Source organism: Oryza sativa, chromosome 12 (genome assembly GCF_034140825.1).
Source record: "Oryza sativa Japonica Group chromosome 12, ASM3414082v1".
In the NCBI taxonomy this organism is placed as follows: Eukaryota; Viridiplantae; Streptophyta; class Magnoliopsida; order Poales; family Poaceae; genus Oryza; species Oryza sativa.
The window spans coordinates 5,383,892-5,454,056 of NC_089046.1; the positions used below are offsets into that span (position 1 = coordinate 5,383,892).

General features: G+C 43.7%; 8 protein-coding genes and 1 long non-coding RNA gene across 9 annotated transcripts in view; 6 read left to right on the plus strand and 3 right to left on the minus strand.

The window, feature by feature from the left end:
• Positions 1-6,852: 6,852 nt before the first annotated feature.
• LOC136354800 (uncharacterized) lies at positions 6,853-7,566 on the minus strand. Its single transcript, XR_010738596.1, has 2 exons — positions 7,338-7,566; positions 6,853-7,225 (listed from the first exon to the last, which is right to left on the minus strand). It is a non-coding gene; the product is annotated as an uncharacterized lncRNA (long non-coding RNA).
• A 5,239-nt stretch (positions 7,567-12,805) lies between these two features.
• Positions 12,806-24,403, plus strand: LOC4351737 (3-aminomethylindole N-methyltransferase). The gene is made up of 4 exons (XM_015763948.3): positions 12,806-13,337; positions 13,530-13,843; positions 23,614-23,678; positions 23,922-24,403. The coding sequence occupies exons 1-4, from the start codon at positions 12,925-12,927 to the stop codon at positions 24,231-24,233; spliced, it is 1,104 nt and encodes a 367-aa protein (XP_015619434.1). The 5' UTR covers positions 12,806-12,924; the 3' UTR covers positions 24,234-24,403.
• Positions 24,404-25,359: 956 nt separating this feature from the next.
• Positions 25,360-31,758, minus strand: LOC4351739 (putative disease resistance protein RGA1). The gene is made up of 3 exons (XM_066306309.1): positions 30,229-31,758; positions 26,267-29,992; positions 25,360-25,736 (listed from the first exon to the last, which is right to left on the minus strand). The coding sequence occupies exons 2-3, from the start codon at positions 29,982-29,984 to the stop codon at positions 25,675-25,677; spliced, it is 3,780 nt and encodes a 1,259-aa protein (XP_066162406.1). The 5' UTR covers positions 29,985-29,992; positions 30,229-31,758; the 3' UTR covers positions 25,360-25,674.
• Positions 31,759-33,387: 1,629 nt separating this feature from the next.
• LOC107279790 (pentatricopeptide repeat-containing protein At1g71460, chloroplastic) lies at positions 33,388-35,645 on the plus strand. Its single transcript, XM_015764634.3, has one exon. The coding sequence runs from the start codon at positions 33,450-33,452 to the stop codon at positions 35,496-35,498; it is 2,049 nt and encodes a 682-aa protein (XP_015620120.1). The 5' UTR covers positions 33,388-33,449; the 3' UTR covers positions 35,499-35,645.
• Positions 35,550-40,114, plus strand: LOC9270012 (probable serine/threonine-protein kinase At1g54610). The gene is made up of 9 exons (XM_015764635.2): positions 35,550-36,555; positions 36,899-37,330; positions 37,424-37,708; positions 37,813-38,130; positions 38,245-38,472; positions 38,754-38,854; positions 38,937-39,042; positions 39,272-39,622; positions 39,752-40,114. The coding sequence occupies exons 1-9, from the start codon at positions 36,505-36,507 to the stop codon at positions 39,893-39,895; spliced, it is 2,016 nt and encodes a 671-aa protein (XP_015620121.1). The 5' UTR covers positions 35,550-36,504; the 3' UTR covers positions 39,896-40,114.
• A 351-nt stretch (positions 40,115-40,465) lies between these two features.
• On the minus strand, positions 40,466-43,411 carry LOC9272455 (putative methyltransferase At1g22800, mitochondrial). The gene is made up of 9 exons (XM_015764637.3): positions 43,020-43,411; positions 42,722-42,860; positions 42,333-42,402; positions 42,179-42,243; positions 42,001-42,079; positions 41,691-41,778; positions 41,327-41,391; positions 41,149-41,238; positions 40,466-41,013 (listed from the first exon to the last, which is right to left on the minus strand). The coding sequence occupies exons 1-9, from the start codon at positions 43,351-43,353 to the stop codon at positions 40,897-40,899; spliced, it is 1,047 nt and encodes a 348-aa protein (XP_015620123.1). The 5' UTR covers positions 43,354-43,411; the 3' UTR covers positions 40,466-40,896.
• A 4,061-nt stretch (positions 43,412-47,472) lies between these two features.
• On the plus strand, positions 47,473-49,819 carry LOC4351742 (uncharacterized). The gene is made up of 2 exons (XM_015763495.3): positions 47,473-47,770; positions 49,531-49,819. The coding sequence occupies exons 1-2, from the start codon at positions 47,594-47,596 to the stop codon at positions 49,654-49,656; spliced, it is 303 nt and encodes a 100-aa protein (XP_015618981.1). The 5' UTR covers positions 47,473-47,593; the 3' UTR covers positions 49,657-49,819.
• A 14,585-nt stretch (positions 49,820-64,404) lies between these two features.
• On the plus strand, positions 64,405-66,633 carry LOC107276278 (E3 ubiquitin-protein ligase WAV3-like). The gene is made up of 2 exons (XM_066306235.1): positions 64,405-64,989; positions 65,114-66,633. Exons 1-2 carry the CDS (start codon positions 64,528-64,530, stop codon positions 66,254-66,256), a joined length of 1,605 nt encoding a protein of 534 aa, XP_066162332.1. The 5' UTR covers positions 64,405-64,527; the 3' UTR covers positions 66,257-66,633.
• A 2,597-nt stretch (positions 66,634-69,230) lies between these two features.
• LOC107279604 (zinc finger BED domain-containing protein RICESLEEPER 1-like) overlaps positions 69,231-70,165 on the plus strand; it is a 2,441-nt gene continuing 1,506 nt past the window's right edge. The window contains exons 1-2 of the mRNA XM_015763557.3: positions 69,231-69,324; positions 69,610-70,165. The exon at positions 69,610-70,165 is cut by the window's right edge and continues 1,506 nt beyond it. Coding sequence (XP_015619043.1) covers positions 69,640-70,165 — 526 coding nt within the window. The 5' untranslated portion in view covers positions 69,231-69,324; positions 69,610-69,639. The remainder of the gene's footprint in view (positions 69,325-69,609) is intronic.

The window sequence follows — 70,165 nt, forward strand, 5'->3', positions numbered from 1 at the left end:
AAGCAACCCTAAAGCTAAAATCCAATGAATTCAAATCTCTTTCATTATTCGTCCATGTAGTCTTATCCAAATCAGGGTTCCTTTTATTGAATTTCCATATGTACGTAGCATCTTATGTTCCTTCTTGATCCATAATCTTTAGATCCTTGTTTGTTTATGGAAACAACCTAGCAATCTTGCATGGCTTTCTCATGGATACGTAGTCTATCTCTTTTCTCTTTATTGTCCTTCATGATACTCCCATGTCACAGATAGTGCTTTTGTGGTTACTAACGGCTTAGTCGAGACTTCACTTCTACTATACGAGTGTGTGACTAGAGGAAACTAGTACTAACAATAATGAGTTATCATGATTGATGAGTTAATTTCTGATCTTTTCTTTTTTTTTTTACTTTGTTTTTCATATAATCATGATGCAATCGTCTACTTTCGAGGATGAGGTTTCGGCACAATCAATAATATTCCTATAGCGTCTTAATTGCTTTCGGTTCTTATTCTAAAATTTTGAAATGTGGATGAGAATATAGAACCAATATTTTTCAATCACAAATCAAGTGGTAAAATCGCCTTGTCAAAGGAAGGGTTGAGATGTAAGGTATCAAAAATATTTTTTTTTCTTTTTGGCGTATCGGAATCAGATATTTTTGAAGAGAGGTAAGATGAGAAACAACATTTGAATGTTTTCATAACTTTTTTTTTTAGCATTTTAAAAATATATTTGTAAAATATAGGGTCCTGAAACTAACGGCCATTCTATCTAGGGTCTCGACCTACAGTCGATATGCTCTGATACCAGCTCTGTAGACCCCCGATTTTGGAAATCGGAAATCTTCTGTGTTTATCCGTACCAATCCCTGGATCAGTAGTTGGTACACACATACATAGTTGGATCACAACATATCACGAATGAATTTAGGCTAAAGGAGTTAAATACTTACATTAGGGCCAGGTAGGCCAACAACTATTAGAGAACAACAGCGGAAGACAAAATAATATAAGGGCCCGGTTAACATGCCACAGGCAGTCGACTGGGGAACGAGACCTAGAACAAGACCGCACTCCGATCATCTTGTGGGATACGCAAGCGTACCGACAAGGGCTTCTCTTCAACACTCTCCTAAAAGATATATAAATAGCAAGGGTGAGTACCAACCGTACTCAGCAAGCCACCAAAACAACAATGCATATGATAGAGGGTATTTCAAAGAATGGCTTCAGGTTCTTTTGCATAAAGCTAATTTTACAATTCTTTTCACAAGCCTGAAACCTAGCATAGACTGATCAAATTTTAGTACCAGTGTTCACTTTAAACAACGACGGTTCTGTCCACCATCCATTGTGATCCCAAGGATAGCTTCCCGCCATTGAATCGTCATGGTTTTCTGAGGATGTCCACCTTCCCTCCTCTCGGGAAGTGGCTCCATCAGCATAAAATTCATCATGCAATATCCCATCCCCCACAAGTTAAGAATTTAGAGTCTAGCCAAGTGTAATACATGTCCCGGTGCTCAATAACCGCGAGCACGGCTATTCGAATAGATTTGGTTTACTCACACTGCAGTGGATGTACACTTTACCCGCACTCCGCGACTGCCCAACACATGAGCCTCGTCCCAACACATGAGACGCGTCACGGCAAAGCTTTTCGATAACCTCGCATTGGCAGTACCCGCTCCATGAACTTAAATCCTCATGCACTCTAGGCGTCCATGTTTCTAGCAGTGAGAGGAGTTCTGGCGCTCCCGGGAAAGAGAAGTCTCACACGCATATTAAATTATGGTTCAAGTTAAGTTCTCTCTCTCACACACTCATGGCAGTCCTACCAATGGCGACACCGATGTAGGGCACGCCTCTCGGCCCTACCTCAACGGCTATCCCATTGTAGCGCACCTGCCTCACTCAGGGGTGAACCATCTATGCAGGGATACTGCCTCCGCTCGACTATCTAATCCGCGAGGTCTATACCCATTCGAGAAGTACGGTTGTACGGGGGTCGTTTCATGCTTAACTTCATGGCTCGGTCCTTAATTGACCGGGGACGGTACTAGCCTTTTCCAGATACCACCCAAATCCTCCGTCCGCCCCAGTCGAAAACAGTTATTTAGTTTATTTCTCCTTTCACAAATCATGTTATCAATATCATGGCAATGTGGCGCTCATGTCTCCACATGCCGCATCTCAATTACCTTCCCAAAGGTAATTGCCCAAGCATATAGCATTTGATAAATATGAGTATGCATGATTCTAGAATAGCATTTCTAAGCAATTGTCATAATTGACTAGGGACTCATACGTAAACATGGTTACGAAGGAATAAGGGATAAACAATAATCAAGGCATGGCATAATCACAAGTAGGATGTTCATCTTTGCATGCAATTTTATTTGTAAACAAAATAACTTCGCAATTGGGATCAACATGTTCAAGGAATAGTGATGACTTGCCTGCTCAGGATAATCCTTATTCTCGATATAATCTTGATCAACCTTCACCTCCTGGAAGTTGCAGACGTTGCCTCACGACTAACCGATACACAAAGTCTATAATACGCGAGAAAAACCAATATTCAAGCAACAATCAAATATGCACAAACAAAATATATTTGCTGAGGTCGAACCTAGGGTTGCTCATATTATTCGCGCTTGCTAATGGACTCTAATCAAGCTAAGAGCTAAGGTTCCTCAGTCTTTCTGTTGTCATGGTGGTTCAGTCTAGCTAATGGCTAAGGAAGGATTATGGTTACACATGCATCTATCTAAATAGAACGGTTATACACTAGAGGTTCTGTTGCCGGATGGATTTTGGATCGGTCAAATAATTACTGTGAATCATTTGTATTATTATTTTATTAATGGAGGCTTTAATTTAATTATGTACATATTTCACTTGTCAAAATAAATCATAAAAGGTTAGCAATTACCCATGCTTTGTATGTTAGAATTGTTTAGGTTAATCATATTATGGTTACGGATTATCCCATCACATAATTTTACAATGAATAATCCAAATTTACAGTTGATCTGTAATTATACGAGGACAAGATGTATAACTAGTATTTATCTAATATTCATGTTCGTCACGTACTCCCTCTAAATTAATATATGCAACAAGCAAATTAATACGATACCATATATCTATAATGGGATGTACAATATATGTGTGCACAATATCTTAATATATTGAATCATTTATTTGAATAGTTTCTATTTACTGCTTGGTTAACTAAGGGTTGCTCACCTCTCCCACTATATGCTATTATATGGGATATGTCATTGATTAATTTCATATAGGTGATTTAATCATACTAGCTCTGTTATTATTTGCCATAAACAAGCTTAGGACCGATCTATGTGTATCTATATTTTACTTACCTAATAATTATAAGCCTAACTCTATTTAAATAACTAATAAGTCGTGGGTTTTAATTATATTTGGACATAGATTAATAAATGGCACTAATATTTTCCTATATACCCATTAACTTCAAACATCGATTATACTTAATTTATGTGGTTGCTACAGTGACAGAACATATTAAAGATAATTATTCTGCTGTACAATACTAATTTTATTTATTAGCATATTTTTAAGTTGACCATTATGCATCATCTTGATATTAATTATTTAATTTTTATAAATATATTTTATCCAATAGTGAATTATATATCATTGGAAAGCTTATGAAATTAGATGAATTTAGGTTCAAGTTTCACTTAAATCCGAGTAAAAGTCGAATGCGAAAGTCGATTCCTTTTTATTAACTTTACTATCTGCGAACTACGGCAAACCCAATTTCGATTTAAAGTATTTTGCGGGTATAAATATTTTGTTGTCATAAGTTTTTAAATTAATCTACCCTAGCATTATATCCATATATTGGGTTAGAAATTTCTATCGCGAGCTAAATGTCGGACGGGATCCTAAAATTATCTTATAATATTACACGTTTTAATTTAGTTTATGACTAAACAATTAAATATAATGTACGTCTAAAAATTCCTAGCGATTAAGTCCGAATTTCTACCGTGAATCGATTATTTATAGAGATTACCCAAAAATAATCCACAATAATTTACGGGAATTCATACATTTGTTCAATTATTAATTACATCTAAATTAATACTGTGAATTGATTTCTTATGGAGAGTACTAAAAATAATCTATAATCTATAGAAATTCATCCATTTATATTTTCATTAATCCTATACTTAAGAGTTAGTATTTTAGGTATTTAATTAGTAAAATTTCATCTAACTACACTTTTATTAACCCTATAATTAAATTCTAAAATTTGTAAATATTTTAAATTTCCCTCTTAATTTTTCTTTCTCTTTTTCTTTCCCTTTTTCCTCTCCTCTCTTTTCTTTTCTTTTTCTTTCTCTCCCTTTCTTTTCTTTTCTCTCCTGGCTTCCTCCTCCCTTCCTCTCCTTCTCTTTCTCGGCTCTCCCTCTCTTTCTCTCGGCTCTCTCTCTTTCCCACCCGAGCGGTGGCGGCGGCGGACTCGAGGGAAACGGAGGGCGACTCACCGGCGGCGGCAGCGGCGATGACGGCGGCAGCGACGGCGGCGCACGGTGGCGCGAGAACGGCGGTGCGGGCACGGAAACGGTCGGCGCGGCAGCACAACGGCGGCGGTGCGGCGGCACTACGATGGCGGCGCGGCGGCACTACGATGGCGGCGCGACGGCGTGGAGGAGTGGGTGGTGGAGACGGGGAGAAGGGGGGGGAATAGTGAGGCTTTTATAAGGGGAGGGAGAGAGATAAGGGGGAAGGAGGAGGAGGGAAGAGGGAAGAGGGGAAGAGGGGAAGAAGAAGAGGGGAAAGAGAGGAGGGGGAGGGGCGGCGACGCGGCTGCGGTGACGGGATGGCGGCGCGGGGCTCGGGGCGGCGCGCGGGGCTCGGGGCGGCGCGGGGCTCGGCGCGCGGCGGGACGCGAGACGCGACGGCGACGGACGAGCGGCGACGGGACGGCGACGCGACGGGCGACGGCGCGCGGCGATGGCGACGAGCGGGCGGCGCGGCGTGGGGCTCGGAGCGGCTCGGCGCGGGAGGGGACGGCGACGCGACGGGCGGTGACGGGGTGCGTGGGCGCGCGGGGCGAGGTGGCAGGCGGCGATGGGACGGCGACGCGACGCGGGACGGCGACGCGACGGGGAGCGGCGCGGCAGCGGGACGGGCGCGGCTCGGCACGGGGCTCGACGCGACGACGACGGTGATGCGACGGCGAGCGACGCGGCAGAGGGGAGGCGGAGCGGCGCGCGTGGCAGGGGAGGGGAAAGGCTGGGGACCAGGTCGAACACGTGGCGGGCAATGAACAGTGCACTTTCCTATTATTCCCGATTTTAGGTTATTTCCTATATGAATTTGATTCTATTATTTCTAAATCTTGCATAAACGAAGTTTACTCAATATGTGTATTATCTCAACTAATGAATTCACCCTAGGTTAATATTACTCATATTTTATTTTTATATAACTTATTTGAGTTTTAATTAGGGTAAATTCTTATGCTATCGCAATTAAATTTAATTGATCCAAATATGGTCGCGACAATATTTTATTTATTACTATCCACACCTAATCTTTATTTTTAATTTATATTTATTTTACCAATTTGTTTTTGAGGTTTATTAAAGATTCTATAATTTTCTAATGAGATCGTTATTAACATAATAGCACATTAGCTCAATTTATCTATATGTTAGTTTATTTTATATGGAGGGGTTTTAATATATCAAATTTCAATCCCTAAATGCAATTAGGAACTTGGTGCAAAATCGATCTACATATCGAATTAAATACTCCCGTAATTCTATTATATATACAGAGAGCTCAGTTCATTTGAATGATCATCATTTCATGGGTACTCGTATTATGGCACCCACCTATATTATTCAAATATTTTAATATTTGATAAAATAGGTTAATAATAACTTTTATTTTATTTGATTTTAATATCTTGTGCATAATTATTTGTAGGATTAAATATATTCTCGTAAATCATATCTATTGCTTAAATGTAGTTCTTTTCTTTACTTTCTTAGTGATCATTTATGGTTTGGCAAGCAACAGGAATCATAACAACCAGCATGATGCAAAAGTTTTAAAAAGTTCGAAATTTTAGTGATTTTTATTGTTGGGAATTTTCAGGATGTTACATAGGTCCAAGTTTGCGCTTCTTCGTTATTGGTACATTGACTTTCGCCAAGCACCCCCATGTGCGCAAATAAGAAAGTGATGGTTTTCTACCAATCCATATCTCATATGGTGTTTTGTCCTTATTTCTGTTAGGAACTCTGTTTAACACATGATTTGAGGTCAACAATGCCTCCCCCCACCATGCCTTAGGCAGTCCCGCGGTGTCCAACATGGCATTCACCAAGTCAGTCAGTGTGCGGTTCTTCCTTTCAGCAATCCCATTAGACTCGGGAGAATAGGGAGGCGTCCTCTCATGTATGATGCCATGTTCCTCACAGAATAAGTCAAACTCGTTCGAGAAAAACTCTCCACCACGATCAGACCTAAGCCTTTTTATCTTTCTGTCAAGTTGATTTTCAACTTCTGCCTTATAAATTTTAAAATAGTCTAGAGCCTCGTCTTTCGTTTTCAACAAGTACACATAGCAAAATCTAGTAGCATCATCAATCAATGTCATGAAATATCGTTTTCCACCCTTCGTCAACACCCCATTCATTTCACAAAGATCTGAATGTAGGAGTTCTAGTGGTGCCAAGTTTCTCTCCTCGGCAGCCTTGTGAGGCTTGCGAGGTTGCTTCGATTGCACACAACTATGGCACTTAGAACCTTTGACAATGGAAAACTTAGGAATTAAACACATGCTGGAAAGCCGAGACATCAAGCCAAAATTAATATGACATAAACGTGAATGCCAAACATTAGCCTCATCATCCACACTGCCACAAATATGGTTCACAGACTTATTGCAGAAATCAGAAAGGGAAAAGCGGAACAGGCCTCCGCACTCATAACCTTTACCAATAAAATATCCATGTTTAGACACGACTACTTTATTAGACTCAAAAACCAACTTAAATCCGTCTCTAGTCAGACGGGAGCCACTAACAAGATTCCTGTTGATAGAAGGGACATGCTGCACGTTCTTCAGCTGCACGATCTTTCCCGAAGTAAACTTCAGATCTACCGTGCCAACACCATGAACAGAAGCATGTGACCCATTCCCCATTAGGACGGTGGAACCCCGTGCGACCTGATAAGAAGAAAACAATGAGATGTCAGCACAAACATGTACATTGGCCCCAGTATCAACCCACCAATTAGTAGATTGATTAACTGAAAAAACAGTAGGTAAATTACCATACCCGCTTCCATCTCCAGTGTTGCCAATGGTCACATTAGCAGACTTAGAAGTCTGCCCTGCAGGTGCCTTCATCCCCTTGCGCTGTGGACACTTCCTAGCCAGATGACCAACTTGGCCACACACAAAGCAAGTCCTCTCATCCTGATTAGGATTGTTGTTGTTCTTCTTCTGCTTCTTGAAGTTGGTGGTCTGCTGAGCTTTGTATTTCCCCTTGCTCTTGTTCTGGGCCTTGTGCACAATATTGGCACTAGACTGCCCACCATCGCCCTTAGACGCGGCATCTTTTTCCCGAGCTTTCTCCTCAACATCAAGAGACGCAATCAACCCCTCAACGGAGTATTCCTGTCTCTTGTGTTTGAGTGCAGTACCGAAACTCCTCCAAGATGGAGGTAGTTTTGCAATAATGCACCCGGCCACAAATTTGTCGGGTAAGACACACTTAAGGAGTTCGAGTTCCTTAGCCATGGTTTGTATCTCATGAGCCTGTTCGACTACAGAACGGTTGTCAGCCATTTTGTAGTCATGAAACTGCTCCATGATATACAGATCATTGCTAGCATCAGTAGCACCGAATTTAGTATTCAGTGCATCCCACAACTCCTTAGCGTCGGTCATATGCATATACACCTCGACCAGACGATCGCCAAGAACGCTAAGAATGCATCCCACAAAGAGAGTAGTGGCTTCCTCGAATTGCTTCTGCTGTTCAGCAGTAAGAACTCCTTCAGGTTTGCCAGTACTCACCCAGAAGCATTTCATAGCTGTCAGCCACAGAGTGACCCTGATCTGCCATCTCTTAAAATGCACACCGGTGAATTTATCCGGCCTCAGTGCATCGGCAAAACCAGCCATAGTAAAATCACAGTGCCTATAATAAGGTTTTTGGATTGTTGAGATTATAGACATATAATGATTTAATCTATTCCATAAATAAATCATGACATTACAGATGAAAACTAGCATGAACGCATCATTAGATCTATACATGTAAACTACACAGTACAACATGAACAGATCAAATATGCGCAACGTATTGAACACGTACCGAGGTGACGGAAAGACCGGTTGCTTGGTCGAAACTTTTCGCAGGTGTCTACGAAGGCACGAAACACGCGAGCGAAGAGGAAGGCGAGCCGTCGCGAACGAACAGGGAGCAGTCGCGCGAAGCGCTTCCCAAAAACCTTATTGCCGCCTTCTCCCGGTGCAGAACGTCGAAGGCAGAGGTTCCGGAGACCTGCTCTCCCGATCGCCGGTGCACGCCGGCGAGCGGGATGGAGTAGTCTACGAGCGACGGCGCAGTACAAAGTAGGAGATAAACCCTAGATTGATTTCGCAAGTGTTGCGTGAAGACGACAAGTCGGTTTATATAGAGAAGGGTCGCTTGATCAGGGCGCCCGCACGATCTCTACTGCGCGTAACCGAACCGGATAAGTCGCGCGTAACTTATCCGGACTCCACGCCGTTTGCACGCACCGGATTTTTCGGAACGTTTCCAAAACAAAAACGAATCCGAATTTGCAGCAAAACAAAACTGCAAAAGGAGGCTGCATCTGCGCAAGGGTGAGGAGCCAATTTTTCGGACCATTCGACGCGTACGTCGTGCACGCGCGCCACCGGCCCGGCCCGGCGAGGCGAGGCGAGCGAGCGCGCGCGTGTGTTTCCCCTCTTCTCTCCACTACACATGCTTCAAGTGGCTAGGAGGGCATCCTCCCTTTTAAGGAGGTCCCCCTCTCCTAGAATAAGCAAGGTGGTACTAAACTCCACATGCATACCATCCCATGAGGTGGGCTTTTGTGATTTTCCAAAGAATTAATCTTCGAGTGGGCTAAGGCCCATTCATTAATTCCAACAACACCGGCATCGGCTCTAGCGGCTCTGTATTGCCAAGCCGAGGGCAGCCTCCCGGCTCCTTGGCATCCCGGTCAGACCGCCAATGGCCAACAAATGATCAAAGAAAATTTTGTTGAAACAAGTGTTGATGCAAATGACCTAATGTGGCATTTTTATCATCATTTTACCAAGGTCATTACCCTTCTTGAAAGTACGGCAAAGCTAGAAATAAACCTAGCAAAAGTTCGATCGCACAACTCATCAATCGATTGAAAATAAAATGCTAGATATACCGTCTTTGTTCCATTTCTTTGCGCCATCAATTTTAATCCGCAGTGATCGTCCATGGCATGTACAACGTGTGGTTCTAACTAAAAAATATCGCTCAATTAAAATAGTTAGTTCATAATTATTGCTTGTCATTAATAACCAAAATTAACAACAGGGGCCTAGATGGTTCACATAGACCCACCCACCCAAACCTCGCCACGCATGTGAATAATTCATGAGTCGGTCTATTTTCATCGACATGAACCTGCAAAAGATTATATCAATAGGCCATACTTGGTTTCAGGTGCATCCTATTCGAGCCCAGCCATCGGTATAGTTGTTGATGCAAAAATCTGCACCAACACACGAAGGCCTAGGAGATCTGCTTAGCTTCAGTGCAGGTTCTAAATCCAGCAACTAACAACATAGGTAGACAGATTGTATAAGATCAAAGAGCCGATCAACCAATAAGCCGATGTGATGTATTGAGGTCAGCCGATGTCGTTAAGGTTTTTATCAAATGGCTTTAGATCCAATGTAAATTCAACTAATCAGATAACTAATAATTGTCGATAGGATTTAACTTATAACTGATGACTGAAACTGATAGCTGATAGTTGATTATTGATGGTTAAAGCATACATCGGCTGAAAACCTGATGCAGGTAGATTTCGAATATATATCGGCTAACTAACCGATACATCTTATAGCTGAAGCCCACAATAATGATAACTCATCGGCTAGAACTCCGATGAACGTTGCATAAAAACCTTTCGGTTTACTAGAATTAAACTTATTTAGCAGCAATCTAATAGTTCGGACCTAACCGAGATAATATAAGATTGAACATAATAACAAAAACTTATTTAGCCGATAGATCTATATAAACGTGATGGATATATTGATCAATCTAAAATAACAATGTGATTAGAGAAATATCAACTTAGTCAGAATATCGGACCTAATCGAGAAAGTCCTAACTAAGCCAATACGACTGTAAACAATGACGTTGTTAAAGATAGAATCAATATATCTGATAGGCAACACTTGCATCAACTTGAATAGAATATCGGACCTAACCGAGAATGTTCTAGCCAAACCGATACAAGTGAAGTTGACGGAACTTACTTACTCGCCGGAGATCGAAACGATGTAGCCCAACTCGATAGCAAGGCCCTGAACTTGATTTCTTGTTGGAGATCGAACAAAACCAATGCAGCCCTGCTCAAAAACTCGGCTTGATCTGGATAAATTTCCATCTTCCAATCGAGTTTTTATTTAACCGAATCCACTAAACAAAAGTACCAAATTTTGGTGTTATCAGTACCTTAAAGCGATAAGATGACCTCAAACAGCATGAGGTATGTGGGCGATGGCAATCAGTAGCGGCAATCAACTTCAGTCGAGCCCTGTTCCCTGCAGCGCGTAGACTAGGGGTGGATAGTGAGCCAGCTCGGCTCGGCTCCGCTCGGCTCGCTCAGCTCGTCATCCTAACGAGCTAGAAACCTAGCTCGGCTTGGCTCGTTTGAAAGCTCGAGCTAGCTAGTTAGGCTTGCGAGCCAAACCAACAAGCAGCTGGTAGAGGAGGAGGAGGGGACCTTCTTGCCGACTGGGGAAGTGCGACGGCGGCAGCGGCGGCTGGGGAAGTGCAGCGGCTGTGGCGGCCCTAGCGGTTGGCGGCGGCGGCGGCAGCTGGGGAAGTGCGGCGGTGGCGGCTGGGGAAGTGCAGCAGCTGTGGCGGCCCTAGCGGTTGGCGGCGGCGGCGGCAGCTGGGGAAGTGCGGCGGTGGCGGCAGCTGGGGAAGTGCGGCGGCGGCGGCGGCCCTAGCGGCTGGCGGTGGCGCACTGGCGAACTAAATTTTGTATAAAATTTATGGTCCTTACTCTACAGCAGAACTTTACAACTTCAACCGTAAAACTACAGACAATACTTCTAAACAAAAAGTCCCATCCGAGACGTCGGATGCCACCACACCCTATGTACTTTTTCTACACTGTACAAAACGACACAGAGATGTTTTTTCTCCACACATGCTCCCTATCATCTCTCACATGCATGCACTAGTGTCTCTCACAAACTCTTTCTTTCCAAACTCTCTTAAGCATGCATGTCTGGTTCTATTAACAAATATAAAATATTTTTCTCATAAATTACATATTTAATCTATGATCCGATGGCACCATTTTATTAATTATAATTAAATATTTATAACAAGATATCACTTGATTATATTTATATCCTGAGAAAAGAAAAATAGAGGCATTTCTCTATCAAGGGTCAAAATGGTGAAACAAAAATGGAGGCATTAAATTTCAACCGTTAAAATTTAATGTTTCTACTTGATAGAGAAATGTCTCAACAAGTATTTCATGGTGTTTCACAAATTATTTAATTGTTTCAATGACTACTTTTTTATGTTTCACCAAGTGCATCTTGATGTTTCATAGGTAGTCTACTGAAACATTTGGCTGCCTCATTTTTTCAATAGATTTTTTTAAATGTTGTACATTGTGTTATTTAGATGTTTCAATAAGTATTTTTCCTTATGTTTGTAAAATGTTGCATGTTATATTCTTTTAATGTTTCAACAGTTAAAATTCAATGTTTCATATATAATACAAACATGTTTCAATTCAAAATATAATTGTTTGTTATTCATAATATAATCATGTAAGATCTTGCTTGAATATTTAATTAATTGTAGTAAATATAACAATGTAATTATATCTCAAATTGAAAAGGTAATTTAGGAAAAAAGTTTAAAGATTGTTAACTAAGTTACTTAGGGAAGAGAAGAGAAATAAGTGAGTGTGCAAAGAGAGCGTGTATGTAAAAGTGGGGGTATGTGGGCCCTACATATAACATGCATGTATAGAGCTAAAGGAGAAAGCTAGAGGCTACAAAAGCACAGAAGTGGGCGTTCGATTTTTCGAGTTTCATCGGACGTCTTACACATGGGTAGCCCATAAAACTACTTATAATCTTATATTAATTGTCATAATACTTTAGAGAATCGTCCCCTTACTCCCCTCCAACAACAAAAGAACCGTTCCCTCTAGTTAAAGAAAAAAAATCACTTCCTCCTTTAAAAAACGCTCAAAAAAAATCCAACCAATTATAAAAACCGACATAGAAAGAAACTAAATCATATTTGTATCATCTGGTACCGTTGCAATGCACAGGTATGTAACTAGTTAAATATAAAAACTTGAATAATTTTATTTAGCTTTTCTCTTGTAAAATTGATGTACAGTGTTGTCTGAAGTTAATCACAAAGCTAGCAAAACTAGTACAGGATTGTTGACCATGGAAAAAAATCGCACTTGTCATTATTAAGAGAGGACACAATGGAAATAAGAGACAGTTCGCTCACCACGACTCGGCACCTCCCTGCCCCCGCTCTCCCATTATACATACTCGGTATACCATGTAAGAGGCATCAAATGCAATACACTACACAGGATTAGACGACTGTTCGTGTTAGAGCCATGGAAAAAATTGTTGCTGCTAGTGATGCTCAAGAGAAGGAGGATGAGCATTGCTTGTACGCGCAAGAACTCATGTTTGCCTACAACCGCTCCATGGTCCTGAGAGCGGCGGTCCAGCTTGGTCTTCTCGATGCGCTCAGCGCGGCCGCTGGAAACGCGCTGACCGCGGATGAGCTTGCCGAGAAAATCCAGGCCACGGACAAGGCCGAGGTGGCCGTCTCGGTGGATCGGATTCTCCGGTACCTCGCATCCTTCGATGTGGTGAGGTGCTCCACCGAGACAAGCCCCGACGGCGCACTTCTCCGGCGCTACATGCCAGCGCCGGTGTGCCGGTGGCTCACCAGAAACAACGGCGAGGGATCGCTGGCTCCCTTCACTGTGTTCGTTGTCGACGAGGACCACCTATTGCCCTGGTATATATACGTATTCTTCCTATCGCTATAAAAATTTGACGATTTTTTCCAATATCCGATCCGGGTTTTCATTTTTCCAGATAACCAGCTAGATATAGTCCCGTCTGTAAAAGTTGATTTCTACAGGTAGAGTTAATTTTAAGAGTACCGCCAACGAAAATACATCACATGCTGCTATGCATGTTCTTGTAGGCAACATATAGCGGCAGCGGTGACTAGTGGCGGGCCGGCGCCGTTCGAGAGGGCACACGGGTTGCTCTACTTCGAGTACATGGGGAAGAACCAGCGGCTGGGCGCGCTGTTCGACCACGCCATGGCGCAGCATTCAGTGATTCTGGTCAGCAAGATGCTCGAACGCTTCCAAGGATTCGACGGCGTCCAGCAGCTCGTCGATGTCGGTGGGGGTGACGGATCCACCCTGGGGATGATCACCTCGCGGTACAAGCACATTAGGGGCATCAACTATGACCTGCCTCATGTCATCTCTCAGGCCCCATCTCTTCCAGGTATGTGTGAGATTTTTGTGTAAGATTGTGTTGACTACAAAGCATTCGGTTTGCGACGAACTAATCTTTACCTAACTCGGGTACGCGAGGTACGCAAGCGAGGGGAATTCGCCCCCACCGTGTTACTGGGCCAAAGGGAGTATGGGCCAACTTGTCTAATGTCCTGAAGGCCAGGAGGCTGGCCCTCTTTCTTTCCTTTTTTTTTTTTTTCCAATCCTCTTCCAATCGGGAGAAAATCTGTGCTGTTATTAAATCTGGCAGCTCTCGATGTCTTGATTGGGAGCGACTGGGGTTAGGAAGAGCAAAAGGCTCGATGCCTCGATTGGCAGGAGTACTAAAAGAAAAGTAGTGCTTAGATATATATCTAAACTAAGCACGATGACAATTCAAAATAAATATACTTAAAGAAACCAACCAATATTTTTTTTCTTTTTCAGAGACCACTATTGATGCATCTAACTAATGAAAGATTCATGGCGTATGTCGCACATAACTAATATTAAATTTCATATTAACCTTAATCTAAACATATTGATTTCAATTTAATAGATGGTGCAGGTTGTTTTTTCTCTATATCCTATCCTTGCCCTCCCGATCTCTTCCGGTCTTTTCGGTTGAACACTTCTATTCAGTTCCCGATCGCTTCCCAACGCTACCTCCGTCCTTTCCTGGGGCGTCCGTGTGGGAACCAACGGTTCTCTAAAAATTCAGTTGCCTCGATCGTGTTTGGCCAGTCAATAGGATACATGTCCAGCAATAAAAAGACAGATTTTAATTTTACTCGAAATATTTGGGGACTTCAATTTTCATCCAGTGAATCAGTTATTGTCCCTTCAAGAATTCAATCGCAGTGTGGGGGAGGGGTGGCGGCGGTGGGTGTGCCTGATCGGCGACCAGCCGCGCGGGCCTGCATCCGCGCGGTCAGTCATGCCTGCCTAGTCCATTAGTCCATTAGTACAACTACTACTGCTACAATAAGGTCATTCTCAACCCAAGACATTAGATGTCGAAACATGAATTTGGCAATAATAAAAGGGGTAGCGCACGAGACCTAAAAGTGGATGGATGCGGAGACAAGGATTTAGACAGGTTCAGGCCCTCTCAATGAGAGGTAATACCCTACTTCTGTTTGGGGATTTGAATCCGCCGGGTGTAGTATAGATCTGACGATCATATTCTGTCATACCCCCTAGAGGGCCTCCTGCCCACCTTATATAGGGTGAGGGGCAGGATTACATGATAGAAATCTTAACCAATACGGTATCGGTTTTCTAAATCTACTTTACAACATTATCAAACCAGGACTTTAGGCCGTTCCATAATATACAAGGAAATGTAATACCCAAGTCATGATCTGTTACATATTTCATAGATATGAGTTATCCTCTATAACTAGTCGGATAACCATGCCGTGTGGGTATGTGGTACCCATAATCTCCACAGTAGCCCCTGAGACATTCGCAGTCGAAAAGATAATCTTCTCTCGCACTAGATTACTGCAAAGCCGAGTGCTTCAATCATCTTCGCCATGGTCCCCCGAGTACTTTTACCAAATTTGAAGACTGTGGAGGGCTGAAAAATAATTGACTGTAGACTTAGGTGCATCGACTAGATGTACCTAATAGGTGTAGGCCCCGACTATATGGATAGTTGAACAAACTAAACATATAGTCAAAGAGTAAATAATCCAACCAACTGAGTGGTTTTGATAATTGTAGTCAACCGAGTGACTTAATATTAATATATAGCATATGCGGTGTGAATCCCTGAATAATATGATCCAAGTGATATACCGACTGCTTTGTAACATATGATGCGTGCAACCTAAAGTTGACTATATCATTTAAAAATTCACATAGCAAAACAGCTACAAAGAAGCTTGTATGTTGTGAATAAAGAAATTTCCAATGTATTGGGCATACGCCATGCGCACACTGCTTTAACAGATGTGCTTAAGTCCCTAAAAGACACATGGTTTCACCACACCTAAAAATATATGGCATATGTGGTGTAACATCCGAGTAAATAAACTCATAAAGGATTTACCAACTGCCTGGAAAATGACCTCAATATATAATCAGCCTAAGCCATAATATTGGTCAATAAAAATGCACACTTACGTGGCAAAAAGCAATGATATTTTATCCAATCAATTGCTTTATAAACCCAAACAGCGCCTTAACTATATAAAAAAGTCAGTAGGACAGCTATGAAAAAAGTTCACTGCTGGGCACCTTTTAAAATGCATTGTACCAACTCCTAAAAAGTTGAGTAACTGCGGTATAAAAGGATTTTAAGGTATTGGGCACTTGATCACGCGCACTTTAGCATAAGCAAAAAGTGCCTAAGTCCCTAAAAGAACGTGACAGGCCACACCTGAAAATATGGGCTACAGACATATTAGGCCTAGGCCAAAAAAATATGCCTTCAACACCCTTTAAAGGATGACGTATGTAACATGCTCTCGAGTAATAAATCTTCCGAGTGATATAGACCAAGTGTAGCTCATATGAATAGCTTTTGATCTGAGTGATTATCCCTTATGGGATACTCCAAAATAGATATAAAAATTGAATCCCGACTGGCGCAAGTATTCGGTTGATAGCCCTTACGGGGAATAATGATTGGTCCAGTCTTCGAGCATAGAAAATAATCTCAGAACAAAATCCAACTTGAAGGTATGATCCCTGTGTTTGAGTTGATAAGCCCCTGAGCAAATATATAGCTTGTCCTTCTGTCATAGTCAAAATTGTCCATTGGCAATAGCTGATGCAGTCGACATGGAGACGAAATGACTAACATGAAGATGATATCACCCATCAAAGCTGACAGAAGATGTCAGTGGTAGTAAAAACAGTGACACCAATCAAAGGTGATGAAGTCGCACAGCCGTGGAGGCAAAGAAACCAGTCGGCAGCGGTCAGGTCAGCTAGCAATGAAGATGAAGGTGCCCAACAACAACGACAAAGCAGTCGGTGGCAACGAAAGCAAGTCGATGAAGACGTAGACGCGCATCAACGGTGATGGCAAAATCCACCAATCATGAAGATGAAGAAAATAGTCGGCGACGGCAAACGCATCCGACGGTAATGATGATTAGCGGCAACAAAGATAGCCGGCTATGGTGACGAAGTTGCCCATCAACGGCAGCAGTGTAGGCTATGTTGAAGAGGCTTGACAGGATGTTGATGAAGATGACGATGCCGGCGATCCAATCAATAGCGGTGTAGCAGCCGATGATAATGACGAAGACGCTCATCAGCGTTTGCGTAGTAGGTAACCCGTGAAGGTGAAATAATAAGTCGGCGAAGACATAATCAGCCATTAGCAATAGCGGAGATGTCAGGGCCGATGAAGCAGAGATGCTAGTGATGATGTCAGTGACAATAATCCATCAAACTATTGAGAAGATATCAAAGCTCGAGTAGTTTCCTTGATGCGAGCGTGTGCATAACGAAGACTGATGCAACGCCCCTTGATTTATAAAGATGCCAGTAGAACTTGGTCTTGTAGCTGTTGCAGATGCTTCACTTGGAGGAAAGTATATGCTGTTGTCCAACTCAACAAAACTGAGCTGATTGGTTGATAACTCTAAACTCCCGGACATGTAGATTAAATCTCAAACTTGATAGTTGAAAATTTTAGAGTAAATTGTGGCAGCGTCTAGAAATCCAAATGCCGGTGTAATAATTGGAGTCGCTGAAGTCAAATTTCGGCTCTGAAGCGAAGATAAAGATAATAACTCCTAGAGTTGACTCATTGATTGATTGATTACTTCATCTTGACATAAAACTTGTCGAATTTTGAGTCTTGTATTTGTGTAGCCCCCGACTCTTTGGTTAGTTGGAAAGCAATTGAACATAGAGTCGAGAACTATAGCTTCCTGTCGTCGAACAGCCATCACTAGAGTGAAGATGCATGTTGAAGATGTCCAAGTAGAAATATTGAAGATTGTAACACCACTTGTTGTTGTAAAATAACACGACATCATATTTGGTGAGGCATGCCGAGATGTTGAGGCTCTTGTAGATGTCGTGGTTGGTGAAGCAGCAAAACTTGCGAAGTAGCGGCAATTGGTTTTGCCGGTGCAGAAGACAATAAAGATAAAGTCGCTCCACCATGGTGAAAAGGTTGCATAGCCATGATGAAGTGAACACGAGTCGACGGCAACAGAAGCAAACTGGTAGCGAAGACGCGTAGTTGTGAAGATAAAAACACTAGTCGGCGGCGGCTTAACCAGTCGGCGACGGAAGAAGTAGAATGATGACGAAAATGAATATGTCCTTGAATGGCAGCAAAATAGGCCAGCCATGAAAGTCAAGGCACCATGGGCGGCGGCGAAGGCAAACAGGCGATGAGGATGACGCTAGTCAATGATGACAAAGACGCGCGGCCGTCGAGGCGAACAAGCCAGTCAGCGTCAGACAAGACGGCCAGCAATGAAGACGATGACGTCCATCAGTAGTGGTAGTGGTATAAACCAGCCGTAGAGGCGAGGACACCAGTCAACAGCAGACGAGACGACTGGCGATGAAGATGATAAGGCCAATCAACACTGGCAGAATCATGCAGCCATGGAGGTGAAGAAACCAGTCGGCAGCAGACGTAGACAGCTTGCATTGAAGATGATGACGCCTATTAGCAGTGGCGACGACGTGGCCAACCGTGAAGACGGTAGCACCAGTAGGCATCATACGAGGCGGCCGGTCGGTGAAGATGTTAACGTTCAACAACGGCGACATAATAGGCCAGCCGTGCAGGCGAAAACACCAGTCGGCGGCGGAGGAGGCGGCCGGTCGGTGAAGACATAGACGCCCAACATCAGCAGCATAATAGGCCAACCGTGCAGGCGGAAACACCAGTCGGCGGCGGACGAGGCGGCCGGTCGGTGAAGACGTAGACGCCCAACAACGGTGGTGTGACCAACCAACCGTATAGGCGAAGACACCAGTCGGCGGCGAACGAGGCGGCCGGTCGGTGAAGACAACGACGCCCAACAACGGTGGTGTGACCAACCAACCGTATAGGCGAAGACACTAGTTGGCGGCGGATGAGGGCAAGCCGGTGGTGATGTTCTGACTGATCCATTCCTGGAGCGTAGGAGATAAGCTTAAAGCCATGAATCCCTTTTATGCATATCTGGATCTGGATCCTAAAGAACAAACATATAGGATGAGTAGTATCTGATATAAATATAATACTCGAGGAAAATTTAAGTATTTTAAAATATTTATAAATATGTATTTCTCCTCTTGTCAATTTTGATTTCTCCGAGCAGATGACTCCTTACGTTTAAACACTCTGCCTAACTAGTCATAGTCCCCAAGCATTGGGAGTCGGCTTAGGCACTTCCCAAACATGCATATGAGGGACATGAGTTCGTCATTAATGGAACAAAGTTTCACGGATCAGAGTTTACTACTCGGGTACTTTTACAATTATTAAGAGCAGAAAATAAATTATTTTATCTCTATGCTTTTGATTTATTCCGAGTAATACTTAGCACCTTGCGTTACTCGGTCCATCCAACGAGCCCCCGGTGCTAGGAATCGGCTCAATGGCAACTATCCATTGGCAAACCAAACGGAAATCATAGGAAGATGGAACTCCATAACTCGATAGGCACTTTTGTACTCAGATTATGTCGCGAGCAATCAAGATAAATAGTATGAAAATTGTTGAAAAAATATGATATAACATCTGTAGCCACCGACTCACTAGTCAACGGCAAACCAGTTGATGTAGTGAGGCAGAGAAAAAAGAAAATATCATATAAAGAAAATTTAATGATGACTTAGCTTTGTAATATTCCCCTTGGTGATGGCAGAGGTGGCCAATGTGGGAACAAAGTCGTCCATCAATAACAATAAAGACACCAGTTGGCGGCGGCGGGAGCAAGCCGGTGGTGTAGATGACGAGGTCCATCAATGGCGGCGGAGTCCACCAACCGTATAGGCGAGGACACCAGTCGGCGGCGACGGAGGCAGGCCGGCAGTGAAGTCGAAGACGCCCAACAACGACGGCATAATAGGCCAACCGTGTAGGCGAGGACACCAGTCGGCGGCAACGGAGGCAGGCCGGCGATGAAGTCGTAGACGCCCAACAACAGCGGCATAATAAGCCAGCCGTGTAGGCGGAGACATCAGTCGGCAGCGGCGAAGGCAAGTCGGTCGGTGAAGCCATGGACGCCCATGAACGGTGATGTGACCAACCAACCGTATAGGCGAGGACACCAGTCGGCGGCGACAGAGGCAGACCGGTCGGTGAAGACGTAGACACCCAACAACGACGGCATAATAAACCAGCCGTGCAGGCGGAGACACCAGTCGGCGGTGGCGAAGGCGAGCCGGCGGTGAAGACGTGGACGCCCATGAACGGTGGTGTGACCAACCAACCGTATAGGCGAGGACACCAGTCGGCGGCGACAGAGGCAGGCCGGTCGATGAAGACGTGGACGCCCATGAATGGTGGTGTGACCAACCAACCGTATAGGCGAGGACACCAGTCGGTGGCGACAGAGGCAGGCCGGTCGGTGAAGACGTGGACGCCATGAACGGTGGTGTGACCAACCAACCGTATAGACGAGGACACCGGTCGGCGGCGACAGAGGCAGGCCAGTCATTGAAGACGTAGACGTCCATGAACGGTGGTGTGACCAACCAACCGTATAGGCGAGGACACCAGTCGGCGGCGACAGAGGCAGGCCAGTCGGTGAAGACGTGGACGCCCATGAATAGTGGTGTGACCAACCAACTGTATAGGCGAGAACACCAGTTGGCGGCGGACGAGGCGGCCAGCGGTGAAGACATAGATGCCCAACAACGGTGATGTGACCAACCAACCGTGAAGGCGAGGGCACCAGTCGGCGGCGATGACGGCGGCCGGCAGTCAAGACAATGTCGCCATCAGCAACGGCGGCGGAGTTCATCAACCGTGGAGGTGAAGGCACCAATCAATGGCGGCGGATGCCACGTATGTATGTGCACACAAAAATAACAGATCAGAAAATAATTAGAAATCTGTGAATTAGATGACTAGAAAAATCAATATTAATTCTAGATTATGTAAGAAAATTAAAACGATAGACCTGGTAAATGTTTGTCACACAAACTCTTAATGATGCACGTATGTCATCGGCGTGCAGGGCCAGATATGAGTCCGGAGTATGCATGGCTGAGTCCGATCAGTCGGCTCCGAGCCCACATCAACTCCGATTCATGTTAATAATTGAATCTCGCCAGAAACTTTGATATTTGACGAGAAAACATTGGCGGTGGCTGAGAGTTGATGTATTTCTTGGTAGCGGCTGAGCCATGTAGATCCTCGTATATGCTGACGTCGGAGATTGATGTGATGAATGTAGCGGTTGACCGGAGGCTGACCGAAGTCAGATTGGATTTGAAGTTGGCTGCTTGGAGAGCTTGGAATAGATCACTGCAGTGTTCGGGAGATCGAACAGGAATTTGCTGAAATTGTCGGCGGCGAGAAAGTCAAACTCCTCATGCAAGAAATCTGCCCTGAAGTGAACACAAAGCCGGCGACTCATGGAGTTGATTCCATCGCACTTCTCGACGGGAAATTCGACGCAACCCCTACCTGGCGCGCCAACTGTCGAAACATGAATTTAGCAATAATAAAAGAGGGTAGCGCACGAGACCTAAAAGTGGATGGATGCGGAGACAAGAATTTAGACAGGTTCAGGTCCTCTCAATGAGAGGTAATACCCTACTCCTGTTTGGGGATTTGAATCCGCCGGGTGTAGTATAGATCTGACGATCATATTCTGTCATACCCCCTAGAGGGGGCCTCCTGCCCACCTTATATAGGGTGAGGAGCAAGATTACATGATAGAAATCTTAACCAATACGGTATCGGTTTCCTAAATATACTTTACAACATTATCAAATCAGGACTCTAGGCTGTTCCATAATATACAAGGAAACGTAATACCCAAGTCATGATCTGTTACATATTTCATAGATATGAGTTATCCCCTATAACTAGTCGGATAACCATGCCGTGTGGGTATGTGGTACCCATAATCTCCACACTAGATATAGTTTCTATAAACTCCACATCATCAAGAAACTAGTACTAGACCCTACTCTTCCAATGCAAACACCACTATTCCATACTTAACTTTAATGCTACTTATCTCACATGGTGTCTTGGATGTTATGTAGAAACCATGTCTCATGCAAGACATGGTTTCCTTCTCTTTCCTCATTTATTCACTTGCCACATCATTTTTCATCCTAGGTGGCTGCTTATTTAATGCTATAAACACCATCTTAAGGGCAGTCACAACTCTCCATCTAGGATGGTGTCTATGGCATTAACTACATTGCCATGTAGGACTTTTAGCTTATGTGGCACTATATTAATTAAGAGAGAGTGAAGAGAGGAAGAAACTGGATCTTATGCAAGACACAGCTTCAACACGAGAACCTATGCACTAGACACTATCAAGTTTTGCATTGGGAGAGAATAGTGTCTTCATAATAGACGAAGAATAAATATAATTGGTAGAGAAGAGAGATGATGTATTTATTAATGGCCCACTCTAAGAAATCATGGGTTGTGGAGTGTAGTTTCTATTGTGATGTCTTATTGACATGGCACCATGGACACTACTTATGGACACTATGGGTTGGGACTGCCCTAATCATTGGGTTGGGAATGGCCTAATACTACTACCACTAGTACATTATTACTACTACTAGTAATACTAGTAGTACTATTATTGTTTTTATATGTATATATACACGTATACAAAGTTTATATATGACGTATACAAAATTTATATACGTGTATACAAACTTTGTATACGTGTATTTTTTTTATATATGTGTATGTATAAAAATTAAAAAATACACATATATATATATATAGACTTTGTATACGTGTATACAAAGTTTGTATATACCCATATACAAACTTTGTATATGCGTATACAAAAGTTTTGGGTTTTTATATACGTGTATGTATAAAAATAAAAAATACACATATATAAACTTTATATACGCGTATACAAAGTTTGTATATACCCGTATACAAACTTTGTATAGGCGTATACAAAGGTTTTTGTATACATATGTATAAAGACGAAAATAACTGAAAACATACGAAAAGAAAAAAAGAAAAAACAAAAAAAGGAAAGAAAAAAACAGGAAAAAGAAAAAAGAAACCGTCCGCCAGAAAAAAAAATTTCCACGCGCCGTACTCCGCCCTCCTCTCCGCGCACGACACGTGTCCAGTCACGCTTTGAACGCTAATTAGCGTTCTCGGGCGGCGGTGGGGTTTGAAAGAAACCCATCGACAAGGGGGTTTCAATCCACTGCTTGCGTTTCAATCCAGCCGCGTGGCACTATATCGATTTTAAGGGAATAAAATAATAAAAGAAAAGGGAAAACTTGGCCTCAAGAGAATATATCTTTGAGAGCAATCAGAAAAGTGTTCTGATAAAAACGACTTCACGCTGATTCAATTGTCATCCAATTTCTCGATTTATCTGTCGCCCTCTTGGTTCCGTAGCTCCATTGGCATGCACATCCAAGCTCCCTGATGCAAAGATGGAGACATGTTCATGAGTAGATTTCGGGATTGCTCTCAGCTATGCAATCATGCAAATATATAATCCCAATCATTTTATATTAATCATAAATATTAATTAGTTTCTACCGTTGCAACACACGGGCACATTTGCTAGTCGAATAAAAGAATCCAAAATCGTAGCTAAGCGTGACCTGAATGTTGATCTTATATTACAGGCGTGGAACATATAGCTGGAAATATGTATGAGAGCGTGCCTAATGGAGATGCAATTCTTTTGCAGGTATGATAGCGTAGTAGCAGAATCATTTGGGTTGTTATAGTCATATAGAAAGAAAATGTTTAATCATATACAGTTTGTGACGCATGAAATTTTTGAGAGTACAAATACAATAAAACAATTGATGCTAAGGTTGAACGATGTCTCCGATATAGCTGTGAAACTAGGATTTGGCTAGTAGAAAGAACTAAACTCATGCTATAAAGATGGAGATAATTCAAAATTAATTCATACATGCTTATGCAGTGGATGCTCCTTATGTTTAGTGACGAAGACTGCATCAAGATACTGAAGAATTGCCACCAAGCTCTCCCGAAAGGCGGGAAAGTGATCATTGTGGATGGTCTCCTGCCGGAGACCCCAAATACTAGTCCAGCTGCACGGGATTCATTCACCATGGATATGATCATGTTTGTCCTCTTCAAGGTAGGAAAACAGAGGACGGAGCAAGAGTTTGCAAAGCTTGCCAAGGAAGCTGGCTTTACCGGTACCTTTCGGTCGACCTACATATTCTTGAACTTCTATGCTCTTGAGTTCAATAAGCAGCTATATACCTAGAAAACAGTATGGTCTTGAATAAGAGTTGCTAGCTCGCGTGTGTATACTTATGTCTCTCTATGATATGTTTCTATTCCCATGTATGTCCCTATTGTGTTGTGTCCTACAGCTAATCTAAATGTTAATCTTCGGTATACCATATACATGTGCTCATGGTCTCTGTTTGGATAGACACTACTCTCTCTGTCTCTAAATATTTAACGCCGTTGATTTTTTTAAATATGTTTGACCATTCATCTTATTCAAGAACTTTTGTGAAATATGTAAAACTATATGTATACATAAAAGTATATTTAACAATGAATCAAATGATAGGAAAAGAATTAATAATTACTTTTTTTTAATAAGACGAATGGTTAAACATGTTAAAAAAGTCAACGGTGTTAAATATTTAGGGACGGAGGGAGTACTACAAAAGAAATTTGTCTAGACGGGCAAAACCGATCGCGGATTTTGTGCCCACCTTTACACAAACGACTGGAAATCGACATTTCCACATGTGGGCTGTGGCCTGGGAGCATTTCCTTGTACACTGACAGCCAGTGGAAATCACTGATAGGCATTCAAATTGTATAGTACCTCATTTTCAAAATTTATGTTTGCACGGACCATTAGTTTTATTAAAAATTTAGTATTAACTAGAAAAAAAATGCCCGTGCGTTGCAACGTTTTAATCTTATTTTTTTATATGGTTTAGTTAAGATGAAATTCACTATGAGAATTCGCTTGGATATATATATTTTTATAAAATCATGGGCTGCAGTTAGGAGTCCGATCGTCTTAAGTTAGCATGCGAGTTTTTTAAAACATATTTCTTATATGATTCCTGTATTACCAAAAGTGAACGATCTTAAAAACCGACTCAAATACGGATATGTATTTCTAAAAGCAAACGAATTTAAAAACCGACTTATACACGGATGACGTACCAAAATACCGGTAAAAACATCTTTAATTTTTATAATAGTAGAGATACGTAAAAGTACAGGTTAAAATTATATTTTTATTTGATGATAAAACAAATCATGACAAAATAAATGATATTTATAAAAAAATGAATAAAATGAATGATCAAATGTTATGTGAAAAGTCAACGGCGTCGTACATTTTGAAAATGGAGGGAGTATAACACAACTGTAAACAGTCACTGCTCTGTTTTTACTAGGTCTGAATCCACATTGACGATGCTATACAATTAGCCATTACACTCTCACTGTAGTAGCTAAGAGAGAGAACAAATTAACAGACTATAAATTCGAAAGTTTTGGAAGATAAAAACTGTCGAACGTTTTTTTAGAGATTCCGTAGCTTAAAATGAAAAGAGTAATAAGGCTATTAACGGTAGCAAATAACAAGCTTCTAGCAAAGATCATGGTAACAGAAACAGAGTTTGCCTAGATTTCAGTAGAAAGCAAATGCTTATGCTTGAACCAGTATTTCATCACTGCTGTCTGTCCAAAGTCTCTTCACTGCATTTTTTGCCGTCCATGAAGTATGAATCTCCTAAATAGGTGATTATAATTAGTCATCAAGAGTATCACTATAAACAAATTTGTCAAGAATGAACTGAAAAAACAAGAAATATTTGTAACATAGGACCAAATCTAAAGTTTAATAGCTTATGGAGTCTGTTAAAGAAACTTTTGCACAGTAGAGTACCGTAGCATACATGTGAATGGTGATATGTGAACTTTCGAAATGCTACCTTCTAGACAAGCTGTGCCCATTCTTCAAGTGACACGAGAGAATTGGGATATATTGCGTTTGCAAACAAACTTCCAATTTGTCTCAAATACAAATCAAACTAGGGAAAGTTGCGTCACAAAACAACTGAAAATGAAATTAAAAAAACAGGGAATTTACTAATCGGAAGAACATATTAAAATAAAGGCATTTCAGGAAGACTCTTGGTTGAAAAATTCAAAACAATTTTGGCATGTTGAGACATTTTCCTTGCACATAAATTGTTTGAGCTAATCGGAGATACACCTTACATGACAAAATAAGAACAAGGAGGTCAGAGAAGGCAGTACCTATGTGCACCCTGGCAATATGGGAGATATTATTCCATTCAGGGCTTTCATATACTCCAACCTTCTCCTCCAGTTCTTTGCAGCAGCAAGTGATATCGAGCTTCTGCAGAGAGGATGGGAAATCAGGAAGCGACTGAAGCTTCCTAGCACCAGATAACAGCAATAAGTTGAGAGAGCATAGGTCTCGCATATGGAGGGGCAGAGATTCCAAAGAACTGGCACTGTAAATCTTCAGGGATTGGAGCTTTCCACGATTCTGAAGAAGCCATTCCTCAGGTAAGCTCTCCAGCTGCGTTCCACCTCTGATCACCAACCCCTTGGTGTGACAGAGACCCTTGAGTGGCTCAAGATGCAGTATGTCTGGCAGATCAATTTCAATATAGTCTATCTGCAGGGTGCTAGTAGACGATGCGTCGGGAGTTTGGGATGACCCGATCGCCATGAGCTTACTACAAGCACTGATTTTCAGCTCAAGAAGGTATTGAAGCGAACCAAGACCACCTAAGGATGACAGATTCTCGCATCCTATTATCTCGAGAGACTTCAGAGACTTGAGGCTCTTGAACACATCATGTGAGGGGAGTGATTCTAGGTATTTGCACTTCTCCAACACCAGCTCAGAAAGATGCGTGAGTCCTTGTAGTGCTCCAATCAGTGGAAGTTCAAGTTCACCACAGTAATTGACATTCAGTTTTTGAAGTGCTAATGGCAGGAATGTATCTCCAACACCTCTCGATGTCCTCAGCTTTGGACAGTTTCTGATATCAAGCTCTCTAAGTTCATTCATCTGTTCAAATACCAATGGAGCAGCCTCCAGATCTTCACAATCTGAGATGCGTAGGACATGGATGCTTTTGATGTAGTCTCCCTGCACTAGAAGGCTCTCTTCAAGTGAGTTCAGACATTTACATTCTTCGACAACTACGACCAGCAGCCTGGATGACTTGGTCTCGAGGTTCTCGTTGCATTCCTTTCCTATCCTAGGAAGTTTGGTCAAACCAACATTACTTGTTTCAAAATGAACCAAGGTAGTAGGCAGGATAGGCAATGCCCTCAGCTCTTTGCAGCGTCTTACTATCATAGTGTCAAGATTTGGAGGAAGGGATAAATCAACACAATTACTACTTGAGGCCTCAGATGATTGACCAATCTGTTGCAAACTAGGAAGGCACTCCAACCAAAGATGTTTAAGAGATACTAACTCTCCAAGTGAAGGAAGTTTTTCCCAATATAGACATCTTGCCAACTCGAGTGACACTAAGTTCTTGATGCAGAGATTTTCAATCCAAATAGGAGACCTTACACCACCATAACCTGAAATTCTCAGTGTTTCAATATTAGCATATGGCTCAAGGTGATTAAGAAGCAACTCATCTTTTCTGTTTTCCACAGCCGCACGTGCTGACCATGCCAAAGATAACAAGGTGATATATTTCTTATCATTTAGCTCGACATTGTCAGCTTCTTCATGGCTCTCAACATTCTCAAGACCAAGCACCTCTAGTTCACGAAGAGTACTCAAGTTGCTGATTGCGCTTATTTTGTTACCTTTGCCACCTTGGATCCTGTAGTTGTGCAGCTCCTGAAGTGAAGTGAGCCTTCCAATTGGGAACTCACCAATTTTGCCGTAATTCACATATCGCAGATGATCAATGTTTCCCAAATACCTCACTTGTTTTGGCTCTTCGCGAGAACCATTGAAACATTTAACTAGCAATAAGTGATAAAGTTTCACAAGTCCACATATGGTATCAGGAGATATCCTAGGTAGATCAATATAACAGAGGTGCTTTAGATGAGCAATTTTTGGAAGATGAAATGTATTCTCCAAATTTGATTGCAGTAGACGCAGCGATTTTGATTGTTCCATAACATTTTCAACTGCATGAAATAAATTGCTGTCAATCAAACCTGAGCCTTCAATGATAACAGTGCGCACATTCTTAAAATGTAAGATCTTCTTAACCTCCTCAGTAGATAAATGGTCAATTCCTGAAATACATAGGTGTCGAACTGTATCCTTCTCATTTTCCAACATGCCAGGACTGATTATTCTTGCACATTCCCCAGAAGATACATACCTTGCCAATTCATGCATTAAGTCATGCATTATGTAATAATTTTCTTTCCTTTGACTATACGGATCTACTTTGATATTGGTTTCAAAGAATGATTTCCCAGCTAATTGAGCCAAGATCTGTTCTCCAATGTCCTCAAGCCTTTTTGGTGGTTTATTTCCAGCTTCTGAGATCAGTCCTGAACCTATCCACATCAGCACTAGGTCTTTCATTTTAAATGCATAATCTTGCGGGAATATACTACAGTATCGAAAGCAAATCTGAAGGTCGGTTGGTAGACAGTAGTAGCTTAGTCTGAGGACTTCCATAATATCATCTTCACTTCCTTTAAAATGTTGCAAACCTTCTTGCAAGAAATTGTTCCAGTGTTGAAAACTCATATTGCTCCGCAAATGGCCACCGACAACCTTTGTTACCAGGGGACATCCTCCTAGTTTCTTCACAATTTGTTTGCCGACTGATTTCAAATTTGGAAAATCTTGTGGATTCTGACCAGAAAATACAGAATGACTGAAGAGCTCAAGATTTTCACCTTCTTCTAGTCCTTCTATTGACAAGAACTCTGTTTCAATTCCCATGGCTTCTGTGGCCAAAACAGCTACTGACTGCATCCGTGTTGTTAACAAAATTTTGCTCCCACTCTTCCCTGTCCTTAGAGGAGCAAACAACTTTTCCCATTTATCTATTTTCTTATCTTCCCACACATCATCTAAAACAAGCAAAAAATCAGTAGAATACTTCAGTTTGTGTATTAGGCTTTGCTGTAGTGTCTCCAAACAATTAGCATTAGGTTTTGCCCCCGTAGCAGATTCTAGTATTTTACTTGTCACAGATGTTACATCAAAGCGATCAGATACACACACCCATATAACCTTGAAATTCTTCCTAACCATTTCTTCACAAACACGTTGAGCCAACGTAGTCTTCCCCATGCCACCGTGACCAATTAACGACAGAATAGGAATATGGTTAGTGCTCATCAAATTTCCAGAAGCGTCAGTTGATGCCTTTGTCAGCCATCTAACTATCTTTTCTTTCTCCTTTTCTCGTCCAACAAATTTAGGTGGAGTTAATGTCAAACCTGTCGCACGATCATCGTTCGTTGAATACTCCTGCTGCTGACTACACGAAGCAACCTCTTTGAGATGTTCTGTGACTGTGAGAATGCTCATAATATCTGAAGCAACCTTGTCTAAACCCTCCACAGCTTCCCTCAACCTCTTGAGAGTGCCCCGGTGAGTAAATTGTTTCAAATTCTTGTCCAAAATACTGACATGTTTAACAGACTTAATAACTTTGTGCTTCACCTTAGAGAAAGAGGAACCCCAGACACTAACCTTGTGGTCCTTTGCCATTTCTTTGAGTTTGTAGTACTCGAGCACATCGATCACGTCCTCAGCCTCCTCAACTGCGTGCCTGAGCTGCCATAACCATGCATCTAGTGCACTGCTCTGTTCCTTTACATACCTGGGATTGACAATATCGAGAACGACCTGGATCTTCGGCATCGACTGCAGTAGCCTGTTCTTAATATCTTCGATGCCTTCAACCTTGTACTCTTTCAGGTAGGTGAAAGCCTTGTTGATCCAGAAGGAGATGGCTGCAGTTGCCACTGCCTTTCCAGCAAACACTAGTGCCATAACAGAAGCTATAGAGAAAGATCTCTATGGAGAGATTAGTATATTACAGCATATGGAGATGCACGTAAAAATTTGCAAGAGAAGAAGCAACACAAAGAGAGATTCAAGATGAAGATGGCTACTGTAGAAGCACACAAAGGAAAAAAATCCTCTCCATGCACATGTCAATGTAACTATATCACAGGCTCATATGCATCAGGATCCCAAATCTTGTGCATCTAAATAGGAGGCACAGTTCTAGTACCTGTAACAATGGCATCTTCAGTCTGCAGCTTTGTTAATTGTCTTGAGGGTGACTGGACTAGATGGAGTATCTCTGAAGAAATTTCATAGTTGGGAACCAGTCAATGCCATTAGTTATGTCCAGACTATGGATGTGGACAGCACAGCACTCATTTGATTTAACTACGCCTACTTGCAGTACTTTGTTGCTAAGTCTTCTGACTGCAAATTTGTATATATGTGGCTCAATTTTTCCACTCAAAGGGAAGTGCTCCCTACTTGTCTGACTTCCCGCTTTCCTATAATCTTGTAAGAAAATAGAAAGCCCACTTGTACTACCTCCTGTATTTTTATGGTGCAGATTGCAGATCAATCCCTCTGGTGAAAAAGTGGCATGCTAGCTAGCAACAAAATTATTCTGATTTTAATGAACTTTTGGACAATCCATATGAAATATGTATGTATAAGTGTTGGGAAAGATTTTTCGTAGCATAAATATCGTTAGATTTTTTTTCTCAAAATATATTACAAGAAAATTGTTGGTCGATATTGTTAATTTTCTATACCGTCCTGTCTAAGCCATCACATTTCTGTGATGAGATCTAGGAAGTTAACTAGTATTTAGATGAGAAACATCCAAAGAATTAATAGGTTCAGAATTCCTCATTCTGAAGTGTTCCCTCACCAAAATATCTGGTTCTGCCTCCGCCATGTAAGCAATTACAAAAATGCTAGTATTAGCTTATAAAACCGGCATTTCCAACATTACATGTCAGTATTTACAGACCCGCGCACTACACAACCAAATCTTAGTGCATTGTCTGTATAAGATTGTAGGGTAATTTTATCATGCTTGAGAAAGTATCATATTTTCTAGTGTAAAATTTAATATCTCTAGGTACCAAAAATTTTAATGTAAAATTTAGGTACCTTAAGGTACTTTTTCAAGTACAGTAAAATTCCTTGAGATTGTAATATGAGGGGTACTTTTTTTTTTCCTCAACAGATTCTACTATGAGGGGCTATTTTTTTCCCTATGTTCCAACCATACCGCTACATGAGATGTATAATATAAAGTCTACATCGGTAAGAAACCAACCTATATGTATCACTGGCGACATCCAAATCGAAGTTTCATGCACTCCTTCGGTCCAACCGTGACATTCAGCAAGAACAAGCAAACCAAACCATGCCTGCTCTAGCAAAGCTCAGAAGATAAAAGTGTGCACTGTCTAAGAGATAAGCAAAGCTGAGAGCCTGAGAACAAGCGAGCCGCATTTGCGTTGCATCCTACTGCATTTCTCTACTTACCTTCGCAGGGCGGGCATCGCGGCGGGGCGATCGGGTGGGGGTCGTCGGCGAGCGCAAACCTCGATCCACCACCTCCCGGTCGAGGCGGCGCCGCCTACTCGGGCCTCTTCGGGTCTCGGCTCGCCGTAGCCGCGTGAGGTGGGGGGGTGGCTTCGCGGCGGAGGACGGTGGTGGGAGAAGGTGCGGCGGCGGAGGAGGAAGAAGCGCGGAAAGCCGTTCGATCGAAACTAGTATCTTGGACGGCTGAGATTGACGCAAAGGGGAGGACAGATGCAGGGATCGAACACACGTATTCCAAATTTTATTCTGACCTGCCCAAAACCTTGGTGCAAAATTAATCATAGTTCCCTTTGATCTACCCATTGCAATAGAGAGCACAAGTGTTTTGGAGTAAGCTTCAACTACCTCCATCCCAATTTTATTTTTTTTTCATAAATATTTGGGTTTTTAATACTATTTTCCCACATGATTATCCTATTTAATTTTTACCAAAACTTACCCTATTCCTAACTATCCTCTCACTTAGTCTTGTATGGTATAGGCAGCAAAAAAAAATCATAAGACAAAAAAAAAGATCATAAGACAAAAATTGATTGTAAAATAAGACCATTCACAAGTCACAACACCACATCACATAGGAGCTATGTTTTTAACTCAGTTTGTATGGGTGGCTTGAGCAAGACATGTGTGTCTTTTGTAAGGTGTGAGTGCTTTAGCCAGCCCTCGAACCTAGCAAGCGAAGCCATGGCTTAAGGAGCCGCGATGGACACGTTCGTGTGTTTGCCGCACGCTTTTTGGCTAGCCAGTGCGTGAACTTCCTCCCAATCATCGACTACGTTTGATGTCACGACTACGGTATTTATACAGTATGGGGATCGTTGGTACTAGGATATATGCGAGATTGTAATAAAAGATATGGGGACGAGGATTTTTATACAGGTTCGGGCCCCTGAATTGTTAGGTAATAACCCTACTCCTGTTGGCCGAAGCCGGTCATTGCTCTTATTCACCATAATCACACCAGTACAATATTTGGGGTAGCCAATCTAACTGTTGTCGACTTGGCGGTCTGAAGTGTTGACTCGTAGTCGACAACATGGTAGCCTTCCTCCTCGAATCCGCATCCGGCAAGATCAAAGACAGCGCTATGTCTCTCCTGACAGTATCCGTAGACACCATAGGGGACTAGCCATGCTTATCTCTGAAGTCGATATCCGGCGTCTTGTCTTAGCGCATGTTGGCTTGTATATTGATCTTGTGTCTTGATCTATTGTATTTATACCCATAGGTATCCCCTTGTCCAAGTAGAACTAGGAAAACCAATATTGATACAATCCGAGTAGTCCTTGTCGTTTCCATGTAGAACTCTATTCATCCTTCCTTATGCGGAACTCCTCCTATATCCGAAGGTTGTTTCCGTATAAGACATGGTATGTAGTGGGTCCTGCCGAGATTTAGTCAACTACTATTAGGTATGTGGTATCCATAACCCTGACAGTTACTCTCTACCTACTATCGTTCTCCGTTATCCTCGCAACCTCAATGCTATCATCCATCCAAGTTCAGCCCCAATCTCTCATCCCAATGACTCAATACAAAATTAGTGTATACAATATACTCATAGGTAAGGATAGACACGTGGCCTCTTACGGTTTAGGTTGTTTGGGCAGAGAACACATTTTTCTTTCATCAAAATGGATGCTACTAAGGGAGCATTAGCTGACTTTATAGCTAGGGAGTTTTTCTTTGTCATAATTTAAAATGTTATTCGTAAAAATGCACAAGAAATTCAAAAACAAACTCTCTAGAAAATGCAAAGAAATTGAAAAAGTAAACTAATAAAAATCTCTTTAGTCTGTCGTCAACAACCACCATCCTTCCCAACCGTTAACCCCTTCTCCTTCCCTCCCGAAAACCTCCGCCCCACCATCCATGGCGATGGCGTCCTCCTCCCTCGCCGCCGCAAACCACCCCCTCCTCCCCTCCAAGCCGCTCTCCTGCCCCAAGCCCCTCACCCGCGCGACGCCCCTCTCCCGCGCGCTCCACGCCGGCGCCGCCGCGGCCGCGCGGGGCGCTTCGTCGTCGCAGGCGGAGCTCCGGCCGGACTCCAAGAACGCGCCCGCGCTGTCCGCGGAGCTCCGGAGGCTGGCGCGCGTCGGGAGGCTCCCCTCCGCGCTCGCCCTCCTCGACCACCTCTCCCACCGCGGTGTCCCCGCCACGGCCTCGGCCTTCGCCGCGCTGCTCACCGCGTGCCGGTCGCTCGCCCACGCGCGCCAGGTCCACGCGCACCTCCGCGTCCACGGCCTCGACTCCAACGAGTTCCTGCTCGCCAGGCTCGTCGAGCTCTACCTCGCGCTCGGCGCCCGGGAGGACGCGCGCAAGGTGCTCGACGGGTTGCCCCGGGCGAGCTCCTTCTCGTGGAACGCGCTCCTCCACGGGCACGTGCGCCGGGGACGCGGCCAGGCGGGCGCCGCCGTCGTGGATGGGTTCGCAGAGATGCGCGCCGCGGGCGCCGACGCCAACGAGTACACGTATGGCTGCGTCCTCAAGTCCATCTCCGGGAGCGCCGCGCCGTCCATGGCCATGGCCACCGCCACGCACGCGATGCTGATCAAGAACGCCTACGCGGGCGCTCCCAGGATGCTCATGACGGGGCTCATGGACGTGTACTTCAAGTGCGGGAAGGTGAAGCCTGCGGTTATGGTGTTCGAGGAAATGCCAGAGAGGGATGTGGTTGCGTGGGGTGCAGTGATTGCCGGGTTTGCGCATAAGGGGATGAAGAGGGAGGCGCTGGAGCATTTCCGGTGGATGGTGGAGGATGGGATCAAGGTGAACTCTGTGGTGCTTACGTCAGTTGTGCCTGTCATCGGCGAGTTGCGTGCCTGGAACTTGGGTAGGGAGATCCATGGTTTTGTGCTGAAGAAGTTCCAACATCGTAAGGATGTTGGAAACATTCAGGCAGGGTTGGTAGATATGTACTGCAAGTGTGGCGATATGGTCTCTGGGAGACGGGTGTTCTATAGCGCTAAGAAGAGGAATGTTGTCTCATGGACGGCACTGATGTCTGGCTATGCATCCAATGGCAGGCCTGACCAGGCGCTGAGGTGCATACTTTGGATGCAACAAGAAGGAATCAGACCGGATCTTATAGCCGTGGGGACTGTGCTCCCAGTATGTACGAAGTTGAAAGCATTGAGGGAAGGGAAAGAGCTTCACGCATATGCCTTGCGGAGGTGGTTCCTGCCAAATATTTCCTTGTGCACTTCACTGATCACTATGTATGGTACGTGCAGTCACTCGGATTACTCTCAACGGGTGTTCCATGTCATGGACAAGAAGACTGTACAAGCTTGGACAGCATTGGTCGATGCGTACCTAAAGAATGGTGATCCTTCAACTGCTGTTGATGTGTTCAGATCAATGCTGCTCTCAAACCGCCGGCCTGATGCTGTTGCAATCAGCAGGATGTTGAGTGCCTGCCGTGACATTGGGGCATCAAAACTTGGCAAGGAATTGCATGGTCAAGCGTTAAAGTTGCGGATGGAACCTCTCCCCCTAGTTGCAGCAGGGCTAGTTAGCATGTATGGCACATGTGGAGACCTCAAGGCAGCGCAACGGGTTTTCAACCGGATTGAGTCCAAGGGATCCCTTACTTGCACTGCCATAATAGAAGCTTACGCAATCAACCAGAGACACAAGGAGGCACTGGAACTCTTTGCTTGGATGCTGTCAAACAGGTTTGTTCCAAATAATGGCACCTTTGATGTGTTGCTGAGAATCTGTGAAGCGGCAGGGTTGCATGATGAAGCTCTTCAGATTTTCAACTCCATGGTGCAAGAATACAATCTGGAAGCGTCTGAACATAATTTTGACTGCATTATACGGCTTCTCACTGCTGCAGACAGGACTTCTGAAGCACATCGGTTTGCTGATCTGAAAGCTACTCTGTTTAATTTATCAACTCCCTCTTTGAATTGCTAACAGCAGTAAATCTGTATATAACGCCACATTTGATTTGTTGAAATGACTGATACTCCTTTTCTATTGTCTGAAAAGGTAAGCTTGGTATTCGTTTTTCAAGAAAAGATTAAATATCAATGGCATGCTAAAGTTAGTTACGATCTGCCACTCTGACTTCAAGAATTCCCATTTGCTTAATTAATTATTAATGTAAGAAGGGTCTAACATTTACTGTTAGTTGCATTCGAGTTGTCATCCATATTTTTAACAAGAAATTTGTTACTTTGCTTTCGTCTAACCTGTCATTAGTCACTAGGCTGATAACTAAGTATTAATCTTTGCTATTGTATGTAAATTTTGAACAGTAAATGATACTGTTGGATTATTCTCTCACCATCAATTTGCTTTAGCAAAATTAATAATAAACTATGAGCTTTATTTTAGTAATTATTGAAGTTGATATGATTATCATTGTGTTATCAATTCATCTTTGTTATCGTCTTTCTTATGCTAGAAATGTAGAGAGTTCCTTATGCATCTCTCTATCTGTAGCAACATTCATCTATTTTAATTTACAAACTCGTTAATTGATGTAAACATAAGGTTACAAGTTATTCTATCTACAAAAGAGTATAAAGGCATAGTCATGTACTATTTTAAGAAAACCAAAGTGTTAACTATATTTAGTTGTCGGTAAATTATTCGAGCCATTCCTCTTCAAGTTCTCCCATCCATTCATTCACTTCATGCATTCATTTCATACTCTATTATTAGTTACCTCTAATGGTATGCTGTTTTGCTTTTGAGAATTTTTCCATTTTTTATGTGTTTTGTTAGGAACGAGAGAGAAAGAGGGAGAGAAGTAACTTAATCAAACTCTCAATGTGAAATCTCTCTGTTGTAAATCCAAGTTCAGTTTTTCTTACTATTTGTCACACTTGTTCCTACCTGAAATGGGTGGAACCCATAATGTTTTCTCGAAAGGGAAAAACAGATTAATACTAGATTCTTTGTTCTTGCTTTTGGAATGTGCCTTCACACCAAGCTGAAATTTGCGTACTCATGCCTCCTCCCCAAGGTGAGTCTTTTAACCAAATAGTGTTCTTTAGTTACTTTTCTCATTTTTACAGTTTTTTTGGGTTAGTTTGATGGGAAGAAAGAAATTAATTGTGCACCAACCTTGTTGCCTTATGTTCATTTTAATTATTTCTATGAATTCACTTCTCCATAAATCTTACTTGAGTTTTCTATTTGATACGATTGTATTTTTTTGTCCTAAAATTTGGTGAAACATGTGAATTGTTTCCAAATTACCTGAAAAATGAACAGCCACATGGAAAAATGTGTTGTTTTGTAAGAGTATGATCAGGTCATCAGAAGATTAAGAAGCTTACACAATGATGATTTCTTGTCAAGTGCAGATATTTGGAAGAAACTCTGTCAAAATTGGTCTCAATTTGATCCACTCATTCAAGAAGGCATCTTATGTGCTTATGGGCTGCCTTTGCTCCAAAGGCGCAAAAGATGATACCGATGCCACTTCTGAGAACAAAACACCATCGAGGAATTCTGCTGCAGCAAGTGCTAAGACAGCAACCGGTACAAATGATGGCAACTCAGCTGTGATTGATGGACAGCTGAAAGAAAATGCAAGTAAATTGCAATTGGGTGATGGAGAGAAGGCGATCGTAGCTCTAGATGTTAGGACCGGTAGTGGTAACAATGCAGAACTGAAGGGGCTCTCAGGTGAGCATGTAGCTGCTGGGTGGCCTGCTTGGCTCGCAAATGTGGCACCAAAAGCAGTAGAAGGCTGGGTGCCTCGGCGAGCCGATTCATTTGAGAAATTAGACAAGGTAAATATACTGATTCGATGACACCAGATATATATCCTTCATTTCTTGAGATACAAATTACTCTAAAAATCGAATGATTTTTTTGAGTTGCAGATTGGACAGGGAACTTATAGTATTGTATACAAAGCTCGGGATCTTGAAACAGGAAACATTGTTGCACTAAAAAAGGTGCGGTTTGTCAACATGGACCCTGAGAGCGTGCGCTTTATGGCTAGAGAAATCAAAATCCTTAGGACACTGGATCATCCAAATGTCATAAAGCTTCAAGGGATTGTAACATCTCGCGTATCGCAAAGCCTGTATCTTGTCTTCGAATACATGGAACATGACCTTTCTGGTCTCATTGCAACTCCTGGCCTCAAGCTCTCTGAGCCACAGGTGGTTGTTATGCTTCTCTTACATGGATTTTTTAGAAAATTCATCTTACATTGATATCGTTTAAGAAAATTGGATGAACTAAAATGATTAAACATGAATATCAGATAAAGTGCTTCGTTCAGCAGCTGCTTCATGGCCTTGATCATTGCCACAAAAATGGAGTTCTTCATAGAGACATCAAAGGCTCAAACCTTTTGATTGATAACAATGGAGTGCTGAAAATTGCCGACTTTGGACTGGCAATATCTTATGATCCCAAGAATCCACAACCGCTGACAAGCCGTGTTGTGACATTGTGGTACAGACCACCAGAACTTTTGCTCGGTGCAACAGAATATGGTGTGGCTGTTGATATGTGGAGCACAGGGTGCATTGTGGCAGAACTCTTTGCTGGAAAACCAATCATGCCAGGAAGAACTGAGGTATTTCTTGTTTTGCCTTGTGGAATTCCAGGAAAAACATTTGATTTTTGAAAGATATGATTTATGTGTACTAGTCAAAACCTCATGTGCCTTTTTGCAACAATGTCATACTAGGTGGAGCAAATTCACAAGATTTTTAAGCTCTGTGGGTCACCCATGGATGATTATTGCAAGAAATCAAAAGTGCCAGAGACAGCAATGTTCAAGCCTCAGCATCAGTATAGGCGGTGTGTTGCTGAGACTTTCAAAGTTTTTCCTACTTCAGCTGTTGTTCTCATAGACTCCTTGCTTTCATTAGACCCAGAAGCTCGAGGAACAGCTGCCTCAGCTCTTCAAAGTGATGTGAGTTTCAGGCTTCAGTGCATATCTTCTGTTTAGTGTGGGACATAGCTTTGCAGAGCCTACCCAAAACCTAACATGCTGTTCTCCTAAAAAAAAAAAAAGCCTAACATGCTGCAAATGTAGTTGAAACATGAAACTAAAATTCTCTTAGCAGTTTGTGAAATCAACGAATGACCAAATCTGTGTTCCATCTTGTGTGAACATTATGCATTTATAATACTTTGCTTGTAGGAATGCCTTCAGATTTGTAGCACTAATACCATATCTCAAACCAATTTCAGTTTTTCACAAAAGAGCCATTTGCATGCGACCCATCAAGCCTGCCAAAACTTCCACCAAGCAAGGAGTATGATGTTAGACTGAGGCAAGAGGAAGCCAGGAGGTACACTTTGCCAACATAGCCAAAAACCTTGTGACTTGTGAAGCTCAATGTGGTGCCAACACCTGACTTCTTGTTCTTGCAGGCAAAAAACCGCAGCTCTTGCCGGACAAGGAGCTGAATCTGTCAGGCCAGAAAATGACAATCGTGTAACGAATCGTACTATTAGTGGTGTTAATGGTGAATTGAAGGTGGGTATAAGTGGCTAATCCAAATTACTGCCCAAGTTTCAATTTACTCGATCATTTTAAACATAAATATCAGAACATTTGGTTGCTTTATGGTATTTTTCACCGCGCCATGTTTGTTCTATGGTTCTAAACATCTTTTTGCAAACTCAATGCTTCAGTTTTCTTTAACAAATTTCAAAACATTTATATTTTTCAAAAGTTCATCTCACCAACTCTGCCTGACATGCAGCAACAAACACACACCAGCTCAAAGAGCAACAGCGAGGTGTTCAACCAAGAGGACAGTGTTCCAGGGTTTAGGGTGGAACCACGGGAACGTCCAACTGCGGTGCAGCTCCCTGGGTACAGTTCCACATGGAACAACATGGAGGGCGACAATGACCAGCCAACAGTACCTGGCCGCGCTTGCTGCTCAGTGCGCGTCGCGAATCCTTGTGGCATAAGGAAGAAGGGGTCATCACACTCGCTCATACCACAGTTTGGTGCGACCGATTTGAGGAGCACTGTTGAAGCTACTGATCATAACGACTCACCAGACAGGCATGATGAGAACAAGAACCCAGAAGTCAAGGACGGCATGGTAAGCATAGCTTTGCTGCTGCTAGAGCAAATACTGATGAAATCCTGCAATTCTGCACGAGGATAAAAAGATTGTATACCATGATTTTGTTTTATCTCACATTTCTTGTGCATTTGCCGTTGTGATCAGAACCATGGGAGGAAGTACAGAAGGATCCACCACTCAGGGCCATTGATGCCGCCAGGAGGGAACGTTGAGGACATGCTCAAGGAGCACGAGAGGCAGATCCAAGAAGCCGTTCGCAAGGCGCGTGTCAGCAAGCCAGGCAGGTAGCTTAAGTAGTTGGAAGGTGCCTTGGAATTCTGAGAAGATGGACCAGAGTTCAGAGGTTGCAACCTCCTATCTTCTCCTGCAATTTCAGGCTGCTGCAAAAGCCCATACGTAGAGTTTTAGCTTGTAACAATGTGTTATCAGGTAGGATATAATCACCATGTAAGATTGAAGAACATGACTGGATTTATAGAAATTTTCCCCTCATAGCAGTACCTGAAATTAAGAGTTTTTGTGAGGTTTTCAACAGTTGGATTGTGATTTTTTCCTTATTTAATTTGGAGCCCTGCTCTCCTGGAGCATGAGAAACTGAGCTGGATCCAAAGGAGAAAAAGAAGAGTTGCTTTGGTGGTGCTTGTGTGGTTCTGCATCAAGTCGATGGAAAACGGAATGATTCAGAAGGCTATGGTACATCTTGCGAGTGAACCCTTGCCGATGGCCATCCATTTGCCTGAGCAGGTACAGAACAAAACCCAGTTGGCACCAAGTGATCTATAATAATGCTGGAATGGCTTTGTTTCAAATTGTTCCCAGAAAACAGGGAAAACATAGAAGAATCCGACATTTGATAAATGAAGCAGGCAAATGGTGCTAGAAATATTATCATTCGATCATGAATTCTGATTGCGAGAGTTACATCAAACCAGCATACCTCTGGAAACTGAACGACAAACTTACAGAATTTATTCTCTAAACTTGCTATGATCAACATCATTGAGCCGTTGACAACAGAAAGTTGTGCCCTATAACGTCACAGGTAAGTAGTGCTTTGAGACACACTGGCAGAAGGTTAGACTAAAGATGAAGTTTCAGTGGTTCTGGCAAATCTTCAATTTTGTCCTTTGGACGATAGCAGCAACAACTAAACTGAGAACACTTCTTGAAGGTCTGACACCATGTGCAGTTCTTCATAAGCAAATTAAGGTTCGCCTCAGAAATTTTTCTTAGGAGGATTTATTCATCCTTCAGGAGTTTTCTAGCATCATCTTTCCATTTGATAAAGTTTAGTTCTGATTGGAACCAAATTGTTTTTGTAAGTCACTAAATGATACAGTAGCAGAACCCCTTCTCTTAGCTTTTTGCTGTGATGGATGCTCCTTCCAGCCAGTCATATAAATAACCTGCACAGACAAGAAAAGAACATTCGATGACCATTGGGGTGGCTCAGTCGGAATAGTATCTAATGGGGGTTTTGTATTGTTAAATAATACTCAGATGTAACAAAATTAATATTATACAGCACAACTTTACAAAACCTGAAAGGTTGCTGGAACAGTTCCATCTTCTAGCCCAAACATTGACTGGTAAATGGCCGCAGTTGCCAAAGCTGTATCTTTCTTTAATATCTGATTATACAAATACATACAAAATCAAATACCTGAGTATGAATTAGAATTTGACCTATTTATTTGACAAGTACTATAATATACTCACAGGATTTCTTTGAAAGAGAGCATTTGTTTCCCCCATCGCTCTAAGATGTTCAACAAGTTCCAAAGCTAGTCGATAGAAGCAGTAATATCAGGAATTCAGGATTCAAGAGAGATAAGCAACACATGGAGATGTTTAAATGTTCAACACAATGACAGAATTTTCATCAATATAAAAGAACTTTTCAGATATAGTACTACCAATCATTATTCCAGGAAAAAGAAGTATACCCAATCATTAATTCTAATAGGAAAAGTTAGGTACGTGCCACTCTGAATATGATTTAGAAATGCTCTGAAGTGGCATGTACCTGATTTTTCCTTGAAAATATACCACTGATTAGAAAAGGTAAGTTTTGTTTACAAACCACTATTGTATTTCACAGTGTAACGGTCAACGTCAACTCCTGGAAGGGTGAAGCCTGCTCTTGTCAAAAGGTTTCCTGCATCACGGACCTTGAAAAGTGCAACCCAATATCACCATCAGACTGAATAAACACCAATATGTCAAGATAAAGCAATAATGTGATGCAATCTAGCTGTTAAGTGGTTGCAAGTCCTATCTCATAAGCGAAAGGCCAGGAATGTGCTTCTGAGAAACTGATGCCATAAAAAGGTGTACGAAGCACAAAATAATATCCTGTTGGGGTCAAACTTCAGATCGCACAGGAATCTTACTTGTGCTAAAGGTGACATTCGGGGACTGATGCCACCCTCACGCTCCATTTGAGCAATTGTACAAGCTATTCTTAGTTCCCTGATTATAGCATCCGGAAAAGGGCAAGTCAAAGGATAATTAGGATATGCTGATGCCATGGTAAATGTCAAAATATTTTAAAGCTTGCTAGGTTATCACTTAAGAGTCTCTCCACCGAGAATTGCTGCAAGAAAAAGGCCATCAGGCTTCAACGACAACCTACACTGCCATCAAGTATAACCAGTTCATTCAACTGAGAATAGTTGTATATTGCAAACTATGCTAGCAAGAATCAAACTAAAAAAAAATTCACCTGTATCATTGCTCCAGGTAGATCATTTGTCCAATGAAGCCCAAGACAACTTATTATCGTATCCTGCGAGCTTCAGAGACCATAACCACATTAATAATGACATGAGCAATATGCAGATAGGAAGATCGGGAAACATTGTTTGACTTAAACTAAATAATTGTGAGAACTGCATGATATTACCTTTATTAAGTAGAAATGTGGAAAGATAAAGAGCTGGTTTGCGTATCCAATTTACGAATGTCATATTTTCAACTAAAGGTGGATAACATTACTACCGAATGGTTGATTGCCAGAATCAACAAATCAAGAACATAATAATGCCCTCAATAATATTTACATGGAACCAACTAACATACTGAAGACTAACCATTGCTCCCATTGATCTTTACCTTTCTTTGATTGGAAGGTATTCTTCATCTCCGACGACAAACTGCGTCTCGAGGACGTCATCGGTAGCATTATCCATCTCTCGCCACTTTCTCACCATGTCGGCCGACATGTCCATCATGATCAGCTTCTCAATTCCACCTGTTACACAAGAAAACCCCAATTCCTCCCATCACCACATTACAACATACTCCCTATCAAGTTAAAAGCTGGAAAAATTCAGCGATTCTACTGGTGCATATGTAGAGGGGTTGTCACGCAAGAACAACAAGAGGAGATAGATTTGAGGAGCTCACTCACCGCGGCCGCGGAGCGAGCGGCGGACGGCGCCGGCGGAGCCGCCGAGGCAGAGCGCGGAGGGGAACGCCTTCCTGCAGTCCTCGAGGCGGTCGAGGAGGTTGTCGGCGACGGCGTCGGCGAGCGCGTCGGTCTCCCCCATGGCCCACGCCGCCCGGTCCCGGTGCCGCCGCTTCAGGTCGCGGTCGAAGATCTTGACGCGGCCGCCGCCACCGCTCCCGTCCCCGCCGTCCAGCCCTCCCGCGGGAGCAGCGGAGGAGGAGAGGTGGGCCCAGCGGTGGCGAGGAAGGTGGAGGAGGCGGCGGCGGGCCGCCGCCGCGGCGAGCCCCGTGGCCATCGCGAGCGCCGGCGGTGGTGGAGAGAGAGAGGGAGAGCGAGCGTGTTATGGGCCTCGTGGACATAGCCACATGGGCGGATGGGCCTTTGTGGCTGTGATTTGCTTTTTTTTTTTTAGGGATGGGCTGTGATTTGCTGAAAATGGAGCTTAAGTACGGATACGTAAAATATGGTTAATTGATTTTTAATTATTACTTCCTCCGCGTTTTATAAGGTAAGATTTTCTACCCACACTCATATAAATATTAATGAATCTAGGTATATACATATATCTATATATATGTGTGTGTGTGTGAATATGGGCAATGCTAGAAAGTTTTACATTATCAAACGGATGGAGTATAAACTTAAAAATAAATTTATCTAAATTTTTAAAATGACTTGTATATAAAATTTTCATAAATGGTATATTTCGTGGTTTGAAAAAACATGCTAACGGAAATTAAGATAAAATATGTATATTGACGAGAAAAGAATATTGCCTAAGCGGTTATTTCTGTTCTAATTGAGAATTTGACAGCAAACAGAGGATCACCATTCCTCTCAACAAGGAAAATATAAAAAAATGTTGCTAAAAAAAGGGGAGAAAACAAGATCACCGTTACTCCTCGCTCCTCCTATGCTCCAAGATTCCATTTTAATTTCTTCCATGTTCTTGTCGATCACCTGCTCCATGATAGTGTTGGTGTTACGAGTAAGATATACTATATGCTATACATGGTTCATATTATATGGAAATAGCATATACCTAATATTATAGGAGAAAGCATATGCAAATAAGGTGATAAAGCGAGCCTTCAATCCATGCGAAGAGGATGGCACATATCTAGCCTTGAGCTTAATCGATATCGTAAGGCAAAGGGGTTCATACAAGTATATACTAGAGGTTTAACCGAGATGATCTTTGTGCATGCCCGGTCGATCAATACATTCTGCTAGGGGCCGCTGTTGACACGTAGACCGAAAAGGAGTTTTCGGGTTGCAGCCGAGTGTACATAAATCTACAGGGTCGCACGCTTAATGGGCCGGAATAAGGGGATTAGATGGAGATCCAATATGAGCTTAATTCGGATAGGGATCCGAATAGGAGTCCTACGGGCCTTGGAGGCCCGAGTCATGGATTCTATATATTTGTGAGGGGTGTGACCGGCGGAGGTATTCCATCACGTGAGAAACCCTAGCCGCCACTCCCCTCCTCGAGCAAAACCCTAGCCGCGCGCATGTGCTAGCACATCTGCGCGTGGCGTTCCGTCCCTATACATGTGAATACCGGTAGAGGAGCCGCTGCTTTGCGGTGTTGATCAGCGTGGGAGTACGGCGAGGAGAACGCACGAGAAGGAGAAGGTCGAGCTGGTGCGGTCAACTACTTCCTCTACATCGACGCGCGCTACATCCTGAGGGTTCCTTCGCCTTCTTATCGCTTTCTTCCGCTGCGCAGCGCGTCGAATGATAATGATCTATGATCTAATACATGTATGGGTCCTGGTTTACGCGGTAGAAAAAATTTAATTTATGCTACCGTAGCCTATGCGTATCCTAACAGGAACGTCTGGTTGGAATGCAGCAGAAGAATCTTCCAACAAACATCAAAAAATGAAAGAAAAGTCGTCTTCCAAATTAAGAAAAATATTAGCTTAATAGATCAATAAAAGAATTATTGGCTAAGCGTGATCAATCCTTTCTACGGTCTGTTTGATTTGGTGTAAATCTTTTTTTTTTGTGATAATGGATTTTCATTTATCCAGCCTTTGTATCCATGAAAGATATACACAGCCAAAAAGATACAAGAGCACTTAGACTCACACCTCAACGATGAGAACATAGAACCAGAAAAAGAAAACCTACACCTCACCACACCCTGCTGAAACGGCCAGATTCCGTTAGTGAAAGTCTTCAAGTCACCACCACCCCTAGTGCGTCGTCGCTGAGAACCTCTGCTGATGCCATCTTCATTCGCTTCAGGTGAGTTAACGCCACACGCCACCGATTAGCCCACCATCATCCATCCTCGTCCAAGTCAGAACTAGCTGACCAGATGTAGGCCGAGGGATCTGCTTCCACTTCGTATGATTTCTAGGCCTTCGTCGGGCTGTCGCCATCGTTGGGATCCTTTTTCGCCTCCCGGATTCCTAGCCCACCACCGCCCTTGGACGCCTCTGTCAGTGTCCATTTGCTGAAAACTTAGACCTCCGTCGTCGAGGATATCTTCATCCGCCTAGACTCCCAAGCCTCCATCGTCCCTAGGGTCGCCGCCGCCGCCAAGATCCACCTCCGCCTTGCAGAGAACCTTGCACCGGCGCTCAGGCCCCCGCCGTCCCGGGCTGCTGCTGCCCCTATAGGGCTACCACTGCCATAGTTGAGGAAGTCCTTTTCACCCTGAATCCCAGGCTACCGCCATCCCTAGGGCTACCTTCACTGGAACCACCATCTCCTTCCTGAGGACATGCCGTCAACGCTCAGGCTGCCACCGTCCGAAGAGATGTCGCTGCCTTCGTCTCGCCGCTACGTGCCCGACCACCTTTACTGTCATCGCTAGCTTGTGCGGCTAATGAGTTCGACCGCCTCCGACCGCCACCACAACACCTCCGCTTCCCGCAGGGACGCCGCCGCCTCGCCGCTACCCGCCCGGGCACATCCGTTGCCACCGTCAACACTCGCAGCCAAGCACGAGTCCGGCCACCTCCGACTGCCACCGCAGCGCCTCCGCCGCCCGCCTTCCCACCACCGCCCGGAGGAACACCGCCGCTTCACCGCTACCCGCCCGGCCACCTCCGTTGCCGCCGCCAACCCACGCGGCCAGGCACGAGTCTGGCCGTCCGACCGCCACCGCAACTTCTCCGCTGTCTGTCTCCCCGCCGCTGCCATCCTATCCGCCGCGTAGACCGCCGGTCAGCTCTGGCGATGGCAGGGCGGATCTAGATATGGGGAGAGGAAAGTTTCGGCCGTGGGAGAGGAAAGGGCAGTTTCGCTTCAACCTTGTAGTCGGCTCGACTTGGGGAAGATTGCCGACAGATAGTCGATCCACTGACCTGATTTGATCTAAGTCTAATCACTTTGATTGTTTAGATGTGTTCCTTTCTCAAAAGATCTCTGTAAGACTTTATGTTTTTATTCCTCCTAACATATCCAGCAAATCTGCTATCGTTTGAAGTTTCTTTTAAGAAAAAATATAAAAGTAACAACTCCCTCTGAAAATAGCTAGCTTTAGAGTAGTTGCTTTTGAGTGTTATTTGTAAATTATTCTTATCGATGAGGATTTGTATGTCGAAACAACAACACTCTTATTTAATCCATGGTATATGAATTTATCGATGATCGGTCTTGATTGCGTTTCTGTGGTTCGTCGATGGCCACGTAGTGACCGCCCGGAGCTGGTGCAACGTCGCCATCACCCAATATATGTTACTCCATTTTTTTTCCTCGTTCGGTCTCTTCTAAAATAAATTTATTTTTAACCATCATCATTGTACCCAAGTTTATAAAAGTAAAGATAAATACACTTAAAATAAATAAAAGAAGAAATAATTATATTAAAATCTGATAAAGTAAGAATATTTTTGTTTGTATTAGTACGGTAAAAGAGTGAAAAACACACACTTTAACGAAGGGAGTACTACTCCGTAAAAAAATCAATCTAGTAGTAGATGTTGACACATCTTAATACTATGAATCTCGTTACATTCGTAGTATTAGGATGTGTCAATATAGATTAGTTTTTTATGAAACAAAGGTAATATTACTTTACTCGTACAAACCAAATTAAGGCTGTGTTTAGTTCCACGTCAAAATTGGAAGTTTGAAGAAATTAGAATAATGTGACGGAAAAATTGAAAGTTTGTGTGTGTAGGAAAGTTCGATATAACAGAAAAGTTAAAAGTTTGAAGAAAAAAAAGTTGGAATATAAACAGGGCTAAGGCGAGTTTAGTTTGCACAAAAATTGGAAGTTTGATTGAGATTAAAACGATGTAACGGAAAAGTTGAAAGTTTGTGTGTGTAGAAAAGTTTTGATGTGATAGAAAAATTAAAAATTTGAAGAAAAAGTTGGGACCTAAACCAGATTTAGATGGGACGTATGATGTGATGGAGTAGGGCACGCAGTTGATGGGGTATGATTACACATGTTTTTAAATACTCTCTCCGTCCCAATCACCGAGCCTATATAATAAGGTAGCAGCTAGCTTCTTCTTCTTCCAAAACTTTGCTATAGCATCCTGATAATAATTAGATCGATCGAGCTAGCCATGGACGAGTACCTGCCCCAGCAGAAGAAGGTCGACGAGGAGCAGGCGGCGGCGGTGGACACCGGCAAGACGAACGGGAAAGAGGCGGCGAAGCAGCACGGCCACATCCGCATAGACGACGACTTGGTGGAGTACGTCAACTTTGGCGCCGTCGCTCAGGCTGGAACGGCCTATTTCGTACGTACCACTCTACTACTACTACTACTATCAGCTGCTACCTCCGTCCCAAAATAAATACAGTCATGAATATCCATGTTTAATGTTTGACCATCCGTCTTATTTGAAAAATTTATGAAAAAACTAAAAATAATTAGTCACATATAAAGTACTACTCATGTTTTATCATCTACTTCCTCCGTTTCGCAATGTAAATTATTATAACATTTTCTACATTCATACTGATGTTAATTAATTCATTAACATCAGTATACATGTGGGAAATGCTAGAATGACTTACATTGTGAAACGGATGGAGTAATAACAATAAAAATACTAATCATAAAAAAATTTCAAATAAAATGAACGGTCAAACGTTAAATATAAACAGTGCAAAACTGCACTTATTTTGGGATAGAGGGAGTAAATTACTACTCCAGCTAATTAAATATGCGATCAGAGTCTAATGTTTCACTTAATTCAACTAGCTGCTAGTAGATGATACCATACCCCACGTTATTGCTATGGATTATGGAAAGACAACGGGATTCATCAAGCAGAAAGCTAACAGCTAGCAAACTAATTAAGCTCTACAGAGATGATACAAAATCATTGTCAATTGAAATTACAGTGCTGAATAATAACAAGGTGGGTGTGGATAAATTTTAGTATTGCGTAATTTCAGTGATATGCGGTTTTGTGTTATGCACCTAGATTGAACAAATATGATGACCAATCCTGAACTGATGGACGCCTCACACATATAACATTTGTACTAAATCTTTAAATCAAATTATATTAATCACAGAACAAATCATACATGTGAGCTGCCCTGTTTGGGAACTATATATAATCAATTCGTTTCCATAAATAAAAGGTCGGTGAATTGAGCCGGTGGGCCGGTGGAGCTAGGAGTGTATGAAATCGAACGGTTGTGTGTTTTAGATCAATACGAGTCTAACGGTTCTTAGTTATTTATTTGATGACGACTTGGAAGCTAGTGGCGGAGGTAAAAACTAGCTCCAAGATAGGGCTCAACTAATGAAGTATTAATTTTCTAAAAAAATTTACACGGTGAATTAATAAAATTTAAGTATGTTTTTGAAGGCAGCGCTAGGGCTTAGGCCCTGCCCTAGGCCTGCCCCCATCCCTGTTGGAAGCCTATGAAAAGAGAGAGAGAAATATTTAGTGCTACTTAGTAGGAAAGTAATTGTATAGTAATCTCTCCGTTTTATAATATAACAGTCTAAGATTGAAATATACATATATAGTGCATCGAATTTGGATGGAATTGGTGGTGCCAGATTCGTTACATATGTAGTGTCTTATCCCCGCTATAGATTACTATATATATTATAGAACAAATGATTACTATATATATTATAAAACAAATGAAGTATTATAATAAGAGCAGGTTTAATAGTGTATACAACCTGCCGACGATTAAAAGCGCCACATCAGATTGGAGGTGATCAAGAGACCGTATATATAGCAGTTGGCTATTGGCATGAACTCCAATAGATTGATCTATATTTTTCTAATTTAGCTTTCACACACATATGCTCTCACATGGACCTCACAACCATGTTTCTATACTGGCTGGTGTTGTCCGTCTCACCTAGGGATGTGTTTGGAGCCGGCGGCAAATTAATCACCGACGCATATACTCTCTCCACTTATTCCTCTTCTAGCTCATCACTTCTTCTTGCACGCATGCATTACCATCGGCTTAAACTGTCTACTGTTCTTGCTCTAACTTAGTATTGTGCATATGCATGCAGGAAAAGAAGTACGAGGCGGCAACCGGGGAGAAGGCGGCGGACAAGGTGGTGAGGTTGATCGGCAAGGAGGAGACCAAGGATCGGGACCAGGAGGAGAAGAACAAGGGCGTCGTCTACCAGTTCTGATAGATATCAATCAATCATGCATGTATAACATATAGCTACCGCACGCCACATGTGTTCATGTGTGTGCTTGGTTGTACTCCCGATCTCTTATCTAAGGCAAGTACTATATGTTTTGAATAAGTGGCATGCAGTGGTAATTAATACTCCATTCGTTTTTTTACTATATGTATACTGTTTATGATGTACCAATCCTCTTACGTAATTAGTTAATACTACATTAAAAAACTTTAATGTACAACGTTATTAACTTTTATCGTGACGATTAACTATTTATCTTATTAAAAAATTATATACATGTCGTTTGTTGTATCGTGAGTTGTTAATTTTATCATAAAGGAACTCTAATCTTAACTTATATTTTATATATTTACACTAAATTTTTAATAAGACGAACAATTAAAAGTCAACGATATTATGTATTAAAAAACAAAGGTAGTAGTTGTTGGAACAAATCCAACTAGTGTACTCAAGCTGTATTCTGTATTCAATGTGCTCAACTGTGAGCAATGCTTTCATAATTATACTGGGGTATACAAGAAGAAATTTCATTATTGCACCCTAGTCCTATGGGCCAATCTAGAGTGGCTGGCCGGTGGGCCCGCCCTCGAGCTTTTAGTAAAATCCCCAATGACAGGGATGGCTGCGCCCATTAAGAAGGCGATAACGCCTCCCGAGGGTGCTGGCTATTACCCGGGCAAAGCCGTGCTTTCCGGGTAGTGGCCTGTGCTGGCCCGTCCCTGTAATGACGCCAGATATGGTTGGCGGGTGCGTAGTGCGTATTTATTACGGCCCACTGCGCTCTCGGGGTCCGCCTTCGCCTCCGGCCTGGGGCTTCCTCAGCGCTCCGTAATCTTGGCCAACTCCGAAGACCTTGGTTGGCTCCGAAGGCCAGGTGCATCAAGCGGGCCTGATAGCCTCTAGAGTCTGGAGGCTTAATGGGCTCTGGAGCCCTTGGTTGGATCCGGGGGTTTGATGGGCTCTGGGCTGATAGGCTCTGGTGCCCTTGGCCAGCCTTCGGAGGCATGATGGCCATGGGAGCTCCAGGCTGTCTTCGGTCGTTTTCCCAGGATGGGGGTAGCTCCGGGATAGAAGCTACTTGACGGAGATGAACTCCGTCAATCCGGAGCCACTCCCCCAATAGTAGTTAATTTATGTATAGTTATACTATAATCCTGCTAGCTGGGGTTATAAGTATACTAGTGCGGTTGCTGACGTTTGCTTTCTGACGGCTGAATTCCTTAGCTAGCTTCTACTCCCTCTGTCCTATAATATAAGTGATTTTGGAGGGATGTGACATATCCTACCAAAATCACTTATATATAAGGGGGAGAGGGAGTAGTGGATAGCACTTCTTATATCGAGGAGGTGGATTTTCGTCTCTCAAGAGAAACATGCATGTCTTCAATTTTCACATGTCATTTATAAGTCAGCTTGCTTAATGTGTTTTTAGATAGGTTGATGCTACATATCTGTATTTTCTATAAAATTACAACATACTAAGTTTAAACTCAATAAACAACCCTTCCACATCATCACCCACTAGTAATAATTACATATTTAACCTCATGCAAGTATGCAACATCATCTACAATCTATTTAATTCTACAAATCAAAAATGCAAGATACCCAATCATCATCCTCACATTATTTCCATAACATTTTAATAAATATATCTATCATTTTATAATATTTAGCATATACTTATCAATATGTTTCTCATTAAAGCGTGTGTACCATTTGTTTGTTTCATGATAAGTACTGATAAACCCTAGTGTTTTATTAATTTTTTCTTTTTACTTCTAGTTTGATTGTCGAAAAAAGTATATTGAAAATTGTCTAGCGTCACCCTAGTGTGTGTGTATATATAGACGCGATCGCACACACACGATCGATCTGCGGTCAATAAAACCCGTGCAGAGAACATAGAGATATTTTAATCCACGGGATCCACTTGCGCATGCATTTATCGATCAAAATTGATTGTGTTTCTATGCACGGTTCGTCGACGGCCAGGTATAGCTACACTCGGAGCGGTTGCAACGTCGCCATTAGCCGATATGTTATGGCCTTAACCAAATTAAGAGTGATACTGGTGATCGAGATGGAGCGTTCGATGTGATCGTGCTACACTATTGATCAATTATATATGAACTAAGAAGATAGCCCGCGTATTCACGCGGGCATGCATCGTGAGCAGCGTTTGAGAATGGATCATATTAATCGAATAGCCTCTGCAATGTTTTGAGAGTATGTTTCCTCGACAAATATTCATCGTCCGTATCGCTTTGATAATTTCTCTAACCTATATTACATATAATATTTAATTTAACTGTATAAGCAATTATATATAATCTTCATCATCATTTAAGACTTAGTTTGTTTATAAAACATGTTAAATAAATTAAGTATAAATTCAAAGAAAGTCATTTTTTTCTTTTGTTAGTTGAATGTTTTGGGTCCATTGGTGAAAACGTAAGACCTAGCTAAACTGGTTGTTTACGGTTTTCTTTAAGGAATTGGATTTTCTTTGGACTATTCATATTTTATAGTTAGTTCTATTTTCTTAGATAGTGTATATCTAATTTAGCTACACGTGTTTGCAAAAACAACATATGATGATGCAACCTGTGTTGTTAGATCATTTCAAAATTCTTTTATGGCAATTCAAATGACATGTAAAAGGGCAGGGGTATTCCACCTCAATAATAAAATGTACGACAGTTCACTTGTAATTTTTATTTGGATACTATTGGTTTAATTTAGCTATGCATGTTTACGGAATGATGTAAAATGACGTAATATATGCAGTCAATTTGTTTGAGGTATTTCGATTATATTTGGATGGTATGCAAAGCGCATGGGTCGAATATGGCTAAATGCGATATTTTGTATATAGGAAATAAGATGTGTAACTTAAAAGTTATGGTTGTTTTAATATCTAAAATTATTGATTATTTCTCTTATATTTTAATAGCTAAATATAGGGAGGGGACATGCAATGATGTGCGCATGTGATTGGGGTGAAGAGGTGGATGGGATTTATTTTTCTAACCTTTTCTAAATAATGTAACTTAAAACCAATAATGATAGGTTTCATTATTTTTCTCATAATTTCTAAGATTATTTATGATTTTTAGGACATAATACGTGGCAGCGTAAGTTTTTTTTTTAAAATTAGATCTAATAGTTAAAAATAATTGGTCATTGATTTAATTGAAATATTTTGTAATTTTAAGACGTGACATATGGTGACTTAAGTGTGATCTAAAGGCTGTTTAATTGGTTTTATTATGTAGAATGATTTAATATGACATAGTACATATTTTGATCTTTTAAATTATAATGTTCCATTGTCATTTAGTTTCCATGCAGAGTATTTTAATTTTTGTATAGTAAAATACAGCTATAATGGATCTTTAATTATTTAATTAATTGTAAATAAAAAATGGTTCAAACAAATTAAAAATCAAATATAATTTTAGATACTATAAATCGTTTAGGTACGTTGTTTTATATTATGTTGTTAGTTAAAAAAAATAGAAGAGAGGAGGAGGGGAGTAAGAAGGGAGAGAACCATAGGTACAGCGGGAATAGGGCCGGAGATTTATATTCCAACAGGTCTCAATTTTGAGTTATCTATTTCTTATTTTTTAGTGATAGATATAATTTTAGATCACTGAGAAAATATGTCAGGTGTTGTATTTTCTAATATAAGCTAAATGATGCTAATCATATGGTTTAAAAATCTATGTGAGTTTTTCTAAAAATGTATGGAGTGACCAATAGCTAGTCTCTTGCCATATAGGATCCAAAGTAATACATTTATTGTACTTGTTAAATATAGTTAATTTGGAAATTGAATTCTAAACTTTTTATTGTAAATAATCCCATGACATGCACGAATAAAAAAATCAGCTCTATGATTTAGACAATACAGTTGTTTTAAAATTTTTATCAGAAAATATGTTTTCTATATATATAATAATTGCTTGAAAACAGGAGGGGAGGTCTCCCTCGTGCATCACGTGAGGCCAGGGTGTGGTATATGGTACGTAACTACATACGTATACATAATGAGCCTTTTCTTTTGATGGCTGGAGGTGGGGTGTGGGCCTTTTCTTTTTTCCTCTTTAGATCAATCTGATTGTATATTAGTGAAAATCAACTATTAGATGTTTTGCTTTTTTCTCTAATTTGCTAGAGTAACACGTGGTAAGTTAAGAGCGTTTCTAGAATGCCACATGGCGGCTTGAGAGCTGCTGGCCTTGGGCCAACAAATCCCACATGACAATGCAACAAATCGCCCCACGCGCGGCGGGGGAGCTTTTTTTCGCGTACGGATAGGATGAAAGACACCCCGATCGAACGATGAGGAGAAAAACGGCTGAAAATGCAAAAAAAATTCAGCTGTTTTCCACGTAGATGATCCCTTAATATTATGGATCTACCGATTTAAATGGACATTAATGATTAACTTTTTTTCTAAATTTAAATTATTAGCTAGAAAAAATAGGAAGATGCACGGAGTAAGTGTACGTACGTGCCTTTGTGCGTGCATGGGTGTTAGGAGGGATTAGTCAGCGTACGTTTGTTGTGCACGGGGTGTTCGGAGGGATTATAATCCCAGACTTGCGAAGTAATTTGATGAAAGAATTGATGTGTTGTATGTGTTGCTAGATCATATATACATTGGTAAAAATACAAGTTCAGTTGCATAATGTGGTGATAAAAGTAATGTTTAGCAATCCATTTGACATGTGGATTGTATTATAGTTTTATATTTTTTTTGTCTTCAAAGATAATTATTCTGACGGTACCAACGTGGTTTTTCTGACGGTTGCCCGCCGGAATTTAGATGGCAAAAACCTGACGACAATGGAATTTACCTGTGTTCCACCCACAGGAATAAGCCGACAGAATTGTTATTTCTGTAGGGAAACCGACAGAAAAATTGAATTTCTCCGTGGTGATTTTTCTGTCGGCAATTTCTGTCGGTCCACCCACAGGAAAATAATTTCTGACGGTATAATGTATTTTCCTGACGGTTTTAGGCCTACAGGGTAGCCCGTAAGTCTGGTAGAATTAGTCATCTTTTCATCTAATCTAAATAGGAAAGAGAAAAAAAATGGATGTGCAACTGGGAGTACGTACGTGCGTACGTTTGTTTTTTTGGCAGGAATACCTATCCACATAATTAATGTGAAGTTTTTAAATAGATCTAATGGTTGAAAATAGTGGGTCCACCAGATTAAATGAAAATCGATTGTTAGATGTTTTGTTTTTTCCTTAGAATTTCTACAATTTATTAGAGTGCCACATGGCGGTATAAGAACGTTTTTAGGGGTGCACGTGGCGGTTTAGGAGCGTTTGTAGGAAGTTTAATGAACTTTTAGTATATAATAGATAGATAATAGATAGATAGATCGCAAACTCCAGTAAACCATTTATTTCACACAGGGTCATCTTAATAATTTTGAGGGGCCATTACTCCAAATGTTATGGAGATAGAAACCAAATAAATTAAGCGTGATACGGTGATGGTGATCGAGATGGAGCGTACGATATGATCGTGCTACACTAGGTATTAATCAATTATATAATATAATCACAAACTCCAGTAACCCATTTATTTCACACGGGACCATCTTAATAATTTTGAGGGGCCATTCCCCCATATGTTATGAATATAGAAACCAAATTAAGCGTGATACTGGTGATCGAGATGGAGCATATGATGTGATCACGTTCTAGACTATTAATTAATTATATATTAATCGCAAACTTGAGCAACCCGTATATTTCACACGAGGCCATCTCAATAATTTTGAGAACATTGTACTATCAGTATTATGAATAAGGCATACCCAATAGTCTTAGATTAAGCTCGACAAGACTTAACGAATATCAAGTCTTATATGGAATCATATCTCATATATGGAAGGTATTCTGGATAAGAAAGGAGAGGCAGAGTTTTACATGGAAATTACAAGGACTTCAGATTATATTTGGACAATGGGACATCTTTAAGTATAAATATAAGGCCATCTAGTAGGAGAGAGGATAAGCATTTTAAGTATAAATATAAGGCCCCTTAGCAGGAGAGAGGATAAGCAACAGTCAGAATAGACACCAATACACGACACCAGATATCGACATCAGAGATAGACATACCCAATCTTGGTGCCACAAACTCTGATCTCACCGAGTTCGTATTTGACGAGGAAGACTATCCTGTCATCGACTACGGGTGGTGGTTCATGCTGCCGTGTCGACGACAGTTAGATAGGTTATCCCAAATATTATACTTGAGCGATTTTGATGAATAAGAACAACATCGGCTTCGGCCAACATGAGTAGGGCTACTACCACTACTAGAAAAACGATTTTTCATGGCGTCATCCTATAATTTTCGCTGGCGGCCGTACTCGAAAACCGCCAGCAAAAATGTAACGAGGGATGGGATGCTACGGACCGCTAGCAAAAATCTATTTTCCCTGGCGGCCAGGCTAAGAGATCCGCTATAAAAAAAACTCTATTTTTCGAGGCGGACCTCTTAAGCATCCGCCAGGAAAAATCATGTTTTTGCTGGCGGCTACTAAACACCTCCGCCAGAGAAAAAAGGTTTTTCATGGCGTTTTTTACCCCTGCAATATTTTAAAACCACATCATGTCTTCTCTCCCGTCTCCACCCACCTCCTCTGTCATCTCCACCCACCTCCCCTCTCCTCTTCTCTCCACCCATCTCTCCCTCTCCTCCCCCTTCACTCCCCACTAGTAGCGGCGGCGAGCCCAGCAGCAGCAGCAGCACGCGGATCGAGGGGGCGGCGGTCGAGGCGGCGCGCGGCGGCGGCGGCCGAGCGGCTCGCGGCGGCGGCGCCCGAGGCGGGGCATCGGCCGGCTCGCGGCGGCGGCGCCCGAGGCGGGGCGTGGGCCGGCTCGCGGCGGCAGCGCCCGAGCGGCGCGCGGCGGCGGTGCCCGTGCAGCTCGCGGTGGCGGTGCCCGAGGCGGCTCGCGGTGGATCCAGCGACGGGACCAGATCCGGAGCAGAGGAGCATGCGGATCGAGGCGACGCGCCTCCCCAGGTCTCTCTCCGCCGCCACCACTCTCTCTCCCTCTCTCAGATCTGGTGCACGGGCCACGATGGAGGCTGCGGCACGGCTCTGCAGCGGCGGTGGTGAGGCGGAGGCGGTGGATTTTTTTTAAGAACAGCGGATGAAATTTTTTGGTATTTTATTGTGATTTGTGAATGGATGTGTTACTTTGTGGTGATTTTGTGATTTGTGAATGAATCTGTTGAATGTATTATGAGATTTGGGGTGAATTTGTGATGTGTGAATGGATTGGGATGGTTGATGCCATACTGCAGCCGTGCGCTGATAATTCAAATTTTTGTGATGCTCATGCTTGGTGGATGGAGCGTTGACGGACGGAGCGAACGCTCCGTCCGTCTTTTTTTTAAAATTTGGTCATTATTTTCTCTGGCGGCTGGTATAGTGTAACGGCCAGCAAAAAAAAATATTTTCGCTGGCGGCCGTCTTAAACCAGCCACCAGCGAAAATGGATTTTTGCTGACGGCTGGCTTAAGATGACCGCCAGCGAAAATGTTTTTTCGCTAGCGGTCGATAACCGCTAGCGAAAATCTTGATTTTCACTGGCCTTTGCTTTGTGGCGGCTCCAAATTCCGCCAGCGAAAACCCAAAATAGCCGCCACGAAAGATGGTTTTCGTAGTAGTGTACCTTATAGATAAAGAGGTCCGAACGTGTATAAAAAATTCCTCAATCTCGCGTATACCCTGGTACTAACGATCCCTATACAATGCAAATACCGTAGTCGTGATCTACAACATCGACATATACGAACTCGACACTATAGGTTCTTAAAGTTTTTTACTTATAATTTATACTTTAAAACACATATCCTATGAAAGTGACATAAATAAACATTTCTAACATGATAAATAATAAATCAAGTAGTTGTAAATTACAATATACTCCCTCCATATTTTAATGTATGACGCTGTCGGTGACATGGGATCGGGAGTATCATGACTAGAGGTTTGAGGCAGACACAATCGCCCACGTGGCCTGGCACCCTCGGGGGACGTCGGGCCCAAGATGTGTTCGCCCTCCTCTTAGTCCCCCCGAGGGGGTCGAGCCGCACCCGCCTCGGCCCCGAGGGCCGAGGCGCCCCGACCCCTCGTGGGTTTTCGCTCCGCGTGTATGGGTTAGGTGGGCACAGTGGGGCTCACCTAACCACATTTATTGCGGTTTGGCTGAGCGTGTCACGCCGCATGTAACGCGGTGCAGTGCACTCATTTATCCGGTCTGTGACCAGTCACAGACCGGTCAGATCGCGGGTTAGGTGGCGACAGGCGATCTGACGCACGCCTCGCCCCATCCCGTCAGGACAAGGGCTTCTAGGCACTCGTCCCCAGCTGGATCAGCGTGTTACCTCCCAGAGATGACACGTTAGTCCTGGTCAGATATATGCCAGGCTTCATCCTAACCATTACAGGCAAAATGTTGTGTGAAGAAGGGCCAACGTGCAGATTGCTAAGATGACGCGTGGTGGACAAGAATGACCGATTTGTGACCAGTCTGACACTGGTCATGTCGTCAGCAGACAGCCATGATTCCGCGTCGCGCCTGCTCCCGGCGAAAGTGGAGGTAGGTGCGGGCCGTCCCATCAGAAGGTGACTCGAACGGCAACCATGCAAATCTCCGTCCATTTATGAAAAGGTAGGGTAAGTCCCCACAGAGAGGGGGGATGGTGCATGTGGTATCCCCTTAAGATATAAAAGGAGGACCTTGCCCACGGAGAGAGGGGGGTTTTTTGATTGGACTGGACTTTTCCAGATTAGAAACCCAGAACAAGGGAGAGGCAGGCTCATACTTTGTAGCTCCTTCACACACGAATCCACCAAAACACAGGAGTAGGGTATTACGCTTCTAAGCGGCCCGAACCTGTATACATCGCCGGCGTCTTCTGTGCTTCCTGTCTCGCGAACCTTCCACATACAGATTGGGAGCTTGGAGTCTCACCTAGGGTCCCCGGCCGAACCGGCAAAGGGGGGCCTGCGCGGTCTCCCGGTGAGGAGCCCCACTCTCCGTCAGACGCCTTGACTTTTTAACCAACGTTTGACCACTCGTCTTATTCAAAAATTTTATGCAAATATAAAAATACTTATGTCATGCTTAAAGAACATTTGATGATAAATCAAGTCACAATAAAATAAATTATAATTACATAAATTTTTTGAATAAGACAAAATGTCAAACGTTTGTCAAAAAGTCAACGGCGTCATACATTAAAATATGGAGGGAGTAGTATTTTATTTTCGATTAATAATATTGACAGTATAATTGACAACCAAAAACATGTAGAAACAAAGTAGTATAAATAGCTCGATAGAAGACCACAAATACCCAATGACTTTTATAAAAAAAGAACTTATTCGGGTATTTCTTGAAGCAAAATGTTGTTGAAGATATTGATCCCTTTAACAGTTGAACCCAGATTCCTAACCTAGGCAATAGAAGGGGGAAAACAAATAGGATTAGCAGAACAAATCAATTCTAATCAGTGAGAAGGATCGATGGATTGGATCATCACCTGATCTAGCTTCACTTTTGATGGTTAATTTGTTTCCGCTTCCGGCCTCCAGTTCTGTTGTCTCCATGGCATCACGGCGCCTCCGCGATTTCCATGCGACAGGAGCGGAAGGCAGAGTGTCACAAGAAGCGCGAAGCATCGGGTTGGGTGCAATTATGTTTTGGAATAAGTTCACTACAAGTCTCTTAATTTATCGCCGAGTCTAAAATTCATTTCTAAACCAAAATACGAGATACAACACATCCCTCAACTTTCAAAACCGTCACAAATAAGGTCTCCATGTGGTTTGGAGGATGGTTATAGCTGACGTGGCGCCTACGTAGATGGTTTGTATAGCACGTCAGCTGAAACCGCCACCCAAACCGCCTTAGGACCTTATTTGTAGTAGTTTTGAGAGTTGACGGACATGCTATATCTGCTATTTCGATTTAGGGATGAATTTCAAACTCGGCGACAAATTAAGGGACCAGAAGTGAACTTATTACTTACGTTTTTGCACGTCGTTAGCGCTAGGCTGGGCCACCAGGAAACCGAGGAGTGCCAAATAAGGAATAAGTTCACTTAGTGACCCTCAAAAGTAAACGAAATCTAATCCGTGACCCTAAAACACGAAACCGGATATCTCAACCCCAAACTCTTAAAACCGGTACAATTTGACACTTGGAGGGCGGTTTTGCTGACGTGGCGGTATTGACCGGGTCTCCTTTACACGTGGCGTTGAGGTGGCATTTAGAATTTAAAAATATATGTGGGACCCATTTGTCAGTGACACATAAAAAAAAATTGTGGGACCCACGTGTCCCTTCTCTTTCCCCTCCCTCCAGTTCCTTCTCCCTCCTCGCGCGCACGCTCTCTCCTGCAGCAATGCAGCGAACGGCGAGGGCCGGAGCGGCGGCGGGCGGAGACGGCGGCGAGCGGCGGAGGCGCGAGCGTGGCGCGGCGGCCTGCGACTGCGAATGGCGGAGATGCGGGAGTGGCGGCGGCGGCGCCCGGCCTGAGCTTCATCGCCTCCTCGCCGACGGTGACCAGTCGTTCGAGCAGGAGGACGGCGGCGGAAGGCACACGCGGCGGGGTCGATGACGACGACGTCCTCCACCGTCACCGCCGCCGCTCATCGGCTCATGTCGACGCGGTCCAAGTCGGTGCCGGTGCCTTCGCCGGCGAGGGCGAGCGGCCCAGCCACCCAACCCAGCTGCGCCACGCTCCACGCCAGTGCCAGCACGCCGGAGCCGATCACCGCCGTAACAATGTGTGCCGTCGCCGCCCATACCGTGCCTGCAAAAAAGACCCAGTTAACCGGAATCACCACCAGCTCAAACGAACCAAACAATTCTCAATCTCAACCCAACTCGCAAGGTGTCCCAAGAAAACAAATAGCCGATGACCCATGCGGCATGCATGCCGTAACCAGTCAAAGAAAACCCCCCAAAAAAACCGGGGAGAAGAAATCAAGAACCAGCAAGGACGAACACGTACGCACCTTTCCGCTCGTGCTCGCCGCTCTCGCCGTCTTCCGGTGCGGCGTTCTTGTTCATGTTGTCGGCGAGCCCCGTAGGTGTCACGAGGGAGAGTGCGCGAGGAGGGATGCGGCCGAGGCGTGAACCGTTAACGAATCTGGACGGTAGGCCGTATATATAGGGAGGCCGCGTGTGCCTCCCACCGCCGTCCTCCTGCTCAAACGCCTGGTCGTCGTCGGCGAGGAGGCGGTGAAGCTCAGCCCAGGTGTCGCTGCCACCGGTCGTCCAGTGCCTCTGTGCCTGCCGACTCCACTCCCGTGTCTCCGCCGCTCGCAGTCGCAGGCCGCCGCGTCACGCCCGCGCCTCCGCCGCCGTCTCCGCCCACCACCGCTCGCTGCGGGAGAGAAGGAGAGAGAGAGAGGGAGTGGCGAGGGCCGGGCGCCGCCGCCGCCACTCCCGCATCTCCGCCGCTCGCCGCCGTCTCCGCCCGCCGCCGCTCCGGCCCTCGCCGTCCGCCGCATTGCCGCGGGAGAGAGGGAGTGGCGTGGAGAGAGAAGGAACTGGAGGGAGGGGAGAGAGAAGTGACACGTGGATCCCACAAATTTTTTTATGTGTCATTGACAAATGGGTCCCACATATATTTTTAAATTTTAAATGCCACCTCAACGCCACGTGTAAAGGAGACCTGGTTAATACCGCCACGTAGGCGCCACGTCAGCAAAACCGTCCTCCAAAACTGCTAAGGGAGTCAAATTGTACCGGTTTTAAGAGTTTAGGGGTCGAGATATCCGGTTTTGTGGTTTAGGGTCACAGATTAGATTTTGATCACTTTTAAGGGTCACTAAGTGAACTTATTCCTGCCAAATAATTGGGCTACATACCTATACAAGGTATATACCTGGGCAGGGGCCCTAATTATAATTAGGCCCTAGGCCATCGCTCCAGAGCGGACCCTGATTTCAGATCAGACCGATCGTGCTATATAACAAGTTAGCTAAGTTGAGTTGATCATCGAGAAATAAATAATTAGCTAGCTCCTTAATAATAATTATTAGGTCAAGCGAGCCACATGGACCTTAAAAAATTGTAATAAAACAGTAATATAAACAATTAGAAACCAATCGACCAATAATATGATATGATAGAGCAAGTGTTGATCCGAAGTTTAAAGTATATATTGGCTAGAGGATTGATGGCATAAAATCCAAACGATTAGGTAAACAGTAAAATCTTTGTTGCGATCGGCTAAATCCAATTTGCATGTAATCCTTATAAGCCGATGTAACACGCAGATAACTCATCGGCTGAAATCTCGATGAAACCCTAATTAGAAATAGGCTAGAGATTATGGTTCTTGCACAACCTAGTAGATCAAACTTAACTGATGCAACACTAAGTATGAAAGAAACATAATATCTAGACAATTATGCATTTAACTGATTTTCAGAGTGGTAGATACCTTAGTTAATCTAATCTAGCAAGATAATTTAGTCGGTACCAGTATAAACTCTAAAACGAATCTCAGCCGATATGATCAAATTAAGATACTATACTAGATTAACTAAGATATATGATAACCAGCGGCTGTAGAAGATAGATTAGAACATCTAAAGTGACGCCCTAATCTGCCAACGCAAACCGCTGAGACAAGTCATAGTTGTTGTCAGAAGATCGAACGATGCCCTAACTTGAAGCAAGAACTCATCGAAAAAGTAGAAAGGTAAAAGAAGCCGATGCGTGTATTGATCGAGAGATAATTTACAATGACTCTGTGTGTACATATTTATACTCTTGGGTAGATACTAGTTCTTCTTGGATAAGAATGAAATTTGCTTAAAGATAAAAGGAAAACATAAAGTACTTATCGGACACTAAGCACACTTTCCTAAAGATAAAAAGAAACAAACAAAGTCTTCCTAATTAATAGATAAGCTGTTATGCCGCATCATCATTGAACTCGGTGACTTCTTTTAATAAATTAATTTCCTTAATCGAATCTACTAAGAATCCGACTATTGGCAACTTGATAATTCCTATCGGCCTATTCCAAGATTGTGAAGCCGATAGTGACTCTAAGACGATGATGACTTCAGGGCTTACCAAATTTTGGCGTTAACACTAGGACAAGGATCTGTCCAAGAAGATCTGGGCCTTCGGTCCGGAGACTAAGGGTCCTAACGTGTTCGTCAACATGTGCAAGGGTGTCGGGTACCTGAGCGAGATAAGAGACCCTACTCTAAGAGTACAAGAGTGTGCCAACCAGCTAACCCCTTTTAGACGGGTTACCCACTTATTTCTATTATAAGCGGGTTCATGGGGTGGCCGCTTGCACCCCTAGCACTGTTAGCACGGGCTTCTAGTGGGCGTCGAAGGAAAGCATGCTCGCTGAGGAGAAGATGTGTGGCGTCTTCTTCGAGGCTTCGAGCTTTGCGATGTTCATCCTTGTAACAGCCTGCCATACAGAGCCACGAAGCCTAGCCCATTCAACGGGCGGACCCACTTACACATGCCATTTTACCTATATTTTTGTACTTGGTTGATGTAAAAGGGTTAATCCGGAAATGATATGATTCGAGAGACAAACCAGTATAAGTAAATTTTACTCTTGATAAACTAGAAAGATGATATTAAACATACGCATACAGCTATTATAGACCACACAGTTTAAATCATGATGTCACATCAAGCTGCCGGCAGCGTGAGCAAACGATCCGGCGGCGCTGGTGGCGGAGCAAGCCGTACCGGCCAAGCGGATGCGAAGCGTGGAGTAGTCAACAAGAGCCTCAAGAGGCAAGTGATCAGGAAGCTGTCCACAGGTGCTTATCCTCCCCTGTATTTTGTGTGAATTTTATTACTTGTACTGCATGATGTTACTAAGAAGCTGAGCCCAAACCACCTACACGTAGACGTGTAAGTGGCTAACCCGCGAAACCCACTTATAAGCTAAAATAAGCCACGAACCCGCTTATTTTGACCTATAAGTGGGTTCGCGGCTGACCCACTTACACCCCTACCTACACGCAGGAGCTCGATCGGGCCGTGTATGAGCGGCCACGGCTGGGGCGGTGCCGCTGGGGAAGGAGAGAGTATGACGCGTGGATCCCTACGTACTGACTAAACATTTGGACTAGGTCAATGCGTCACGTCAGCGAAAATCATCAAAACCGTCGAGAGTTATTTTACAATGGTTTTAATAGTTCGGAGTTTAACATATCTGTTATTGCGATGAAGGGATACGAATTGGATTACAAGTATATTTAAGGGAGTTATAGTGGACTTATTTCAAAACGAAAAAAAAAACTCATAGGGTCAGTTTGGTTCGTGACCAATGTTGGCCTTACCAAAATTTGGCATGTCAAATTTTGGCAAGTTTTGGCATGCCAAATTTTGGTAAGGCCAACATATGTTTGGATTGAAGCCAAATTAAACTAATTTGGCTATTGAAATGGCCTATGTTATATAGGCATGCCAAAATTTGGCCTCAATCCAAACATACACAATTATTGTTGAGGTTGCCAAAAAATTGGCAAGCCTAATTTAGGCCTCAAACCAAACTGACCCATAGTTGTTTTGGGCCTATAGGCCCATAGAAGACACGTGAACGACGGAGCTTTCTCGGGTCTATGCTCCCCTGCTTGTCTGTAAGAGCGACCGCGGTGTTCTTCCATTCCTAGCTTTACGCGCAAGCCGAAAAAGATCATATCATTACTGAATAACGGAGCAAGATGATTTGGAAACAAAAAAGAGGTGATCCATGTCGTGTTGGAGATCGATCTTGCTCAAGGAGGTGATCCATGGGCCATGGCAGCTGGCACGATGGCCATGGGTGGCATCCGGTGTCCCGTCTGCTTCGCCGCCATGGCCGCCGGCCAAGCCATCTTCACCGCCGAGTGCTCCCACACCTTCCACCTCCGCTGCGTCCCCGGCGGCGCCGCCGCCTGCCCCGTCTGCGCCACGCCATGGCGCGACGCCCCGTCGCCGCTCACGACCTCCTCCATCCCCGCCGCGTACGACGACGACGACCCGGTGGAGCCGGTGGCGACGGCGGCGCGCAACAGCAGCGGCGGCGGCGGCGGCGTGCTGGTGCTCAAGACGCACTGCGAGTACCCGGCGCTCTCGCGCGGCGCCGCGCGCGACGGCTTCGCCGTGCTGGTGCACGCCAAGGCGCCCGCGGCGGCGGCCGAGGCGGCGGGGCGCGCGCCGCTGGACCTGGTCACGGTGCTCGACGTCAGCACGAGCATGACCGGGGACAAGCTGGCGCTGGTGAAGCGCGCCATGGGGTTCGTCATCGACAGCCTCGGCGCCGCCGACCGCCTCAGCGTCGTCGCCTTCGCCACGCCGACGCGCGCCGGGTGCTCCGCGGCTCCGCCTGACGCGCATGTCGGAGGACGGGAAGGCGACGGCCAAGCGCGCGGTGGACGCCCTCGTCGCGAACGGGAACACCAACATCCGCGACGGCCTCGACGTGGACGCCAAGGTGCTCGACGGCCGCCGCCACACCGACGCCGTCGCCAGCGTCATCCTCCTCTCCGACGGCCAAGACAACCAGACCATGGGTTACCGTGGCCGCTTCCACATGACGGATTTCAAGGCAGCGGCGACCAGCTACGACGTCCTCGTGCCGCCGTCTTTCACGCGCGCCGGCGGCGGCGAGCGGTGCGCGCCGGTGCACGCGTTCGGGTTCGGCACCGACCACGACGCGGCGGCCATGCACAGCATCTCGGAGATCACGGGTGGCACCTTCTCCTTCATCGAGAACCTCGCCGTCATCCAGGACACGTTCGCGCGGTGCATCGGCGGGCTCCTCTCCGTCGCCGCGCAGAATGCGCGCATCTCCGTCGAGTGCCTGGACCCCGGCGTGCGCGTCCGGGCGGTCAAGTCCGGCCGCTACGAGAGCCGCATCGACGCGGAGGGCCGCGCCGCCACGGTGGACGTCGGCGAGCTCTACGCCGACGAGGAGCGCCGCTTCCTGCTCCTCCTTGACGTGCCTCGAGCCGACGGCGACGCCGCCGTCGCCACGCGCCTCGCCAGCGTGCGCTGCACGTACCGGGACACGGCGACGGAGCAGTCGGTGGACGTGGCCGGCGAGGAAGACGCCGTGGTCCTCCGCCCCGCCGTCGCGACGGGCGTGGCGCCGTCCATGGAGGTTGAGCTTGAGCGCGAGCGCGTCCGCCTCGAGGCGGCGGACGACATCGCGCTGGCGCGCGCGGCGGCCGAGCGGGGCGCCTACGGCGAGGCGGCAAGGATCCTCGACGCGAGGCGGGAGGCGCTGAGCAGGTCGGCGCCGGCGGCGTCCGGCGACGCCATGTGCGCGGCGCTGGTGGCGGAGCTGCGGGAGCTGAGCGAGCGCGTGGCGGACGAGCGGGAGTACGCGCAGACGGGGCGCGCGTGCGTGCTCGCCGGCATGAGCTCGCACGGGCAGCAGCGCGCCTCGTCGGTGCAGCTAGGGGAGCTCCGTGTACGGGTGTTCGTCCGTGTTCGCGACACCGGAGATGCAGAGGATGGAGAAGCTCTCGGTGATTTTGCGTGAACAGCAGCAACAGGCGGCGCCTCCACCGCCGCCACCGCCGCCGACGGCGGCGGCGGCAAGCAAGTCCGGTGGTTCACTGAAGGCAAGGTTCGACGCGGCTGTACCTCGTATAATGTCGTTGAGGAAATACCGCCGTCTTCTGTCACTCAAACGCTGAAAACATAGGATGAGAGGGCAGCGGCAAGGTTTCGTTAAGTTGGATAATTTCCTGTTTTAATTTTTTTTTTCGAACTTAGTTTTTTAAAATAGTTTTATCCGAACTATTTAATATGCATTAGCTCACTTAGCATGGTGCCATGGTGTTACTAATAATATCGCTTGCGTTGAGAGAACAAATGGTAGAATGGTGGATGGATCATCATCCATCAGTTGTGTTTTGGAGCTGTTTTGTTGAATCTGTGGTGTCTGAGTATTTAGGGTGTGTTTAGTTCACGTTAAAATTTAAGGTTTGATTGAAATTGGAAGGATGTGACGAAAATGTTAAAAATTTATGTGTAGAAAAATTTTAATGTGATGAAAAAGCTAGAAATTTGAAGAAAAAATTAGGAACTAAACCACTTAGACAGATTATGCTTTACCTGTGCACGTCGAACTCCTCCGTTCTTTAACCGCATCGACCCGAACGGCTAGCAGCATGTCTATCGTGTGGCATAGGCACATAGCCGCAATACTCGGGGTCTGCTTTGATCCTGGTAAAATTTTATACCCTATCACATTAAATGTTTGGATATATGTATAGAGTATTAAATATAAATAAAAAATAATTAATTACACAAATTACGTGTAAATTGTGAGATGAATCTTTTAAGCCTAGTTGCGCTATGATTTGATAATGTGATGCTACAGTAAATATTTACTAATGACGGATTAATTAGGCTTAATAAATTTGTCTCGCGGTTTACAGATGGATTCTGTAATTTGTTTTGTTATTATACTATATTTAATATTTTAAATGTGTGTCCATATATCTAATGTGACATGCTAAAATTTTTCACCGTGGATTTAAACACGGTAAACCACCTCTGACATTGCTGGTTAAACCTAGGCGTGGTAACGAGCCTAATTTTTTTTCCTACAAGATGTAAGGGCTGCGTAAAAAGGATTTTGGCAAGACTAAAAAAATTAAAAGGCTGAGATAGTTGTGAAAAGAAAGGTCCATGGATCTGACCCATTACCACCCCTAGTTAAATCGCGAATTTTTTTCATTTTTAAATTTTTTTCTTTTAATATTTACAGAAATAATCTATCGGTGCAAAAAATTACAAAAATAGATCATGCCGCCCTAATGGAGGGTTTTCGACGGCGCCGTCTGCCGCCGTCTGTGAAAATTGCATTTAGCCCCTTGCCGCCCTTAATACAAAGGGCGGCAAGGGGCTAAATGCAATTTTCGCAGCTCAAAAGAGCATTTGGCTGGTACTTTTTGCATCTGGGTCCCTTGCCTCCCAACTAGAGGGCGGCAAGGGACCCAGATGCAAAAAGTACCAGCCAAAAAGTACTATGCCCGGGCTGGCTTTTTTGCATAGGGGCCCAAGGGTTTTCATGCAAAAAAACCCTCCCTCTCCCGTCTGCCGTCACCGCCCGTTCCTCCCCCGTTTGCCATGTCAGCTTGCCGCCCTAGTGGAGGGCGGCAGGGTCTATTTTTGTAATTTTTTGCGCCGATGGATTATTTCTGTAAATATTAAAAGAAAAAAATTTAAAAATGAAAAAAATCAGAAGTAACCAGTTCAAGTAATTGGTCCTCATCAACATGGGAGGAGGGCATGTTGTAATTGGTCTATACGCTCCTCCATCACTTCCCTAGTTCCCTGTGGCATAACCGGGAACCCGTTGGATATTTGGTCATTATTTGATATATTTTAATCCAGAAAATATGATACTAAACATAACTTGTGTATAATATGGTGGTCTAGTGATAGTGCTAAATATGAATATGCTAAGAACAATAATAACATCATTTAGTAACATGTTTAACATTGAAATAAAGAGAACATACCTAAAAAATACTTCAGATCCAATAGCGGTGTTGGTGTTGATGTTCCTAATGTCGGTGACAAAGCAGAGAGCAGTTGCACAAAGAATGCGTACCCAAAAACTTGATCGTCCACCTAAGTACTATATATGGTGGATACACTTCCGGAGGCCTGCTTGTCCCGAATACCTGTGCGTGCAGGTACTTAGGACCGGGGATTACCGAAGTAACTTAGAAGCATAAGAACATGATGTATCTACCAGAGAGAACCAGAACAAGACGAAGGAACATAGAGCTTATGTGCGGGAGAATTCTTTCGGACAAGAGACAGTGTTTTTCTACCTCCTTAGGGAATGAGAACAGACACCGGTAGTGGAAGAGGTATATGTTGTTTACTCCTCTTGATGGAAGAGAGAGCTTATGTGCTAGAGAGTTCTTTCGGACGAGAGACATAGTGTTTTTCTACCTTGTGGGAAAGGAGAACAGCCGGTAGTAGAAGGCGGCAAGGGGTACGTGTTGTTTACTCCTTTTGATGGCCTCCGCATGATATAGTGGTAACATCCGTATGTGAGAAAACGAACAGCCCGCCGCTCCGTCTCCGTCACATGCCCTGCGTGGGAGTCTGACAATCCATCCATCACCTCACCCAGTTAATAGGTGCACTCAAATTATAGACTATTTAAGTTGAGGTTTTTTTTCATTGATTTTCAATGCGATATTAATCTGGACATGGGATTTATTAGAATTAATCTGGACATGGTCATTTTAATTCTAACAAACCCGACATTGTCTGCCTGGGACAGAGTATAGCCTTAGGATGAAATAAAAGTGTATTGAACATATGTAAATAAAACTCTTCATGAGGTTTTTAGTAATAATTGTATCCTTTCGGATTATATGGAAAATGACAGCGCAATGGATCTGATCTGGTCATACGATACATCTTGAGCAAGTGTAGAGGGTTGGTCAACTGTGTATATAAATAATAATTCGTTGCATCTATCCACGAGCCTTTCGTTGCCGGCGACTCCATCGCTTCGTTGCGTTGTTTGGGCGTGGCCGGAGTTGTTCAACTGCTGCTGTCAACTGTAACCCTCCTGTGAGTTCTTCGATACCTTTTGAGCTCGGATTTGTTCGCGACGGTTTTTTGATTGAGTACGGATTCAGGCTTGCTTAACTAAATTGTGTCGGCGTAAAGAGATCCCGATCTAGCTATATGACCAAATTAGCTAGTATATACTTCGCTTTGCACTCATATTGTCTCTGGTCTTGATTGCTAAATAATTTTGGCAGTACCTTTTTATTTGCGGTGAAATTCTGATAGTAGTATTTCTTTTGCTTCTCGTAGGCAAAACTTATATCCTGTTATCCATTTTTCACCCAGTTCTCCCTGAGGAATTAATCAGGACCAAACATGGCGGAGGCGAGCAGTAGCACCCACCGGCGTCGATCGCAAGCTCAGATCAGCAAGATAGCCCTTCGGTCAGACGTGTGGAATCACTTCACCCGTTTCACCGACGGAGATGGGCGAGCCAAAGCACGGTGTAAGCACTGCCCCCAGGTGCTCGGCGCAGAAACCAAGAGCGGCACGAGTACCCTTTGGGCGCACTGGAATCGCCACGAGCAACGCGAAGAAATACCAGGCGAAGAATCACCACAACAGACACCACCACCGCTGCCGCCTGCTGGCCCTGAAGAGGCGGCCAGAGGAGACCTTGCTCGGATGATCGCGTTGCACGGGTACAACCCGTCAGTCGTCAAGGACGACTATTTCAGAAGCTTCTTGTGCCGTCTCAACCCCGAGTACGAGGTGCCCTCGCGCCTCGCCATCGAGGAGATGTGTGATGCTATCTTTGATGAAACAATGAAGGGCCTCTTCTCTAAACTACACGATGTTCCTGGAAAGGTCAGTATAGCAGTGGGTACAGTTAGAACCATCC

Excerpts from the sequence above, each read along its gene's own strand:
- LOC4351737 (XM_015763948.3), top strand. The coding sequence starts at position 12,925 with ATGGAAAAAATTGTTGCTGCTAGTGATGCTCAAGAGAAGGAGGATGAG. Across the intron at positions 13,844-23,613 it reads TCAGGCCCCATCTCTTCCAG|GCGTGGAACATATAGCTGGA; the intron begins GTATGTGTGAGA and ends CTTATATTACAG. Across the intron at positions 23,679-23,921 it reads GAGATGCAATTCTTTTGCAG|TGGATGCTCCTTATGTTTAG; the intron begins GTATGATAGCGT and ends ATGCTTATGCAG.
- LOC4351739 (XM_066306309.1), bottom strand. The coding sequence starts at position 29,984 with ATGGCACTAGTGTTTGCTGGAAAGGCAGTGGCAACTGCAGCCATCTCC. Across the intron at positions 25,737-26,266 it reads TATTGCCAGGGTGCACATAG|GAGATTCATACTTCATGGAC; the intron begins GTACTGCCTTCT and ends TCACCTATTTAG.
- LOC107279790 (XM_015764634.3), top strand. The coding sequence starts at position 33,450 with ATGGCGATGGCGTCCTCCTCCCTCGCCGCCGCAAACCACCCCCTCCTC.
- LOC9270012 (XM_015764635.2), top strand. The coding sequence starts at position 36,505 with ATGTGCCTTCACACCAAGCTGAAATTTGCGTACTCATGCCTCCTCCCC. Across the intron at positions 37,709-37,812 it reads TCAAGCTCTCTGAGCCACAG|ATAAAGTGCTTCGTTCAGCA; the intron begins GTGGTTGTTATG and ends CATGAATATCAG. Across the intron at positions 38,855-38,936 it reads AGGCAAGAGGAAGCCAGGAG|GCAAAAAACCGCAGCTCTTG; the intron begins GTACACTTTGCC and ends TTGTTCTTGCAG.
- LOC9272455 (XM_015764637.3), bottom strand. The coding sequence starts at position 43,353 with ATGGCCACGGGGCTCGCCGCGGCGGCGGCCCGCCGCCGCCTCCTCCAC. Across the intron at positions 42,244-42,332 it reads TACCTGGAGCAATGATACAG|TGTAGGTTGTCGTTGAAGCC; the intron begins GTGAATTTTTTT and ends ACTTGATGGCAG. Across the intron at positions 41,014-41,148 it reads CTGTTCCAGCAACCTTTCAG|GTTATTTATATGACTGGCTG; the intron begins GTTTTGTAAAGT and ends TTGTCTGTGCAG.
- LOC4351742 (XM_015763495.3), top strand. The coding sequence starts at position 47,594 with ATGGACGAGTACCTGCCCCAGCAGAAGAAGGTCGACGAGGAGCAGGCG. Across the intron at positions 47,771-49,530 it reads AGGCTGGAACGGCCTATTTC|GAAAAGAAGTACGAGGCGGC; the intron begins GTACGTACCACT and ends ATATGCATGCAG.
- LOC107276278 (XM_066306235.1), top strand. The coding sequence starts at position 64,528 with ATGGCAGCTGGCACGATGGCCATGGGTGGCATCCGGTGTCCCGTCTGC. Across the intron at positions 64,990-65,113 it reads CCGGGGACAAGCTGGCGCTG|GACGGGAAGGCGACGGCCAA; the intron begins GTGAAGCGCGCC and ends CGCATGTCGGAG.